The following is a 72,089-nucleotide window of genomic DNA, read 5'->3' as shown; positions in this document are numbered from 1 at the left end:
ATTATTGGTTTTAGTTTGTTTAGCTTAGTTCCTCATTTCCTTTTATCTTTACTCTCCTGAAAACCTGGAAAATATAAATGTTTCGTTTTAAATACCATAGGAGAGCAAGAGATGTATTCCGCAGCGGCGAACTCTAGGAAATTCCTCATCGTTATCCGATGCACTTGAAATCTCTAAAACCTTTATTCGCTACGCATATCGTTCGGCACAACTGTGTGCTATGTTGTTTGATGGGTCTGGATTATAGGTGCAACAACTTAGTTTATTAAAATTTATTTATTTTATTAAAGTTTATTTACTCGGAGATAATCTCTCGACGAATTCTGACCGTGGAAAATGCAGGTTCGCACTATCGTTCCAAACTTCAGCTCCGAACGATCTACGTCTCGTAATGTCTGTACCGTGATAGTTAACTAATTTCGGTATGGAGGTATACGCACCTTGAATACTTGAAGTTAGTTACTGGATTTTATTTTGTATAAAAAACAATTTGAATTTTTACTAAACTACTGGCCATTAAAATTGCTACACCAAGAAGAAATGCAGATGATAAACGGGTATTCATTGGTCAAATATATTATACTAGAACTGACATGTGATTACATTTTCACGCAATTTGGGTGCATAGATCCTGAGAAATCAGTACCCAGAATAACCACCTCTGGCCGTAATAACGGCCTTGATACGCCTGGGCATTGAGTCAAACAGAGCTTGGATGGCGTATTTAGGTACAGCTGCCCATGCGGCTTCAACACGATACCATAGTTCATCAGGAGTAGTGACTGGCGTATTTTGACGAGCCAGTTGCTCGGCCACCATTGACCAGACATTTTCAATTGGTGAGAGATCTGGAGAACGTGCTGACCAGGGCAGCAGTGGAACATTTTCTGTATCCAGAAAGGCCCGTACAGGACCTGCAACATGCGGTCGTGCATTATCCTGCTGAAATGTAGGGTTTCGCAGGGATCGAATGAAGGGTAGAGCCGTTAAAGCCACGCCGATAAGATGCCTGTCATCTCGACTGCTAGTGATACGAGGCCGTTGGGATCCAGCACGGCGTTCCGTATTACCCTCCTGAACCCACCGGTTCCATATTCTGCTAACAGTCATTGGATCTCGACCAACGCGAGCAGCAATGTCGCGATACGATAAACCGCAATCGCGATAGGCTACAATCCGACCTTTATCACAGTCGGAAACGTGATGGTACGCATTTCTCCTCCTTACGCGAGGCATCACACCAACGTTTCACCAGGCAACGCCGGTCAACTGCTGTTTGTGTATGAGAAATCGGTTGGAAACTTTCCTCATGTCAGCACGTTGTAGGTGCCGCCACCGGCGCCAACCTTGTGTATATGCTATGAAAAGCTGATCAATTGCATATCACATCATCTTCTTCCTGTCGGTTAAATTTCGCGTCTATAGCATGTCAATTTCGTGGTGTAGCAATTTTAATGGCCAGTAGTGTATATACCGTGATGATGTCTCACAGCAATACAATCTCTCTCCTCCTCTCACACGTCCGACCTCCCTATTTCCTTCACAAAGAGACTATATAACAAATCTTTGGTTTGGTAAGCCACAGAGATGCGTTCGTAGCACGGAACGTCCGATCCTCGCAATCGGTATATGCCGTTCACCACAATATCAATTCATCGCACCCAAATTACAGTTTTGCTTACATTGTTACACCTTACCAAGTCGACTGTTGGTGATGTGGCTGGCAATCACGCTAGTTCGAAAGTGCTACCAGCCGTCCAGTTAGCACTATGAACGTGTGTACGAGTGTAGGGAGTTAAGAAAACGGGTGTACAATGCCGAGCAGCGACCCACACTTTTGTGTAGTCACTGCTAAGCGACACTTGGGATGATGTAAAGAGCAACGCCACTGGACGGTGGATAACTGTAAACGAGTGATTTGGGGTGATGTGTCATACTATACATGTGGTAATCCGACGGAAAGGTTTGGGCTCGGCTAAGGCCTGGAGAACCTTACCTGCCATCATGTGTAGTGCTAATAGTGAACTAGGGAGGACGTGGTGTTACACTATGGGGCTCGCTTTTTTAGTGTAGTCTCCCTATTGCGCTTAAGAAAACGTTAAATACGAAGGAAATGAAGATATTTTAAAGCGTTATGCAGTGCCTACAGTAGAGGAACAGTTCGGAGACGATGACTGAATCAGCATGACAGTACACCCTCTCAAAGCAGCATTCGCGAGACAGTGGTTTGTGGACAATAACATTCCTGAAATGGACTACTCTGCCCAGAGTCCCGACCTGAACCCAATGGAACATCTTTGGAATGATTTAGAACGTCGAATTCGTACCAGACCTCAGGGTCCAACATCACTATCTTCTCTGGTTTCAGCTCTCGAGGAAGAATGGGCTGTCATTCCTCCACAGACATGCAGACACCTCACTGAAAGTGGCCCCACAGGTGTTCGGATATTTGTGGTCAGATAGTGTATATCTCAGCGCACACGTCGTTTATACAGTATGAATCACCTGAAGCTTGCATCCCGAACATTTTTGAAATCGGAGGCGCCATTTGCACAGAAATTTAGCACCGGAGGAGGTACGAAGGCAGCACTGGAGGAAGTGGCTGACTCGGTCAGTGCCCTACCAAGTTTTACAAGAAATACTTCCAGCTTTACAGCAGGTCCAAAACCAAGGCATGGAGAGGTTTTTTGCTGCATACCTGGACACGACGGGACAAGGAGGGATGACACAGCTCACAAAACAGCCAAATAACCTTGTGCAAATGGAGTATTTAGGCGTGCCGTCGCGCATCATCCCATTATCTCATTGTATTACAGAAGAGCCACGAGTCAGTGAAACAACGTATGGTTGGAAGTGACAAACAACAAACTGTCGTCAATGAAATCGACAACCTAGACATGGCACGCATCATACCAACCATACTGATGGAATAAAGTGATGCTCACCAGGAGCTATACTATCCCTTAACGTACAGTTTGCTTTCCTGGCAAGATACACCAATATGTGAAGCTTGTAGTATACCACTTTCAATTCAGCATATTTAAACTACATGAGTTTTATGTGGTGACATTAGAGCAAGCATCAGTTTGGCTGGAGGCTGTTCTCTATTCTCAGCTGACAATAAGAACAGTGTAACACATCTTCTGTGAAATGACAGACCTAGTCCCTAAAGTGTTTAGGAGAGGAGTCCAGTGAGTTCTGGATGAATAGTTCGAACAGGCAGTTTAGCATTTTTATATACAAATTTTAAAAGTCATAGTTTAGTGTATCATAAGGGCGCTTTTTTTACACTTGATGGGTGGATTTCAATACGTTATAAAAAGCTTAGCTTGTGGAGGTGGACTATGTAACCCCTCCATGACATTTGCGTGCAATGACCCAGAAAAGACGTTAGTCACTGTGCTTTTGAGCGCCCCAAATCCAACATCATCGTCACCAGAAATGAAGTGTATGCATTGGTCTGCAGTTACAGCACACATAGACAATGTAATAATCACTACTACGTATATTTCTTTTAGAAAGTCACATTTTCGCAATGGAACAATGGCTACTGAAATCAACAAAATGAAACTGGCATAAATTAGAATTTCAATAGTGCTTTTTTATTTTTTTAGTACAAATAGCCCACAAGCAATCGCAGTTTGAAAACTGTAAATAGCGGCAGTTGTCTGCGCCATGTGTCAGCACTAAATTAAGGGAAAAAGTGAAGTAACAAATGTTCTTGAATACAAAACAGAGAATTGTTTTCAAAGGTGGTTTTAAAATTGCTGACTGCCAGTGCTCAACACAAACATGCAGTTTGCCATTCAGGTATTGATGCACACTTCCTAGCACTGCATCAGAAATATCCCACTTACAACTAGTTTCAGATCGTGAGTTCCCCATAATGATCCTTCTTCTTTTGTATAAAGGTATCAATTACCAAAAAAGATAGCTCTTCATCATACCATAGTTCACTGAAAGTAGAATTATACTTTCGACGCATCAACTCTTTGTGTCATCATTGTCATCATAATCTTCTGCGCGGGTTATGCTTTGTCTGTTACGTCTACCTATAGTCGATGTCCTTCCACCTGGTTTTGGATCACCCTGTGTTACTCATACGGGTGTTCATCGATGCGCAAGTCGCCGAAGTGGCGTCAAGTCGAAAGACTTGCACCAGGCGAACGGTCTACCCGACGGGAGGCCCTCGTCACACGATTACAAAAAAATTAAAAAAAATGGGGGTGTTATGGCGATGGGAATATAGAGCCTCTCGCACTCAAATGTCAAGGACAACTGCCAGTTGTGTACGCAGCCTAGCTGACCACGCTCTGACGGAGTACTGGTTATAAAACAATAACATCTGGTGCAGATTAAACGCTGGACCACCCATCAATGCAATCGCGGGTCCAAAGTTTGGTTCTAGGAAATCTCACAGTTTGCCACAGATTCTCCTTCCCCCAAATACAATTTCCATTAACCCTCACTTGCTACAGATACCCATGTTTTAATAATAATAGCAATAAAAAATATAAAATATTTTAATATAGTTACTAGAGCGAGAAGCGTTAAGTATCTGCGGCCCGACGACTTGACTTTTTTTGCGGGTCACGAATAAAATGTAGAGAACAATTTTAAGTAGGTGAATTATCATTACTTTCGTAAACTTACGCGATACAAGCAGCGCACGGCAGGAATGTTGTGTAGAGACTTCGTGTTACGTGTTCCATATAGAATTGGCGTTTGGAGTGGCATTTCTTGGTAATGATGGGAGCGCATCGTGACGTAAGTAGTACGTTTAATGAGAATGAGTGCTAGTCATAGGTGTATGTGTGAGTGTGAGTGAGTGATTCAATATATATCGGAGACTGACTGAAGTGACGCAGATAAAAGTAAACACACATCATGTACTTACGTAGGTCGTGCTACAAAAAAACGGTTCAAATGGCTCTGAGCACTATGGGACTCAACTACTGAGGTCATTAGTCCCCTAGAACTTAGAACTAGTTAAACCTAACTAACCTAAGGACATCACAAACAACCATGCCCGAGGCAGGATTCGAACCTGCGACCGTAGCGGTCTTGCGGTTCCAGACTGCAGCGCCTTTAACCGCACGGCCACTTCGGCCGGCGTCGTGCTACAGTAAATATCTTGAGATAATTAGTACACACTTCATGCATTGTTCAAACTCATTGCGGCAATCCTTCGTCGTGGACTCTTTATGGGAGACTTCTTCGTGACGCCACGTAAAGACTCGTATCCATACCTACGAGATTTTTTTGCTGTGCATTTGCTCTCAGAAGATTACAGAGAAACTATTGGTTAAAAATATTTGATTATTTCAAATTGTCTCACATAAATAAAAATGATGAGATACTGCCGATTGGTCGAAGACTTTGCGATGAACTAAGAGTGTGAATTGTGATTGCAAATGTGAGGGAAGCAGAAATTGGCATTCGAAATGCGTCTCTCAACGATCTGTAGAAGTATTTCGAAAGCTTCTTTACTCACCCGCAAGAAATTTCTGAATCTCATTCAAAAAGACCGTGCGCCTGATCTTTAAAAGCCCTAAATCTCTTTCTAGGCAGTGGAGAGATTCGTATTTGAAAGTGTGCGAACAACTAATAATATATTTTACCGCACCACACAGAGAACCGTGTTCGCATCCATGGTTGACGTAAGGAAAGCAGACAACAGAGAGTTGAGTCATATGCTGCACTGCTGTAAAACATTCTTTATATAAACGAAGCAAAGCTGCAGCGCAGGCTGCATTTTACTTTATGTAAAAATATTGGAAACCACAGGTTTTTGATTCCATGTTTTTTTTTTTTCTCTATGCAGTTCTGAAACGGTTGCGATCAGTTCGATGTCACTTAGGTGACTTGCATGTCCCTAAGCAGTTGAAAAGGAGAACTACAGTGCAACGCGGAATCCGAGCTACATTTCGTTTGTAGCGAATCATCATATCATTGAGAGGTGCATGCTAGGTTAAAAAGGCAGAGTGGAAAGAAATGACCCAGTCATGATTGGATCCTACAACCTTTCGTTTCCTAGCCAGACACTTCAAATTTATTTTTCTTATGGAGAAGGGCGTGCTGTTCGAGGGCTTGTATCTCTTTCTCAGCTTTTGTGTTTTAAAAAAAACGGCTCTCAGCACTATGGGACTTAACTTCTAAGGTCATCAGTCCCTTAGAACTTAGAACTACTTAAACCTAACTAACCTAAGGACATCACACACATCCATGCCGGAGGGCAGGGTTCGAACCTGCGACCGTAGCGGTCGCGCGGTTCCAGATTGTAGCGCCTAGAACCGCTCGGCCACCCCGGCCGGCTGTTGTGTTTTACATTTTATTTTTAATTACATTTATTTTGCATGCAATTCAGTACACATTTCATTTTGATAATACAACTGAGTCTTTAATTTTGATATTACAGCCGGCCGAAGTGGCCATGCGGTTAAAGGCGCTGCAGTCTGGAACCGCAAGACCGCTACGGTCGCAGGTTCGAATCCTGCCTCGGGCATGGATGTTTGTGATGTCCTTAGGTTAGTTAGGTTTAACTAGTTCTAAGTTCTAGGGGACTAATGATCTCAGCAGTTGAGTCCCATAGTGCTCAGAGCCATTTTTTTTAATATTACAATTTGTATTAATCATTCTGATATTGTTACATTGAGATTGTTCTTTTTAACAAGCTATGCGTTTTCTATAATCATAGTAAAATAATAGTACTTAATGATCGTGTTGATTCTAATGTGATATACATTTTCTGTAATTCAAATGTAATAACGTTACGAAATACATAAAATGTTAGTGTGGACACGAGGGAGAGCGATAGAAGCGGAGTAGGTTGGGGTAACCTTATGCCTAGTTGATGGTGAGTGATACCGATTGAAGTGATTGAAGTGTAGAGTCTTAATTGCAGTTTACAATTTCTATTTCCAATGTGCGGTTTCTTAGAGCTAGTTGTAGCTCCTTGAGAGGTTCACGGTCGTGTGTTGATTATGGTGGTGGTGGTCGTGTGTGTGTGTGTGTGTGTGTGTGTGTGTGTGTGTTTCAATTATCTGCTCTCTCGTCTGGATGAGGTGGAGTTGTGGAGTTAGCTGTGGGTGGTTCCTAGGTCTGGGTAAATTTTGGCAGTGTTGTGGGCTGTTGTACTGGAAGGGGCGATGTATTTGAATTTTGGTTTTCGTTGGTTTCTATGGTTGGTGTAGCTTTAATTCTAGACGACCACACCAAATGCTAATACTTTCTGCATTCTCATGATACTGCATGCACTGTTCGGTAGAGTGCAGTGGTGTCATTTTCACACCTTAACTTTAATTCATCATAATTAAGACAGTTTGTTTCAAATATATGTAAATTATAAGCAAAAACTTTCCTCGAGAATCTGTGTCTATTAGTCAAAACCAGAACAAAATTCCTACAGCAGTTCTTGAAATTAGCCTGCACATACAGACGGAAGGGAGGAGTCAACTTAATTTTATATGTGTAGAGAGATGATCATTTGTGTAGACCATTGCTTAGTACATCGCTTCAACGAAAGAAATATATAGGTCGAAAAGCCTTCATCCGAGAAACTGTAATTTACATATGCCATGTAGCTAAGTGGAGCTAACAGGTGACAGCTTGGAGCCCCACCACCAGACTTACCTACAATGGGATGGTCCCCCATTCAGGTATATGTCAAGTTTGATAGTACAATTATACTATGTAATTATGACTATGTAGTCAAAACCATCCCTGTAGCTCAATGGCCGGTACGGTGGCTCAGCGTGTTCGGTCAGAGGGTCTTTTGTCCTCTCTAATGAGAAAGCTCAGACAGTGATGGAATCAACGATGAACTTGAAGGGGTGTCATGTGACGTCCGCCCAGACCAAAGACCGAGAACATTGACAATCAAAATGAAATAAAAATAAAATAAAAGATTAGTGTCGCTGCCTTCATGTGGAGGTCTGGAACTGGATCCGCTAAGCCCGTGAAGTCAAATGAGAAACCGTTTGAATGAAGACGCAGTATTATCAGTAGAATTCATCCAGTGGCAACAACGGCTGGAGAGATTTTCTGTTGCAGTCGGCTCGTCAGATCCGGCCTAAAGCCTCATCCGTGTGACATTTACTTTTCACTTTGACGTAATCGCGTCAATGGAATAGGACAAGAGTATTTCACACTTCTGGGGAAGTAGCAACTGAAATCGCTCTCATCTACGCTCATACCTGCAGACAGAGGGGCCGAGAGATATTCGCCCTGCGGCATGGCGCAAGCAATGCGCGCAGAGGTCATCCGACGTAGCTGCTCTTCCTCGCGGCGAGTTCTGATCCGGCCTGCTGGTTTACCTCTGGCGGGTAACGGCGACATATGTAGACATCCGTAAATACACAGGGTTTGTTGGCGCCCTAAAGCCGTTCGCGCGTCCTAAATCTGTCCGCAACGGCATAAATACACCTAACTGGAAATCAAATTAAACATGCGAACCCGGCCGATAACTCTCCGGCGCGCGATCTGTCTGTTTCCCCGGCGCGCCGCGGGGCTCTGTAAACTACTCGCAGACAACGCCCTCGCGCCGGCCGCAGCTGCGGAGCCCAGGGGCACTCCACACACACACACACACACACACACACACACACACAAACCACAGGCGCGGCTTGTCGTCTGCACGCGATGATTCGCTTGGCTGGCGTAAGACAAACTGCACACGAATCTACTCGATTACGAATCCGAAAGCAGCCAGTGAAAGTGGAGTGCAGCATCCGTTGAATGGAATGAACAGTCTGACGAGCACGCACTATGGATTTAGAGAAAATGTCAACTGATGCAAAATCTCGGAAATCCTGAGAAAAGGAGGCGTGAGCTTTATCAAAAGACAGGTAATAAACAGGAAGTGACGGGTGTAAGTGCAGATGTTTCTATTGGTGAGAGATGACCCCAGTGTAATTAACAACAGTACCTCAGTATTTATGTCATTTGCAGAGTAATAGTTATAGCTACTACAAGTCGTATGTTTTTAGGTTGGTCAGTACTTCCAAGTACATGTGGCAGGAGTAAGGCATTACTGTTTAGTTTGCACTGGGTAGCAGGTCAGGTACTGAAATGTAGACGCAAGGACGCAAAACGGCTAATCTATTCTGACAGGTGCAGTCCGTTCAGTGATGAATTTCCGACAGTGCAGAAAACATCAGGTGGTAAATTATGTGACGTTTTTGCGGGAAGACTGTTAGAAGCAGAGAAGAAACAACCAACATACTGATGTGTGTACGTATTAAGGTACCGCATATAGAAATATTTACACTTATACCCTTTACACCGTGTACTATTATGTATGAAAATGAAGAGGAATAACAATAGCAACGGAAGATCAACTCCGAAGTGCTCGGATTGAAAACGCTGTAAGATACGGGTGTAATGTTGAGTAGTATGTACATCGGAGAAGTAATGGCGCAAATAAAATAAAGGTTGAAGGATGTGATTAAAATTCAGGGTGGAAGAATATAAGTAATATGATACCCTGATGACATTGTTATCTGCGGTGAAATGAAACGAGTGTACAGTGCGCATTGAGAGTAAATCGAGGAAAGGGGAAAGTAATAAGGAGTACCAGAAATGAGACTAGCAATAAATTACACATCAAAATTTATGACCGACCACGAAGCAGACGTAGTTAAGCAATTCTGCTAGCTTGGAAGCTGTGGTATCGATAGCTACGATGCCACGGCGTAGGTGCAAGTTCTTAGGTTGGCACTACGACTACGACACCGACGACAGCGCCCTCTAGCCGGCGCTGTGCAGCTCTACGAGCGTCGCTCCAGATTCAGCCTATTTGATTCCGAGCCGACGACCAAGCAACTTAGCTTCTACTTCATAAGGGCTAGCCATTACAGACTTGGTTACTTCAGTGATAGTTTGTCAAACTACAAGTAGCTGTTAGCGTTGATACCTGTACGGCTTTGCATCTACGTGTTAATCTCAGCCAAATGTGCCGGTTTTAGCGAAAATTGTGCGTGGAATCCAGCTCTCTCCGTTGTCAAAAAGAGAGAGACAGAATTAATATGCCTCACCCTTCTTGACTTGCGACTGACAGGGCGGTCACCTGTCGAAAAATCGGCGGTTGTCGACGACGTTACCCGTCTACATTCTCGCAAGTTATTTGAAAATTTAACTGGGTTGAAATCATTTATGTGACTCGTTGTGCCTCTCGCCAGTAAATAAGGCTGTTGCATATCTTTGTGTATCCAGTACTGTGTAACGAGCATTCCACGAGACTCAAGGTAACGTTTCGTTACTGCCGGAGACATCTCGTTACTCACGTTTTGTTCCCCGCCCGTCTCGGACCAAGTCGGTAACTTTGATATTCCTCCAATTCGTTACCCTCTGCTGACTCGGAGTAACGGAAACGTTTCATTACTCTCGCGTGCCTTTTTTCCCCGCAAGTCTACACTAGGTATTTTCGTATTCCTTCAATTTCTTATTCGTGCCGAGCAAGTCATAACTGAAAAGGAGTACCGAATGAATTTTGTCACGTGCCACGTTTTCTTTCCCGCATTTGTACATAATCCTCCAATTAATTCGTTCCACGCGCTACGTCTTCCGCCGTCCGGAAAATCACTTGCTCTTTCGACAACCCCCGGCGTTACACGGGGTTGTTAACAGGGCTACGACAAGTGGTTCCAAAACAGCTGCTGCTGCCACGCAACAGGAGGTCGCCTTACTGCAGAATATTGCCTGGTCTGGCTACGTACGTCTTCATCTACATCCACACTCAGCAAGCCACCTGATGGTGTGTGGCGGAGGGAGGGAGCAATATACTGCTTGACTCCTCGGTGAAGGTATGTTCTCGAAACTTCAGCAAAAGCCCGTACCGAGCTACTGAATGTCTCTCCTGCAGAGTCTTCCACTGGAGGAAGATTACTTTCAAATGGCTCTGAGCACTATGCTACTTAACTTCTGAGGTCATCAGTCGCCTAGAACTTAGAACTAATTAAACCTAACTAACCTAAGGACATCACACAAATCCATGCCCGAGGCAGGATTCGAACCTGCAACCGTAGCGGTCGCTTGGCTCCAGACTGCAGCGCCTAGAACCGCACGGCCACTCCGGCCGGCTTCGCGATTACTAATGATCATGTAACGAAGCGCGCCGCTCTGTGTTGGATCTTCTCTATCTCTTCCATCAACTCTATCTGGTACGGATCCCACACTGGTGAGCAATATTCCAGCAGTGGGCGAACAAGTGTACTGTAACCTACTTCCTTTGTTTTCGGATTCCATTTCCTTAGGATTCTTCCACTGAATCTGTCTGGCATCTGCTTTATCAACTTTGTATGATCATTCCATTTTAAATCACTCCTAATGCCCACTACCAGATAATTTATGGAATTAACTGCTTCCAGTTGCTGACCTGCTGTATTGTAGCTAAATGATAAAGGATCTTTCTTACTATGTATTCGCAGCACATTACACTTGTCTACATTGAGATTCAATTGCCATTCCCTGCATCATGCGTCAATTCGTTGCAGATCCTCCTGCATTTCAGCACAATTTTCCATTGTTACAACCTCTCGATATACCACAGCATCATCCTCAAAAAGCCTCTGTGAACTTCCGATGTTATCCACAAGGTCTTTTATGTATATTGTGAATAGCAACGGTCCTACGACACTCCCCCCCCCCCCCCCCCCCCCCCTGCGGCACACCTGACATCACTCTTACTTCGGAAGACTTCTCCCCATTGAGAATGACATGCTGCGTTCTGTTATCTAGGAACTCGTCAATCGTGATGACTGGGTGTTGTGTGATGTCCTTAGGTTAGTTAGGTTTAAGTAGTTCTAAGTTCTATGGGACTGATGACCATAGATGTTAAGTCCCATAGTGCTCAGAGCCATTTTGAACTCTTCAATCCAATCACACAATTGGTCTGATAGTCTATATGCTCTTACTTTGTTTATTAAACGACTGTGGGGAACTGTATCGAACGCCTTGCGGAAGTCAAGAAACACGGCATCTACATGGGAACCCGTGCCTATGGCCCTCTGAGTCTCGTGGACGAATAGCGCGAGCAGGGTTTCACACGATCGTCTTTTTCGAAACCCATGCTGATTCCTACAGAGTAGATTTCTAGACTCCAGAAAAGTCATTATACTCGAACATAATACGTGTTCCAAAATTCTACAACTGATCGACGTTAGAGATATAGGTCTGTAGTTGTGCACATCTGTTCGACGTCCCTTCTTGAAAACGGGGATGACCTGTGCCCTTTTCCAATCCTTTGGAACGCTACGCTCTTCTAGAGACCTACGGTACACCGCTGCAAGAAGGGGGGCAAGTTCCTTCTCGTACTCTGTGTAAAATCGAAGTGGTATCCCATCACATCCAGCGGCCTTTCCTCTTTTGAGCGGTTTTAATTGTTTTTCTATCCCTCTGTCACCTATTTCGATATCTACCATTTTGTCATCTGTGCGACAATCTAGAGAAGGAACTCCAGTGCAGTCTTCCTCTGTGAAACAGTTTTGGAAAAAGACATTTAGTATTTCGGCCTTTAGTCTGTCATCCTCCGTTTCAGTACCATTTTGATCTCCGTTTCAGTACCATTTTGGTCACAGAGTGTCTGAACATTTTGTTTTGATCCACCTACCGCTTTGACATAAGACCAAAATTTCTTATGATTTTCTGCCAAGTCAGTACATAGAACTTTACTTTGGTATTCAACGTAAGGCAACGGAATGGCGATTCAGTTGGGAATTGTTTTTATATGACGAGCTCAACTTTTGCATCTTCATCTGTTACCAATAACGTATTTTCATTTTTATATCAAAGAGAAAAATACGTTCAGAAAAAGAGATCCAATTCAAATGACACTTTGAGGGGCAAAGTTGTACCCACAACTACAAAAAAGTATTTACGTGTAATAGCTACATTAAGAATGACATTATGAAACGAAGGCAACAGTAATGATAACGTTAATGTAAATGATAATGTCATGACGGGTGATGTGATCACATGACAGCAAGGTCTTAGGTATTCGTACTATGGTTTTCATACGAGTGTGTATATAATTCACATTGTATTAAAACTTGAACTACAAATAAAAAGGTAAATAAGCCAATAAAATATTCACACACACACACACACACACACACACACACACACACACACACACATCATTTTCATAGAAAAAGTTACAGTAAAAAGGGAAAAAGCAGGGGAAAGAACTGTAATAATATGGCAGATAGCTGCAGCTGGCCGATCGCTGCAATAAAAGGGATGATCCAGCCACTCTGCAATATGTACACTAAAATATCCACCTGAAAGCTTTGGTCGGATTCCAGACACTTCACTGAAGTGTGAAAGCACTACCGCACTCGTCTTCTCATCACCTAGAGTAAAAGGACAGACCTCTACCCATATTTGCTTGTGCAAGTTTGACCATAAATTCTAGCCAAGGCTGCATGCCGCGCTGTTGTAATTGATCAGGAACGGCAACTGTGCAGTGTCGTCAGTACGTTGCAAGTGTCAATTGTAGTGAGGACAATGTTATATGAACTGAGTTCATTATCTCTGGACTATGTGGATTCGAACTGGGTAAACTGTTGGTGCTCGTATGGTGGATGCTTCAGCAACTAAGGTAGCCGAAGTGTTTGGTGTTTCAATAGGCACCGTATCGAAGGCTTATAACGTCTACAGGAAAAGGGAAGAACGTTATCCAAGTAACAACGCGGACGATAGTTTGTGTTGAGTGCTCGTGACAGACGGTAGTTGAAGAGGATTGATGAGAGAAATAAGTGGGCGACAGCTGAAAAGTCACTCCTAACGCGGCTGGTCCCGGCGGAGGTCTGAGTCCTCCCTCGGGCATGGGTGTGTGTGTTTGTCCTTAGGATAATTTAGGTTAAATAGTGTGTAAGCTTAGGGACTGATGACCTTAGCAGTTAAGTCCCATAAGATTTCACACACATTTGAATATTTTTGAACACTCCTAACGGTTTCAGCACCAAAACAGCACGAAGGAAGCTCAACAAGTAGGGAAACGCAGAGAGACCTGGAATTCCAAAACCACTCATCACTCACCAAATACTCGTAACTGTGAAAAGTGCTGCCAAAAGAAAGTTATTTTGTCAGATGAGCCTTTTTTCACACTACCTGCAACTACTGGCTGAGTTTACGTCCCAAGAGTGAAACATGGCTGGGATTCGGTAACGATTTGGGTAGCCATATCGTGGTATCCCATGGTTACTGTGCAAGGTCGCATTACTGCTGAAGGATTATGTGACCATTTTAGCTGATCAGGTCCATCCCATAATACACTCCTGGAAATGGAAAAAAGAGCACATTGACACCGGTGTGTCAGACCCACCATACTTGCTCCGGACACTGCGAGAGGGCTGTACAAGCAATGATCACACGCACGGCACAGCGGACACACCAGGAACCGCGGTGTTGGCCGTCGAATGGCGCTAGCTGCGCAGCATTTGTGCACCGCCGCCGTCAGTGTCAGCCAGTTTGCCGTGGCATACGGAGTTCCATCGCAGTCTTTAACACTGGTAGCATGCCGCGACAGCGTGGACGTGAACCGTATGTGCAGTTGACGGACTTTGAGCGAGGGCGTATAGTGGGCATGCGGGAGGCCGGGTGGACGTACCGCCGAATTGCTCAACACGTGGGGCGTGAGGTCTCCACAGTACATCGATGTTGTCGCCAGTGGTCGGCGGAAGGTGCACGTGCCCGTCGACCTGGGACCGGACCGCAGCGACGCACGAATGCACGCCAAGACCGTAGGATCCTACGCAGTGCCGTAGGGGACCGCACCGCCACTTCCCAGCAAATTAGGGACACTGTTGCTCCTGGGGTATCGGCGAGGACCATTCGCAACCGTCTCCATGAAGCTGGGCTACGGTCCCGCACACCGTTAGGCCGTCTCCCGCTCACGCCCCAACATCGTGCAGCCCGCCTCCAGTGGTGTCGCGACAGGCGTGAATGGAGGGACAAATGGAGACGTGTCGTCTTCAGCGATGAGAGTCGCTTCTGCCTTGGTGCCAATGATGGTCGTATACGTGTTTGGCGCCGTGCAGGTGAGCGCCACAATCAGGACTGCATACGACCGAGGCACACAGGGCCAACACCCGGCATCATGGTGTGGGGAGCGATCTCCTACACTGGCCGTACACCACTGGTGATCGTCGAGGGGACACTGAATAGTGCACGGTACATCCAAACCGTCATCGATCCCTTCGTTCTACCATTCCTAGACCGGCAAGGGAACTTGCTGTTCCAACAGGACAATGCACGTCCGCATGTATCCCGTGCCACCCAACGTGCTCTAGAAGGTGTAAGTCAACTACCCTGGCCAGCAAGATCTCCGGATCTGTCCGCCATTGAGCATGTTTGGGACTGGATGAAGCGTCGTCTCGCGCGGTCTGCACGTCCAGCACGAACGCTGGTCCAACTGAGGCGCCAGGTGGAAATGGCATGGCAAGCCGTTCCACAGGACTACATCCAGCATCACTAAGATCGTCTCCATGGGAGAATAGCAGCCTGCATTGCTGCGAAAGGTGGATATACACTGTACTAGTGCCAACATTGTGCATGCTCTGTTGCCTGTGTCTATGTGCCTGTGGTTCTGTCAGTGTAATCATGTGATGTATCTGACCCCAGGAATGTGTCAATAAAGTTTCCCCTTCCTGGGACAATGAATTCACGGTGTTCTTATTTCAATTTCCAGGAGTGTATATAGTTTGTTCCCAACGGTGATACTGTGTTTCAAGACGAAATGGCCCTGTTCACAGAGCTCGTATCCTCCAGGACTCGTTTTGTGAACACCATGATGAATTGCCACATCTCTCCTGATCGCCACAGTCATGAGATCTAAATATTACTGTGCCTTTGTGATCTGCTTTGGAGAGAAGAGTGACTGACCGCTATCCACCTCCATCATTGTTACCTGAACTTGCTACTATTTTGCAAGAAGAATGGTTTAAGATTCTCTTGAAAACCATACAGGATCCGTATTTATCTAGTCCAAGACAACTGTAAGTTGTTTTGAATCCCAAACGTTAAAAAAAAAAATAGTTCAAATGGCTCTGAGCACTATGGGACTTCACTTCTGAGGTCATCAGTCCCCTAGAACTTAGAACTACTTAAACCTACCTAACCTAAGGACATCACCAACATATATGCCTGAGGCAGGATACGAACCTGCGACCGTAGCGGTCGCGCTGTTCCAGACTGTAGCGCCTAGAACCGCTCGGCCACTTCGGCCGGCCCCAACCGTTTTCCTAGACCCGTAATAGGCATGATAATGTCCTGTGTTTTAGATGTTTCCATATTTTTCTCCACCTCCTGTATGTTATGTTTGCTAATTTTGCACTGTCTTAAAATATATGCACAAGAACGAAAACCTACGACGCTCTGTATACTGTGAGGTCGTTTATCACATTTGTTCGTAATCTTTTATTCGGATCGTACATACTGAAATGTATTACCAGGCGGTTATAATTAAACTTTGGTACTTGAGCCAGTGCAGACGGAAAACTATTTATCGTATGGGTACCCAACTTTATAGGAATGATGTTCAGACTGTGCGGTGCGAGATTTGCGTTGTTAGTAGTGTGTCATGACTTGCCGTTGGGCGCCGGTTCTGGTGCGGCGGCATAGGGTTGAAACACAACCATCAACGCACATTATAGTTGCACACACAGTCAATAGAAGTACGAACAAGGTGAGCAGGGCTTCACTCGTAAAGCTGCGATGAGCAGTGCTGCTGCTCTTCGCGAGTATCGAGGCTTTAAAGTAATACAGAGGTTCTCCTTTCGCACAACGGTTGAAGAACATGATTCGTAATTTCTAATTAACTCGCGATCTTGGAATTGCTTCTGGGGGAGGCCGACGGCCAGTTGCGTCAAAAATTGTTGAAGAAGTTACTCTTGCCATGGTCGAGAATGCCGGACACAATGTGCGATCTTCCAGCCGTGCCCGAGTTACCTCACGTCTGCCGAACATTCCGTGATCCACCTGAGACGTTTTGGGCAGTAGTGGAGCGCTCTTTAGTGTAGTCCCAGGCTGTCGTGGATACAGATGATCGTCACATTGAGTAACGTCTGTAACTTGGAACGTAAATCTGTATTACGGCGCAGATCGGGCTCCACGTTGTTTCTCTCTCTTTCCAAAGGCTAAGGAAGCCATCTGTAGGCCCTGTCCGAAGCCACCGGAAGCAGCTGCCATTGTCTACGAAGCGTTCCTGAACAGCCTCGGTTAGGAAGCAAATCGTCACATCTTTAGTAAGGATGCACTGTTACATACAAAGCGAAGGAGGGTAACTCCGAAAAGATGCGACGGTGTGTTTTAGAAATAATTACTTTCACATAAGTGTCCTGCAGGCGGCTGTTCAAAGAATTAGGCATACTGACTTCTACTTCTCAATATATTTATTCTTTAATGGATTTGTTTTTATATAATACACCTCTTATTCGAAACACTAAAAAACTGGCCAAGTGCGAGTACGATTCGCGTACTGGGGGTTCCGCACAAAGTACGAGGGTTGACTGAAAAGTAATGCCTCTGCCTTCGCAACTCTTTCAACAGTTGGTAGCATCGGTATGCCGCAGGTACTGGCTTAAACCGTAGCCTCTTCTTTACTAGTGTTACTTAAACATCAATAAACCATCGATTAATCGATAGCATCTGCACTATCGTCACTATCGGTTGTCTGGTTTAACTATCGGTAGTTATATCGTATATGACGTAATTCTTCTTTAATAGACGTGAAAAATTGTCCGTGGCGTGTGGAGTGCAGAGGGAAAATAGGTTGCATGGTGGTATTTAGTCAATGTAGAATATTGTGGCGCCTCAGCCAGTCTATACTGTTTGTAAACGTATGTAGTTAACAGACTGGCCTCTGTGTGGGAGGGGATGTGTGAGAGTGAATTTTCTTATTTGTCTTCCAGTGATGACAAACCATGATGACAAACCATTGTCGTGCGCATTTCGTACCGGTCAGATGCTTATGGTAAAAATTACACAAGTAAATAACGGGATTCATGAATGTGCATTATGCAGATGGTCACCTTTAAATGTGTGAACATGCTTTCTTGTAGCAAGGAATAAAAATGTAAATAAGACTGTTGTAATACAACGGAGTTAGTAGAGGAAAAAATGACATTTTGAGGATTTGTTAAGGGTTTGTGATTGTACTGCATAATGCATTTTAAAATAATATGATTATTATCGTTATTAAGTAAACGCACCCGCTATTGTCCTCTTCTGTCGACTTCTTCCGAGACGGCTACATAAAACTTGTTCATCGTTGGCAGAAATTTATCCAACCGGCTGGTGATTATGTGCAAAAGTGAATACTGGTAATTAAAGATCACATTCTAAGGATTATTTCTGTGTTTGATTTATTAAAATATTCCCATCCAAACTCAATTAACGAAGATGGAGGCATTACTTTTCATTTAGCCCTCCTATATACACAATTCATCCTTTCCGGGAAACGGGAATCTCGACCATCGTTGCCTGTTATCGAAAGAAACGTGGAGGTGTACAAAGAATTAAGATCCAATGCCAAAAGAATATGCAAGAAAAAGCAATGGCTGATATCAAAGCTTAAAGAGATAAAAGAAATTATATGATGCCATGGGAAAGATGAGAAAAAGTTTCCAACTCAAACAAAATGCATGCAAAAACGGAAACGGCGAGATAATAAGAGATAAACAAGAAACATTGCAGAGGTAATCAGTATACTTTGAAGATATGCTCAACAGAAACTCAGATCAGGCTCCGAGAGGTACACAGGAACAGGAAGAGAACACAGAGGCAAGAGAAACTGAAAGGGATGATGCACAAAATCCAACAATGCTGAAAGTGGAAACAGTTTCAATAAACTAAAAAATAACCGTGCACCTCGCGAAGATGGGATCGCTGAGCTTATAATATCAGGAGGGGTAACCTGCAAGAATGAAATACGAGGGCAGTTCAATAAGTAATGCAACACATTTTTTTTTCTGAAACAGGGGTTGTTTTATTCAGCATTGAAATACACCAGGTTATTCCCCAATCTTTTAGCTACACAACACTATTTTTCAACGTAATCTCCATTCAGTGCTACGGCCTTACGCCACCTTCAAATGAGGGCCTGTATGCCTGCACGGTACCATTCCACTGGTCGATGTCGGAGCCAACGTCGTACTGCATCAATAACTTCTTCATCATCCGCGTAGTGCCTCCAACGGATTGCGTCCTTCATTGGGCCAAACATATGGAAATCCGACGGTGCGTGATCGGGGCTGTAGGGTGCATGAGGAGCAACAGTCCACTGATGTTTTGTGAGCTCCTCTCGGGTGCGAAGACTTGTGTGAGGTCTTGCGTTGTCATGAAGAAGGAGAAGTTCGTTCAGATTTTTGTGCCTACGAACACGCTGAAGTCGTTTCTTCGATTTCTGAAGAGTAGCACAATACACTTCAAAGGTGATCGTTTGACCATGGGGAAGGACATCGAACAGAATAACCCCTTCAGCGTCCCAGAAGACTGTAACCATGACTTTACCGGCTGAGGGTATGGCTTTAAACTTTTTCTTGGTAGGGGAGTGGGTGTGGCGCCACTCCATTGATTGCCGTTTTGTTTCAGGTTCGAAGTGATGAACCCATGTTTCATCGCCTGTAACAATCTTTGACAAGAAATTGTCACCCTCAGCCACATGACGAGCAAGCAATTCCGCACAGATGGTTCTCCTTTGCTCTTTATGGTGTTCGGTTAGACAACGAGGGACCCAGCGGGAACAAACCTTTGAATATCCCAACTGGTGAACAATTGTGACAGCACTACCAACAGAGATGTCAAGTTGAGCACTGAGTTGTTTGATGGTGATCCGTCGATCATCTCGAACGAGTGTGTTCGCACGCTCCGCCATTGCAGGAGTCACAGCTGTGCACGGCCGGCCCGCACGCGGGAGATCAGACAGTCTTGCTTGACCTTGCGGCGATGATGACACACGCTTTGCCCAACGACTCACCGTGCTTTTGTCCACTGCCAGAGCACCGTAGACATTCTGCAAGCGCCTATGAATATCTGAGATGCCCTGGTTTTCCGCCGAAAGAAACTCGATCACTGCCCGTTGTTTGCAACGCACATCCGTTACAGACGCCATTTTAACAGCTCCGTACAGCGCTGCCACCTGTCGGAAGTCAATGAAACTGTACGAGACGAAGCGGGAATGTTTGAAAATATTCCACAAGAAATTTCCGGTTTTTTCAACCAAAATTGGCCGAGAAAAAAAATGTGTTGCATTACTTATTGAACTGCCCTCGTATTTAAACCAATGAAGAACATATGGGTAAATGAAAGCAAGCCGGAAGAGTAGATTACTGGAATAATATGCCTAAGATCTAAGATAGGAGAAAAACTCAACTGTGAAAACTATAGAGGCATAACCCTACTAAATACAGTATATAAGACGTTCTCTGGAGTGCTGAACGAAAGAATAAAGAAGTGCGCGTGGAAGATACTCCGAGAATACCAATGTGGATTCCGGCCAAACAGAGGTACATATGACCAGTTGGTTGTTAGACAAATAATGGAACAATTTTATGAATATGATATAGATCTCCATTTCCTGTTCGTTGACTTTAAACAAGCTTTCGATAGTATTTATAGACCAGCATTGCGTTGGGCATCTGTGATAAACTGAGAACGTTAATCGAGCTAACAATGAAGGGTACAAAAGTAAAAGTGAATAACAGAATGATCCGGCAGTTTGACTTTGAGGATGGAGTGAAACAGGGTGATGGCCTATCTGCAGTCCTGTTTAAAAGGTAAGTAGTTAAGAGCAACAATTATGAAGTCCAGCCAGATATGCGCATTCGTAGATGATATTGCCATCGTGACAAGGCTTAAAGAAATATATGGACAAATGGATACAGAAGCAACAAGAATTGGATTTTCTGTAAATGAAAGCAGGACAGAATATACGGTTATGCCCCATTCTGAAGCTAGAAGAACACCGCAGGACCTGAAGATCTTTGATAAATGCTTCAAAGCTGTTTGATGCTTACATTATTATGTGTCCTCCTAACCAATGATAATGGTATGAGACAGTGTATCTGAGGAAGGATACAAGCAGGAAACAAAGCCTGTTATGTAAACCTAAAGATACTCAAGAATTCTCTAATTACAAGAGCAACTAAATCGAGAGTATACTGTTCCCTTGTGCGACCTGTTGCTACGTATGAATCAGAAACGTGGACAGTGACAGAAGCAGACAATAATAGCCTAAGGGAACTTGAAAGGAAAATCTAACGAAAAATCTAAGCGCTCGTGAGAGAGGCAGAAGGTTGGAGAGTGAGATACAACCATGAAATACAAGAACTTATACAAGAGAAAGATATAGTGAAATTTATCAAATCTCAAAGAATACGTTGGTTAGGACATATAGAGAGTATGACGGAAGACAGGATGCCCAAACGAATAATGAATGCCAGACTGTATTCCACCAGCAGGAAGGGCAGACCAAGAGCTAGATGGATGGACAATGTGCTGGCTGACCTTGCCAAGATGGGGATCCGTGGATGGAAGAAAAAAGCTGAGAACAGGGAGATATGGAGGAAGATGTTGAGGAGGCCAGGGCCCACCAAGGGCTGTAATGTCGAATAAGAAGTTCTACTTCTCAATATATTTATTCTTTAATAAAATTGTTTTTAAATAATATGCCCCTTATTCGAAAAACTAAAAAAAACTGTCCACCTGCGAGTAAGACTCGCGTACTGAGAGTTCCGTACAAAGTATATACACAATTCATCGATTCCGGGAATCGGGAATCTCGACCATCGTTGCCTGTTATCGAAACTGATACTGGTAAGGTATCAGTCCGCAGGATTTCAAGATTTTCGACGATGTTTTGATTTCAATAACATAAATATGACGAAGTCATGCAGGAGGTAGGCGACCATTCTTGCAATAACCAGTAGTTCAGGCTGACTAGGTCACAATGGTAAAAGTCAAAAGCAGGCAAGAAATTACACTATTGCTCATATGACGTGTTGCGGAATTTGTCCATCGTGATATGTACGGGAGCGATTACTGCACGTAAATATGGCATTTCAAGTTGTATGTGAAACAAACTTTCGCAGACTATCGTTCCTGGATATATGATGATGGATAAATTCCGAAATGCGTCATATGAGCAATAAAGTCATTCCTTGCCTGAATTTTGACTTTTACCATTACGACCCAGTGAACCTGAGAACTGGACTTTTGATTGTTTTAATTACAAGTTTGACATCGGATAACAAATGATGTAATATGAATACAATTTTAGGATTTTCTTCCTTTACTTGTACTCTGAAATCTTCCTTCTCGGTAAATTTCATAATTCTAGGTCAGTGGGAAATACACTATATGGTTTGATGAGTGAGTTTGCGAGTATAAAAATATGTGACATTTATTGCCCTACCTTTTGATTGCATTGAGTTAGAAGCTAACGTTTATTATATCGCCAAGGGGTCTTAGACCTTAGTATGTGACTTAAATTTCCACTTAAGTCTACCCTTTCCTGAGAAAAAGGGATCTCACAGACGGACAGACGGACGGACGGACAGACAAACAGTCTGATAACAATTGTCAATTTTTTTTCGTTTGATATAATTACAAATTTACAGTTTTCGGATTTTCTCTTTGCACTGTGAAACTTTGCTTCTTGAAGAATTTCATGATTTTAGGCCAATGGGAAGTACCCCACAGGTTTTAATGAGTGAGTTTGCGAGTATCAAAATACGTTACCTAAACGGCCGTATCTTTTGTCTGCATTGAGATAGAAGCTTACAGTTATTACACCGCCAAGGGCCTAGAGACCTTAGTGGATGAGGTAAATTTTAACCTGATACGTGTACCCATTTAGTGGTCAGTGCGAAAAAACTGTTTTAGCGTCGTACCTGAGGACAAGAAACCTCTGGTGACTCCAAAGGGGTTGATGGCACAGGTACAGCCGTGAAAAGTATACGGCTTTCGATATTGGAAAAAGTTTGTCAGAACATTTTCAGATCTAATGCTACTGAATTATTCTGATGTCAGTCTTCATCTGAGAAACAATACTGCCAAGCTGCAGTTACTAATACATAATCAGTTCTCTTCGCCAAGGCTTACCATTATACTGAAATATGCCTAATGCCCAATCAAGATATTTAGAGAATCGCCCGTGACAATTTGAAATCCTGCTGAATTTTGTTTCATATTGTCTTGTCCTTCGTGTATATTACGTGAAGGAATTTCGTTTATTTATGTGCATAATGTAAAAAAAAAAGTTTTGTTCCAAACATTTCTTTACAGATTGTTACTGAAATTATTTTATATTATAATAATGAGTTCTATAAACAAAACGCACGTATGTGAAAATGTAAGCTAAAAAACAAAAGATTATGAATATAAGCGTAAAATAACTAAAACATAAAACAAATATAAGTAAAATAAATAATTAGAATAGTAATGAATGATTAGATAGGTATGTTGGAAATACTCAGACGGCACATTGTGTACCGCTGATTTTTTACCAATGGTATTTGAGGATCCGGCTTTATTACACAGGGATATATGTGGCTTGAAATCTTCTTTAATTTATATTTCAACATATGTTTTCATTTTTCACATTTAATTAATGTGGCAAATTATTGGGAAAAATTTCAAATTATTGATTACACAGTTTTTCAAGATCATTAATTACATATCAACTTTTATAGAAAACAAACATTTCTTACAGATCATTGTTTCGAAGATATTTCCTCTAAACCTCAAATACCGAATTACCTTTCGGGGTGTCTTTTACCCATTAAAAGTGTTTCAGGGCACAAACGAAAAGATACGTAGTACACTGACACCCTAGGCTTTCCCGGCGTAATAGGCCTTGAAAGTCTCTTCGGGTTTGCTGCCGAATACTAAAATCAACTCGATTCAATACTTCGGCGATCCAATTGTTCGCCATCTTTAGGACAACGCTGCTTCTGCTGCTGAGTCCCGCTGAGAACAGATTAGTGTTCATCACGAACGTGGTTTTGCAGCCAGTGCAAGGTTTACAAATGCGGAGTTGGCAGATGCCCATTTGATGTATGGATTAGCACGGGTCAATAGCCGTGGCGCGGTACGTTTGTATCGAGACAGATTTCCAGAACGAAGGTGTCCCGACAGGAAGACGTTCGAAGCAATTGATCTGCGTCTTAGGGAGCACGGAACATTCCAGCCTATGACTCGCGACTGGGGAAGACCTAGAACGACGAGGACACCTGCAATGGACGAGACAATTCTTCGTGCAGTTGACGATAACCCTAATGTCAGCGTCAGAGAAGTTGCTGCTGTACAAGGCAACGTTGACCACGTCACTGTATGGAGAGTGCTACGGGAGAATCAGTTGTTTCCGTACCATGTACAGCGTGTGCAGGCACTATCAGCAGCTAATTGGCCTCCACGGGTACACTTCTGCGAATGGTTCATCCAAAAATGTGTCAGTCCTCGTTTCAGTGCAAATGTTCTCTTTACGGATGAGGCTTCATTCCAACGTGATCAAATTGTAAATTTTCACAATCAACACTTTGTGGGCTGACGAGAATCCGCACGCAATTGTGCAATCACGTCATCAACACAGATTTTCTGTGAACGTTTGGCCAGGCATTGTTGGTGATGTCTTGATTGGGCCCCATGTTCTTCCACCTACGCTCTAAGGAGCACGTTATCATATTTTCATACGGGATACTCTACCCGTGCTGCTAGAACATGCGTCTTTACAAGTACAACACAACATGTGGTTCATGCACGATGGAGCTCCTGCACATTTCAGTCGAAGTGTTCGTACGCTTCTCAATAACAGATTCGGTGACCGATGGATTGGTAGAGGCGGACCAATTCCATGGCCTCCACGCTCTCCTGACCTCAACCCTCTTGACTTTCATTTATGGAGGCATTTGAAAGCTCTTGTCTACGCAACCCCGGTACCAAATGTAGAGACTCTTCGTGCTCGTATTGTGGACGGCTGTGATACAATACGCCATTCTCCAGGGCTGCATCAGCGCATCAGGGATTCCATGCGACGGAGGGTGGATGCATGTATCCTCGCTAACGGAGGGCATTTTGAACATTTTCTGTAACAAAGTGTTTGAAGTCACGCTGGTACGTTCTGTTGCTGTGTGTTTCCATTCCATGATTAATATGATTTGAAGAGAAGTAATAAAATGAGCTCTAACATGGAAAGCAAGCGTTTCTGGACACATGTTCACATAAGATATTTTCTTTCTTTGGTGTGAGGAATGTTTCCTGAATGTTTGGCGGTACCTTTTTGTAACACCCTGTATATTAGACGAGTATGCAGGACACAACAAATGTTTTGTTTCATAGTGACCCAAAACGACACCACTACTCGGCTCTGTGAAAGACGATTTGGGTCTTAGGAAGCCTGGTATATACAAAATTCCGTGTCAATGTGGGAAGGCTTACATTGGCCTTTTGATTCGCACAGTTCGTGACAGGTGCGTGGAATATCGCCGTCATACGAGGCTACAACAGCCGGAAAAGTCGGCGGTAGCAGAACATTGCTTAAACGAGGGACACGGTATGAAATTTGACGAAATTGTGATAGCTGCCAACGCTTCCGGTTTTTGGAACAGTGTTTATAAAGAGATAATTGAGATTGGGTTGGCGGATAACGCCATTAATAGAGACAATGCATTGTAAACGGCGCATGCGCCGCCCATCACAGTTGCTGCCCTCCAAGACTGGCCAGGTGGCGCCACCCTTAGTAGAAAACCGGCGGCAACGATGTATCGCACTCACAGGCGATTTTCGAACACTCGGACTGGCCGCAACGAAGAACGTTCTGTTTTGATGCGGGATAGTACAGGGTTGCACGTCCTGCTGAGAGGAAACCCATTGTCTCTATTAATGGCGTTATCCGCCAACCCAGTTTCAATTGTCTCTTTATAAACACTGTTCCAAAAACCGGAAGTGTTGGCAACTATCACAATTTCGTCAAATTTCATACCGTGTCCCTCGTTTAAGCAATGTTCTGCTACCGCCGACTCTTCCGGCTGTTGTAGCCTCGTATGACGGCGATGTTCCGCGCACCTGTCACGAACTTTGCGAATCAAAAGGCCGATGTAAGCCTTCCCACACTGACACGGAATTTTGTATATACCAGGCTACCTAAGCCCCAAATCGTCTTTCACAGAGCCGAGTAGTGTAGTCGCTCTATCTGTTGTGTCCTGCATACTCGTCTAATATAGGATGCCTAGGAAACCTGCTTTCTCGAATCGCTAGACAACAATTCAGGCAAATCGTATTAATGACGTTTATTACAGAAAGATAAGAGACAATAATTAACTTCGGAAATTTACAATGGTGTGTCGCAAGCAATTTGCGATAGTCAAATAAGAAGTCTCTTCAGTGAATACAACTAATACAAGTGAAACAGTGTAGTTCATAGGTCGCTACTGTAGAGCTCGTAGATCGTCTAGACTTCAATTGGGCTGCGGCCAGACGGAGCGGCGCTTATGTTCTCTACGCCTAGAGGCCGCTGCTGACTCGGTGTCGTCCTAGAGGAGTGGGTCAGCGTACTATTGACTGACGTCGTCTCACAGCCCTCACTGCTCTAACGTCCTTGAACGACGTTCCGGCACTTAACATTACGCCAGAAATCTATCAACATATTCAAAGTTTTTTGGAAAGCCACGACCTGATAAGTATGAATCCATGAAACAAAGTAGAAACCCAAAGAAATCCCTCACGAGAAAGTTTCCTGTAAATGCATCTATCACTAGCACAAGTTGCAAAACACATGATGACGGAACGACTAAAACTGTTTACCGATGGTAACTTCAAAGAATATACTGGGAGGTTATAATAGAATTTTTTCTATTTAACACAGAAACTAATTACCGTTTGAGTACCAAACTTGTTAGCATTAATGTCCGGAGTATGGGGTGCATTATTTCCATGCGTCACAGCGGCACCATCGATTTCCAACTACGGCCAGCAGGTGTGATCAGTCATCGTGATTCATAGTCCCACACACCTGACCAGTCGCAGTGCACTTGCTGACGTGTCAACATGAGCTTGGACAAAAGGAGCAGGGCATTATTGGTGAAACTCTATTACCAAAACAGTAATGCTGCAGCTCCACTTCGAGAATATCACCGGCTGAAAGGATTACGGTAGGGTCCTCTTTCTCCACCTGTTGTGTGGAGCTTGATGAAGTTCGAATCAACTGGTGAACTGGGCGTCGCTTCGGGAAGAGGCCAGCGACTGGTTACACCACAGATGGATGATGAAATCGCTGTTGCTAAGGCAGACAAAGCTGTGCGCAATTCCCTGTCGTCAGGCAGTGCGCGTGCTGTGTCACGACAATTGAACATTCCGTGGTCTACTATCCAGAATATGCTTCGAACCAGTCTCAAATCGTATCCGTAGAAGACCCATTACGTACAGCAGCGTGCACCACAGGACGTGTTGACTTCGCTCCCCACTTTCTCGCAAGGATGACCCTAGACCTTCCACTTGACAGACCAAGCTCATTTTTCTCTGACGGATGAGGTGAACACACAGAATTGGCGAGTGTGGAGGTCTTCACCTCGAGTCAGTGTGCATGCAGTTCCTCTGTAAGTTGTGGCTTCACGGCAACATTCATCATTTGCCCATTCTTTTTTGAGCGGGCTGGCGCTCAGGGACCAAAGACGTGCAGTGTGACTGGCCACCGTTACATGGTTCAAATGGCTCTGAGCACTATGCGACTTAACTTCTGAGGTCATCAGTCGCCTAGAACTTAGAACTAATTAAACCTAACTAACCTAAGGACATCACACACATCCATGCCCGAGGCGGGATTCGAACCTGCGACCGTAGCGGTCACGCGGTTCCAGACTGAAGCGCCTAGAACCGCACGGCCACACCGGCCGGCGCCACCGTTACTGCGATATGCTTCGTCAGCATGTCACACCCGCCCTACAGTAGAGAAACGCATTGAATTCAATGGTTTTCATGGAAGATGGAGCCCCACTGCACCTATCTCGTGTTCACCCGCTTCCCCGAAACACTTTTGGAAACGATCGAATTAGCCGCTGATCGTTTTCAAATGTTTGGTCGGCACGATTACTTGACCCCTCTCTGTGTGATTTCTGCTCGCAGGGCTACCTGAAGGACGGTGTTTACCAGGGGAACATTCACACATGTGCTGATGAGAAGCGCAGCATATCAAGAGAGGTAGCCAGCATACCTACGGGCATGCTTCGTTCTGCTGTGCAGAATGCGATCCTGCGCTTTCAGACTCTTTTGGACTTTGCAGGGCACCATATTGAGTCCTTTTTGTAGCAGTAATAGTACCGGTATGTAATGGTATGATGTACATAGCAGAACATTAAAAGTGTTTAACTGAATTCAAAATGGCTCTGAGCAGTATGGGACTTAACATCTGAGGTCATCAGTCCCCTAGAAATGAGAACTACTTAAACCTAACTAACCTAAGGACACACATCCATGCCCGAGGCAGGATTCGAACCTGCGACCATAGCGATCGCGCAGTTCCTGACTGAAGTGCCTAGAACCTTAACTGAATTGATTCTGTGTTATTTCTCTTCCCCATGTTCTTGACATTAATGCTACTAAGTTTAGTACTTGTACGGTAATTAGTTTCCATGTTATAACGTGTTAAATAGGGAAAATTTAATTACGACCACCCGGTAAGATAGAAGCTGAAAATTACTTGTGTCCTAAGAAAGCCGATTTGCTTGAAAGGTATCAGACTTTCGTAAAGTTTAGCTGTGTGGAAAGTAGAATACGGTGGTGTGATCGTAGTGTTACAGATACGCGAGAAAGCTAGAAAGTTTTTCGGTGTTCTCTGGCGCTGAATGAGTCTATTGGTCTCTGGAGTACGTCACAAATTCTCGTGTTGATTCGTGATGTCAGCTTAGACTTTCAGATAGCGGAAGAATTGGTAATCGTGTGCATGAAACAGAAACTGGAAGTGACACTTTCATGGAAGTGCAAAAAATTTTACGATACTATAACCTCCAATGGAATCAGCTCCGAGATGTCACAGTTTGTGGAGGAAGAAACGGCTGGAGTGAGGAACTGTCTGGTGAGTCAGGTCAGGTTTGAGTCGCAAGATTTGCATGTTTCGGATGCTCCCTTGAAACATTGCATCATACGTCAGCAAGCACCTTGCGGGAAAGACTCAGATATTACTTGTGTATTCGGGGGTTCGCACTCAGTCACCGTCAGCTCTAAGCTTTTCTTGAAGAAATTGATTCTGAGTTCTGTGACTTGCCTTATCACTTAGCAGTAAGATTGCTTAGCCGCGATAAAGACGAGTTTGGCTCTTACAAGCTCTAAAATGAAATAGATATTTTTCTCACGAAAAAAGATAGAACTGATCCACAGCTGTCATGACTTTCCTCGATATCAAAGATGTCATTTTTGGTCGACATCACATCCCACATGAATGAACTGACCTTGAAACTTCAGGAAGAGGATAACCTCGTCTGTGATCTCTACAGAATGATCAAAGGATTTCGAAGAAAGCTGTCATTGTTTGAAGCACAATTGGAAGGAGAAAACTTCTCATTTTCGATATTTCAAAGAGTTTTTGTGCTACAATACCTGAAGATGTTAATCTTGATTTTCCGAAAAAAAAATTCATGACTTAAAGAAGCATTTTTTGGAGAGAATTTGAAATGTTGACGGAACTGAGAGTGATGTTCTTCTTTTCCAGAATCTATTTAATTGTAACGTTGATGATGTGCCAATTCGGCTCTTAGACCTCACTTAGAGAGGGAAGTGTAGAGAAGGAGAACTTCTCGAATTTTACCGCTGCTTTTGTGACAATGAGTTTCCGAAACCGAAGAAATTTGCCACTGGTATGGCATGAATGTTACGCCTGTGAGAAAAAATTCTCAAAAATTAAGTACGTGAAGCCAGCAACTTGAGCGAGATTGACTGACGAACATTTGAAAGTAATTCTCTTGATCTGATGCAGCAATGAAAAGTCAAACATTGATGATGTCTTGAAAGGCAACGCCAGTTTCACAAATCTCATTAATGCCTCTTGCAGCTTAGTTTGTCAGATTCGGACACGTGGCTATTTTAAGCTAACGTCGCATTCTTTAAAGGCTTCTTTAGTAAATAAATGTGTTTGTTGCCATTTTTTTGCATTGCATACCACTCACCCATGAGTAACACGGATTTTTGAGCCTAGTTTTTCACATTTTTCCCAGAACTTTGGTTGTGCCTTGCAAGTATTGAACGGAATGATGATATGGCCCGTGCTCATTAGTTTGTCAGTTATTCGGCCCGCTGTGAAAAAAGTTTGCTGACCTTTATGCTAAGACATGGAATAACTTTCATGGCACTTGGCGGAGTTGGAGAAGGTGAAAAATGGATATATCCAACGAGTATTTCGGATGTTGAGTACAAGGGCTACTCTGAGATGAGGTTTGCACAGGAGAGGAATTTGCTGCGTGCCGCATCAAACCAATCATTAGACTGATGACAGAAAAATTACAGTCATCCAACTCTTACAAGTTAATTCGTGTTAAATATTGAGGATATTAAAGGGCATCAGATACTGATGACGGCGCCGTGTGTTGCATCACCTGCTAAAGATCTCTCAGACTCGGCCGCACACCTGTCGATTCTATATAAATAAATGAAAATGTGACATGAACACATGGGTGTACCTGAACAGCCAAAGAATGACAATTTTTTCTGCTTGAAACAACATTTATTCAAATAATGGGATTGCAAGATATACTGCAACACAAACATTCTTAGTTTTTCAGAATCATGCACCTTGCCACAGGGGCACGCCCGGGTTCCCGGGTTCGATTCCCGGCGGGGTCAGGGATTTTCTCTGCCTCGTGATGACTGGGTGTTGTGTGATGTCCTTAGGTTAGTTAGGTTTAAGTAGTTCTAAGTTCTAGGGGACTGATGACCATAGATGTTAAGCCCCATAGTGCTCAGAGCCATTTGAACCATTTGCCGCAGGGGGTGGCTTGCGTGCCTCATCGATAGTTGCAACCGCAACAGAGGTTTGTCTGTGGGGATAGCTGACTAAAATATGGGTCCTCAAGAGCGCAGCTGCCTATGGAGTAGTTACAGGCGCCACGGTCTTGACGACTGACTGTTCTGCTAGCTAAACACGTGACCTCGCTAGGTTGGTACTTCGAACGTCTGAAAACAAGTGGGAACCACGACCATTGTATTTGCCGAGTACATGCAGCTCTGCTGTATGACTGAATGGTGATGGCATCCTGTTGGGCAAAATATTTGGAAGCTAAAATAGTGCTCCTTTCGGATCTTTGAGCGGGAATTGATCAGAAGGATGTCATTATCAGGAGAAACAAATTTGACGGCGTAAGCTTCGGAACGTGGAATGTTAGATCCCTTAGTCAGATAGTTCTGTAACAGACTGCTTAGCTACAGTGTCTATACAAGCAGCATACGCCACATGTAGGCGCAACATTCGGGCATCACACGCTGCACGTCTTCGAGCGGGACAATCCTTCCCCTCACTTTTGACCAATGAGTTTACAACCCGTACTGAACGATGATAGGCGTATCGTAAACATGGCAGTAAATAGTAAGTTAACCAACTCTGAACATCGGATGATAGTCGGCGCAAGACACATGAGTCACAGTATATCGAAGATTGCACAAGAATAATGGTTTCCGAGGTCAGCAGTGTCTAGTGTGGGTACTGAATATTGCAGAGACAATGTTTTCACAAGCAAACGTTAACTCCACTTGTTACGCCTGCTTTCGTATATAAAACCAGACGACGCGATAAACTCTTTGCTGTCTTCTAACAAAAACAGGATAGTCTGGCAGCGAGAGGAAAGAAACCAGTGTAAATCTTAGTCCTTCGATTTGAATCGATTCAGCTGAGTTATCTTAAAATTGTCTCATGGTAAAACGCTCATTTCGATAGTGGAAGGTACCAAGCGCACATGCTGAGAAATAAACATGTACAATTTTTCATAATTTTATTTTATCAAATAACTCCAAGGAAAACGGCCCCCGGGTTCCCGGGTTCGACTCCCGGCGGGGTCAGGGATTTTCTCTGCCTCGTGATGACTGGGTGTCGTGTGCTGTCCTTAGGTTAGTTAGGTTTAAGTAGTTCTAAGTTCTAGGGGACTGATGACCATAGATGTTAAGTCCCATAGTGTTCAGAGCCATTTTTTTGAAAACGGCCAAGTCGAAAATATTATTAACAATAAAGGCTATAGAAAATGAATAACATTATTTCTTTAAAACGTGTACCGTTTAAAATTAAATGAAATACCAATTCCTTTGTGGGTGCAACATTTTTCGACAGCTTTTACAGAGTAACCGCCGCTAGCGACGTTCCAGAAGCGTTATCTTCTCAAACAGATATCAGTTATTATATTCAGGGGATCACACTTCTCAATGTTCTGAAACACATACATAAAAGCAATTACAATAAATGTCCTAAAATAGAATAAGCGGTTAAAAGATCTTACACTCTAAAATAAAGGAACACTTTGCAAAAAGACATTGAAACATTTTCGGGGAGCTGTAACAGATCTTATTTCAGAGGGCTCTCATTCAACAAAAATTTCAAATTAAATAAACAAAATTTGCCCAAATGCGAGAGGTAAAAAGAAAAAAAACCTCAAAAGCAACTAGAGTGAAATGAATCACAGGTTTGCCAAAATCTCTCTAAAAAGATACTGCTAATCTAACCAGGAGCAAAACTAACAAATATTTTACCTTTTTAAAACAAAATATTTTTAAGAAATTAGCAAGAATAAAGGGTCCTGATACATAAAATTTTTAAAACCCTTCACCAATAACAATCAAAACGTGTAATCAAAATGCTTAACGGTACTCAGCCAAAATCAAGTACTGAAGAGATCGGTGAACTGTGACAACATACGGATCTCTAACGTTCCGTAACACCATCAAAGTATTAAACAAAGTTAATCAGTCGAGTTTTGCATAGTAAACTGTAAAGTTCGCCGTTTATTGGTTTGCTTTCTTCCTTCTTTTCACACTACGAAAATCCGCAAGCAATACGGCCGGATTCGGCCTATTTAGCAAATGACGCATGCGTTACTTGGTGCGCCTGTTGACCTTCAGATAATCCAGACAGCACACTCAACAGTGCGTAAACAGCTCGTTATCTCGACGGAAAACTAACTGGCCCACCAAGCGTAACACTTTTACAGCAATGCCCAATTTAGACGCAAGACGTAACTTAAAACTCCACTATACTTCCGAGTGACACCGCCAACATACAGTGTAAATGATGTCATCGAGCTTCCTTCCAAGTTAACACTGTGCGTACAATGTGGCATCAACTCCACATGCGAACAGCTCGCCCGCTGTCCCACAAGACACTAACACTTTCATTCGCTGGGGGTGACAAGAGCTAGTCAGTGCACGGCGCTTAGTAGCTTCATAGCACGCATGACTCCGCTGCCGCCTAGCGAGATGCCGAAGTAAGCGTTGGCTAGGATATCGTTTAAATATCTGTGCGTAACGTTGCAAAGCGATATGAAATGGACTGATCATGTGAGGATTGTGGTAGGGAAGAGAAATGGTCGACTCCCTTTTATTGGGAGAATTTTGAGAAAGTGTGGTTCATCTATAAAGGGGACCGCATAAGACGCTAGTGCGATCTATTCTTGTGAGAAAATATAGAGATCCGGCATCTGAAGCTGACTGCAGAACGATTCTACTGCCACCAACTTACATTTTGCGTAAGAACTATAGGTATAAGATACAAGAAATTAGCGCTCATAGCCGGCCGCGGTGGTCTAGCGGCTCTAGGCGCTCAGTCCGGAACCGCACGACTGCTACGGTCGCAGGTTCGAATCCTGCCTCGGGCATGGATGTGTGTGATGGCCTTAGGTTAGTTAGGTTTAAGTAGTTCTAAGTTCTAGGGGACTGATGACCACAGATGTTAAGTCCCATAGAGCTCAGAGCCATTTGAACCATTTTTTAGCGCTCATACGGAGGCCTGTGGATAGTTGTTTTTCCGTGACCTTTCTGATGCTGAGAAATGAGAAGGAGCGATCTGTCGTACTTGGTAAAAACTTTCTAATGCCAAGATCGCACAAATATTTCTTTATTTACAAACAACTTGTTTCGACAGAGTTTGCTGTCATCTTCAGGTCTGGAACATAGTGCATATACAGTACATGGAATATATCTCATATCATGAACACGACGTAATATTTGAAATAAAAGTTTTAGTTAGGCATTACAAGGAACGGAAATGTAACTGTACATTTACACACCTTCTAAAGTTTATGTTATAAAATTTATTCATTTTGAGTTGGACCTAACGCGAAGTTGTCATGTAGATAAAATATAGTACAACATAAAGATTGGTGATAAATAAAAAAATTAAAATCAAGAAGCACCTTGTGCACATGGCCATGTCCGGGTGCCTGCACGTCTGTCGCGTTTGTGGCATGCACCCTTCAGAAAAACACCGAGGTAAACTGTACCAGATTAAATACCTAAACTTACCTATCACGCAAGCAGTAATGACAAAGTGTGAAGGGGATTGTGAGAATTAAGAAAATGTTTCAGTTACATGCATAGTACAGTTTTCTAATTATTACTATGATTAAAATCCACTCGCAAAAGAAAGTAATTTTAAATCAAAAGAGGGATAATTTACGCTCTGATCTACTGGTGAGGATTTAAGAGCCATTTAGTGGCTGTAACACATTGCATACGTGTTATCTGTGGAATACTACCTTCCAGTCGTACCACATACGCCGTCTAAGATGGATCTCCAGTGATTAGAACAAGTTCAGCTAACGTTAATAGATGTAGTATGTGTATTTCATTCTATACTGTGTTTTTGTGACTTAAGAAATAGCTGTGAGAGCCAAGTATATGGGCATGAGCATGTACACAAGGTGCTGCTTGATTTTAAATGTTGTATTTATAACAAACCTTTACATTACCGTGCTACATTTTATCTACATGAGAACTTGGCGTAAAAAAAATGGCTCTGAGCACTATGGGACTCAACTGGTGAGGTCATTAGTCCCCTAGAACTTAGAACTAGTTAAACCTAACTAACCTAAGAACATCACAAACATCCATGCCCGAGGCAGCGGTCGTGCGGTTCCAGACTGCAGCGCCTTTAACCGCACGGCCACTTCGGCCGGCACTTGGCGTAAAGTCCAACTCAAAATGAAGACATTTTATAACATCAATTTTTAAAGGTATATACATGTACAGTTCCATTTCCGTTTCTCGTAATGCCTAACAAAAATTTTTGTTTCAAATTTAACGCCAAAATCATGATATGAGATATATCCCAAATATATGTGCTATGTTAGAGACCTGAATATGACGGCAAAGTCTGTCGAAACCGGATGTTTGTAAATAAAGAAATATTGATGCGATCTTTGCCTTAGAAAGTTTTTACCAGGTCACTTTTCCCTCGATCTATTTGCATATGGAACAGGAAAGGATATGACAAATAGTGCTACAGGGCGCTCTCCGCCACGCACCGTACAGTGGCGTGCAGAGTAGATAGCAGATCAGCTCACAGTTACCCCCATCAGCCACAGTGCAGATTATCTTCCTGTATCGCGAAAGTGTTACATCATGAAGTACCAGTCCAATATTTACGAAACTTGAAGATATTCATCACACAATGGATATTAAATTTCATTCCATTTGGAAGTGATCACCACCACCACCACCACCACCAGTACGACGCGTGACCCCACAGGTATCAATACACTCTTGTATTCGTTGTGAGATGGAAGCAAACAACCTCTGATTATCATCTTCATGAATTTCTTGGCATGCCTGAAACACATGTTGTGTCAGTTCATGAAGACTGTTGCCTGGAGGCTAATATGAAAGTATACGTCTTCCCATCTCTTCCCAGATTTCTTATAACTGCCGTCTCGTTACTACACTAGTTGTAAATAGCCTTTCGCGCCCTGAATTTAACCTTGCTACCTTAAGAATTCCAGTCACAGGTAGATGCCGTATTTCTTGACTTCCGCAAGACGTTCGATACAGTTCCCCACAGTCGTTTAATGAACAAAGTAAGAGCATAAGGACCATCAGACCAATTGTGTGATTGGATTGAAGAGTTCCTAGATAACAGAACGCAGCATGTCATTCTCAATGGAGAGAAGTCTTCCGAAATAAGAGTGATTTCAGGTGTGCCGCAGGGGAGTGTCGTAGGACCGTTGCTATTCACAATATACATAAATGACCTTGTGGATAACATCGGAAGTTCACTGAGGCTTTTTGCGGATGATGGTGGTATATCGAGAGGTTGTAACAATGGAAAATTGTACTGAAATGCAGGAGGATCTGCAACGAATTGACGCATGATGCAGGGAATGGCAATTGAATCTCAATGTAGACAAGTGTAATGTTCTGCGAATACATAGTAAGAAAGATCCTTTATCATTTAGCTACAATACAGCAGGTCAGCAACTGGAAGCAGTTAATTCCATAAATTATCTGGTAGTGGGCATTAGGAGTGATTTAAAATGGAATGACCATATAAAGTTAATCGTTGATAAAGCAGATGCCAGACTGAGATTCGTTGGAAGAATCCTAAGGAAATGCAATCCGAAAACAAAGGAAGTAGGTTACAGTACGCTTGTTCGCCCACTGCTTGAATACTGCTCAGCAGTGTGGGATCCGTAACAGATAGGGTGGATAGAAGAGATAGAGAAGGTCCAACGGAGAGCAGCGCGCTTCGTTACAGGATCAGTTATTAATCGCGAAAGCGTTACGGAGATGATAGATAAACTCCAGTGGAAGACTCTGCAGGAGAGACGCTCAGTAGCTCGGTACGGGCTTTTGTTGAAGTTTCGAGAACATACCTTCATCGAAGAGTCAAGGAGTATATTGCTCCCTCCTACGTATACCTCGCGATGAGACCATGAGGAATAAATCAGAGAGATGAGAGCCCACACAGAAGCATACCGACAATCCTTCTTTCCACAAACAATACGAGACTGGAATAGAAGAGAGAACCGATAGAGGTACTCAAGGTACCTTCCGCCACACACCGTCAGGTATGGATGTAGATGTAGATATCATAGTATTCCAGTCCACATTCTCAAAATCAGGGGACCGGGCAGACCACTGAAGGTTCCGCTCATTTCTCGAGAAGTCTTTTAGTGTGAACCGCAGTCTAGGGTCTTCTATTATTCTGCTGGAATATGCCACTTAGTACTCTGATCATGAAGCAACAGGGTATTGCATTCCTCCCAAATACAGGTTGGTTAAAATTAAAGATACAGTTTCACAATAATCATAACCACTGTTCGGAATAACGTCAGTTTGGACACAATATTATCGAAGAAGAGGGAAACGTTATGGAAACAAAAAAATTAACGAAAATTTTACCACTAGATGGCGTTGCAAGCGGGAGGATATGCAAAATGCAAGACACGGCCTCTCCTCACTTTGCGTCCCAGTTTCCGTTGGCGTGAGTGACTCAATCCAGAATCGCGCGCTGCTGATAAAGCTACACTGAAGCGTCAAAGAAACTGGTATAGGCATGCTTATTCTAATACAGAGATATGTGAACAAGCAGAATACGGCGCTGCGGTCGGCAACGCCTATGTAAGACAATAAGTGTCTGGAGTAGCTGTTAGATCCGTTATTGCTGCTACAATGGCAGGTTACCAAGATTTAGATGAGTTTGGACTGGTGTTATAGTCGGTGCGCGAGCGATGCGACACAGCATATCCGATTTTCCCGTACGACCATTTCACGAGTGTTCAGTGAAAATCAGGACTCCGGTAAAACACCAAATCTCCAACATCACTGAGGCCGGAAAAAGATCCTGCAAGAACGGGATCAACGACGGCTGAAGAGAATCATTCAGCGTGGCAGAAGTGCAGCCCTCCCACAGATTACTACAGATTTCTATGCTGGGCCACAACAAGTGTTAACATGCGAACTATTCAACGTAACATCATCGATATGGGCTTTTGGAGCCGAAGGGCCACTGGCATACCCTTCATGCTTTACGCTTCGCCTCGGCCCGTCAACACAGACATTGGACTGTTGATGACTGGAAACATGTTGCCTGGTCGGACGAGTCTCGTTTCAAATTATATCGATTGGATTGGCGTGTATGGGTATGGAGACAACCTCATGAATCCACGGACCATGGATGTCAGCAGGGAACTGTTCAAGCTGGTGGAGGCTCTGTAATGGTGTAGGGCGTATGCAGTTGGATTTATACTGAATCGCTGATACGTCTAGAGACTACTCTGACGGGTGACACGCACGTAAGCATCCGGTCTGATCACCTGCATACATTCGTGTCCATTGTGCATTTAGAAGGTCTTGGGCAATTCCAACAAGACAACGTGACACCCCACATGTCCAAAATCGCTGCACAGTGGCTCCAGGAAGACTCTTCTGAGTTTAAACACTTCCGCTGGCTACCAGGCTCCCCAGACATGAACATTATTGACCATATCTGTGATGATGCCTTTTAACGTGTTGTTCAGAATAGATCTCCACCTCCTTGTACTCGTTACGGATTTGTAGCAGCCTGCAGGATTTATGTTGTCAGTTCCCTCCAGAGCTATTTCAGATATTAGTCGAATTCAATCCACGTCGAGTTGCGGCACGATATTAGTCAGGTGTACCAGTTTCTTTGGCTCTTCAGTGTAATTTCAATAACGAAGACTGTGCTCTAGTAGCCCTGCTGAAGTTCCGAACATTCAAGGGTATGAAATAAAGCGTTGGTCCGATGTCTCGTAGCGTCAGAGAAAACGGTTATGAAATTCGAGAAGACGGTTTCTATTGAAGCACAATGTGGCAGAGGGAGGAAAACAGCTAATCCGACGTCAGGGGAATGTGTAGCCACAGGACTGCAGGAAGGGTCGAGCAAACACACAGTACACGGGGAATTCCTCGAATCTTGAAGTGCCTGTCGCATGGTGCATAAAATTCTTCGAAACACCATACATCGCCATCCATACAAAATCAACCACTTTCAGCAGCTGCTTCTTGCTGACCTGCCATCAAGGCAGACGCTCTCTCTGGAATTTCTTGTTCTCATGGAAGTTGACGGACGAAGCTCAGTTACATTTCTAAGGATTTATCAATAATCAGAATTGCATAATATGGGCAACGGAAAATCCGCAGCACATCAACCTGTAACACTTCATTCTGCAAAGATAACTGGTGTGAGTTGATGGCATCGTTTTATCGTAGGTCCGTATTTTTTCGAGGAGGTGAGTTCTGCGAAATTTTTATCCGAACCGTCACAGGTAAACACTATGTCTTTGGACACCAACGTCATTCCAACCCTTCAACAGCGTGGGTGTGTGGGTAGGATCATTATTATGCAAGATCATGGTCCTCCACAGGTCGTACAGTCAGTGCAGCGCCTACTGCAGTCATTTCGGAAATGGCTAGAATTACAAGCCGGCATTTCTCTGCAGTCTCGCCATCCAGATTACCTGATCTTAATCCGTGTGACGAGCGTAGCTGAATTAAAGGCACGCATTGAGGAACGCATCCTGAAAGTGACCCCTGAGACACTACAATCTCTTGTGGATCATGCTGTTTCTCGTTTTTAACTGGATCATGCTGTTTCTCGTTTTTAACTCGTGGTAGAAAAAGGTGCAGAGCACATTGAACATGTCTTGCTCCAGTCACACAACAGAAACCGATGTTATTGTGCTTTTTATGCGGGTTTTCGTCCCAAGACTAAGACCGATGGCTTTTTGCCTTTTACACGGAAGATTAAAAATCAATGTCGTTTTGCTTTTTATGCGGTTTTTGGTCTCAGGATAATAAAAAACCGCTTTTTGCTCTGAGATGTGGTACGGCCTTGCTCTGGTACGACCTAACTAAAAGGGCCACAGCTGTTGAATGCCAAACTTGTGCGGATATGCACATTGCACAGTACTGTTGGTTTAATCAACAACTACACCATAGCCGTCAGTTGCGATTTATCTGTCATTTGTAGCAGAAAACATTTACGTTATGACGCTTACAGCGCCTTTTAGTGGCATAATTTCTGTAACTCTTTTGGTTTACATAAGATTTCCCCCTTCTTCGACAATATTCTGTTCAAATTTGACGTAATTCTGAGCAGCAGTTTTGTTTTTACAGCGTTTTGGAACTTGACCTTTAAACGCTCGCGAGTTCAGTGTGAGTCTAATTAGACTCCCATCAGTAAGACCTGTTGTCACATCCAACAGCTTCTATCGCCATGATTCCAGTACTTGGAAGGTATGGATCTCAAGAATCGCTGTTCACCAGGTCATCGAAGGACAATTAGACGTCGATCTAACAGCCACAAAGAGAATTGAGGCTCTATGCTAAACACCACAGAATTTCAATCAGTGTTGCGGATGATTCTAGCCCGATTCAATACAGGTCTCTGTCTTCTGTGATATGGTGTGAGTAGTATTCCATAGATGAGGACTCGAGATCCCAGCGCAGGTTCCAATAGTCTGTTCCCGACAGTTCGTGGAGACATTCCGCCGTTAACTGTCCATATGTCAGGTATTATCACCCGTCTGTTCGTCAGAGCCTGTCGATCAGTCCTACGATCTTCCGCTGCTTGTCCACCTGGAAGCACCCGTGCCTACTCTTCATGCCACACACTGTTTTGTCAGTCCATCTCGCTGCCAGTTCTGCAGTCATGGCACTGCATACAACTGTGCGATCTGTCGGTATGATCTTCCATGCCGTTACTTCGACCTTAAGCAGGACATGCAGATCGTGTGAGCATGCTGTGCTGATACCTTCACCTGAAAAGTGCCACTGAGACACACCTATGACTTAACACTTTCCGTTTCCATCACTGTACAAGGGTCGATCAAAAAGTTACCGTTCGGAGACAGTGCACTCCAAAATTGTCATACCAATCAGGCAAAATGCCGTGTGCAATGAATCAATCAACCCACTGAGGCACCAGGTTGAAGATACCCGTTTGGCAAAACACCGTGTCTTTCTGCGTGAAGAAGTCCGTACTACTTGCTGCATATCCTAGTCTGACAGGATTCGTCGATCCTTCAAGGTCTTTAAGGGACCGAATGCATGAGAATTACATACACTATGTGAACAAAAGTATCCGAAAACATGCGTTTTTCATATTAGGTGCATTGTGCTGCCACCTACTGCCATGCACCCCATATCAGAGACCTCAGAAGTCAGACATCATTAGAGAGCAAATGGGGCGCTCCGCGGAACTCACGGACTTCGGACGTGGTCAGGTAATTGGGTGTTACTTGTGTCATACGGCTGTACGCGAGATTTCCACTCTCGTAAACATCTCTAGGGCCACTGTTTCCGATGTGATAGTCAAGTGGAAACGTGATGGGACACGTACAGCACAAAATCGTACAGGCCGACCTCGTCTGTTGACTGACAGACGGCAGACAGTTGAAAAGGGTCGTAAAGTGTAAAAACGATGCCTCGTTTGGTGTAAGCAGCGTAAACATTGGACGAATGAACAGTGGAAAAAAGTTGTGTGAAGTGACAAATCACGGTACACAAAGTGGCGACCCGATGGCAGGATGTGGATATGGCGAATGCCCGGTGAATGTCGTCTGCCAGCGTGTGTGTTGTCAACAGTAAAATTCGGAGGCGGTGCTGTTGCGGTGTAGTCGTGTTTTTGATGGAGGGGGCTTGCACCCTTTGTTGTTTTACTTGGCATTATCACAGCACAGGCCTACATTGATGTTTTAAGCACCGCTGCGTAAGAGCAATTCGGGGATGGCGATTGCATCTTTCAACACGATCGAGCACCTGTTCATAATGCACGGCCTGTGGCGGTTACACGGCAATAACATCCCTGTAATAGACTGGCCTGCTCAGAGCTGACCTGAATCCTACAGAACATGTCTCCTCAGTGCAGCACTCCGTGAAGAATGGACTGCCGTTGACCTGATTGAACGTATGCCTGAAAGAGTGGAAGCTCTCGTCAAGGCTAAGGGTAGGCCAACACCATATTGAATTCCAGCATTACCGATGAAGAGCGTCACGAACTTCTAAGTCATTTTCAGCTAGGTGTCCAGATAATTTTGATCACATAGTGTAGGAGGGCGGGGGTGGGGGAAATCAGGACTATAGGGCGGGTGCTCGAGTGTCTCGCACTCGATAATTTTTTTTGTTTATGTTATTTACAGTCTTGGACAATATTTTGAATGATGCTGCCGCCATTTGGTTCTAATAACTTTTATTGTTATACAATCCAGATTTCGCCCTTACGCCATTTTCAAGTACAAAAACTTATTCATTTGTCAAAAGATGTCAGGCTGCTATAAAATGTAAGTCCTTGTCAGAAAAAACATATCTGGTCTTATAGTACAGATCCACATTAGTAAAAGTGAAAACATATCTAAAATTTCTAAATAAGTTACAGGCTTTAATTTCTGCACCCTACAGCACAGCTGTTATATGAAACGGCTAACCAATATATAGGTATGGGCCACACTATTGTTCCGAGCCGGGTAGTTGAATGGTTAGCGCATTGGACTCACATTCGGGAGTACAACGGTTCAAACTGGCGTCCGGTCATCATGACTATGGTATTCCGTGATTTTCCAAAATCGTTAAAGGCAAATACCGGAATACACTAATCCCCCCCACCCTGACACACACTACCATGTCTGGATAACAGCGCAGCTGTTATGTGAAACTGCTAACCAATAAACAATTATGCAACACGTTATTGTGTCTGAACAACAGATACGATAGTGTGGCGCATATCTGTTTATTGGTTAGCAGTGATTGATAACAGCTGTGCTGTAGGGTGCAGAAATGAAGGTCTACAACTTATTTTAGATCTGGTTTATGAGCAAATATGCTTTTCTGACAAGGACTTATGTTTTATATCAGTTTGATGTCTTTTGACATATTTAAGTATTTGTACTTTAAAATGGCCTAAAGCCAAAATCTGGGTTGTATAACAATAAAATAAATATTATTAGAGTCAGATGATGGCAGCATCATTCAAAAAAATCTCCCACTTGAGTTCTGTAACGGAACGGACAAGCTTTCCTATACACACTTCATTCTCCGATGGAGTGCTACCAGTGTTTGTCCTTCGGCAGCCAAGGAAATAAAAGCAACACGTTGGTCCCGTTTGAAATAACGTTGACATAGTTCACGTTTCCGCATTTACCGTACATTCGTCGGAAAGACACGAATGCCACACTAATCCCTTACCACATGTCGGTGCTTATATACCGACATGAGCGTCGCACTACTTTGCATATACGTTGCAGCAACGCACTCAAACGGAAACTTTTGCCTCGCCCCTTATATTTTCTTTTGTGCCCTTGTATTCTCTACAGCTTATTGTTCCTTAATTACTAACAGAAGAAACTTAAATCTACAGAAAATCGCCCTTTAAGTATATTTATTTATTTATTTATTTCATTAACAGTACATAGTAACCCACCGCCTTGAAATGTAAGGTGGGTCGGATGCTTCTGAATCTAACAGCAAAGACTTCTCATTGTTACAATCTTATTGATATACCGTTGTTAATGCTTTTTTAAAATAATATAAAGAACATAATATATATAAGTATAACCAGAGAATACTGAAAGTGAAAGATTTTTTGCTGATTGTCAGTAATGGCACATCTCACTAATAAATATTAGAATTTTACGTGCGACATACGGTGATCAAAACTGCTACTGTTTTAAAATTTTGTGATGCAATGGAAATTATTTAGGCGTGTTGGTAGAGAAATAAAAAGATTACAAAACCAGGAGTGCCATCAAAAATTGAGGGAGAAATTAGCTGTAAGTAATATGTAAAACGAGTGCAGTAATTCCGAAAAAGCAACAACGTAGCGTTAGATAGTTACAGGATTTACTAGCTCTAAGACAACGGTAGTGGCGTTACTACTGTAGCTGAGCGGCCGGTGTAGATGGCTAACATGTAGAATACCCAGGATCGATTCCCGCTACTGCCAGTGATTTTTTCCCTAGTGCACGCAGCATCGTGATGCCAACTGAGGAGCTACTTGACCCAGTAGTAGCGGCCTCACGGCCTGGAAAACATGCAAAACGGCCGGGAGAGTGGTGTGCTGACCACTTGCACCTCCATACTGCCTCTGCATGACGCTACAAGACTGAGGATGACACGGCGGCCGGCAGACGTACCTTAGACGTTCACGGCGTGGTGAGGAGCTCTTTTTTTTTAGTGGCACTTCCAGTTAAAATTGCTGTAAACTTCCAGCTACATACGTTGCATAACAGGCAGTGCACAAAGGGTGTTCGTTCTCATAGTTCTTTTCATTTGCCGGCCGGTGTGGCCGAGCGGTTCTAGGCGCTTCAGTCTGGAACCGCGCGACCGCTACGGTCGCAGGTTCGAATCCTGCCTCGGGCATGGGTGTGTGTGATGCCCTTAGGTTAGTTAGGTTTAAGTAGTTCTAAGTCTAGGGGACTTATGACCTCAGATGTTAAGTCCCATAGTGCTCAGAGCCATTTGAACCATTTTTGCGTAGTATGGGATCTCTCAACATCTACATCTGTACCTTACAAACCACTGTTAAGAGCAAGCCAAAGGGTACTTTCCACTGTACCAAGTAATAGGTTCAAAGAAAACTTAACTCTTATATCAAACACGTACCAGACTCAAACAATTGTAGCTGGTGGTGACTTCAATTTACCTTCGATATATTGACGTAAATGCATGTTTAACTACGGAGGTACACATTAAACATCATCCAAAATTGTGTTACACGCATTCTCTGACAATTATTTGGAGCAATTAGTTCATGAGCCCACTCGAATAGCAAACGGTTGTGAAAACACACTTAACCTCTTAGCAACATATAATACTGAGCTAATAACGGGCATCCAAATGGATAAATGGATTAGTGAACACAGGTTTGTCGTAGCGAGACTGAATATCGTAACTTCAAAATCCTCCAAAAATAAACGAAAAATATATTTAGCAGATAAAAATTCGCTTGACGTCATCCTAAAGGACAATCTCCACTCCGTCCAAATCGACAATGTAAATGTATACGGACGTGGATTGAATTCAAACAAATTGATAGATTTATACTACGACGGAGCTGATCCTCCATGGTACACGAAATAGCTCAGAACACTGTTGCAGAAGCAACGAAAAAAGCATACCAAATTTAAACGACCGCAATATCCCCAAGACTGGACATCTTTTACAGAAGCTCGAAATTTGACGCGAACTTCAATGCGAAATGCCAATAATAATTTCCATAACGTAACTTTGTCTCGAAACTTGGCAGAAAATCCAAAGAGATTATGTCGTATGTAAAGTATGCTAGCGGCAAGACACAACGCCGTCTCTGCGCTATAGCAACGGAAGTACTATCGATGACAGTGCTGCTAAAGCCTTCCGAAATTCCTTCACCAAAGAAGACTAAATGAATATTTCAGAATTCTAATCAAGAAGAGCTACCAGCATGAGTTAACATTGAAATAGATATCCTCGTAGTAGTGAAGCAACTTAATTCACTTAATAAAAGCGAGTCTTCCGGTCCAGACTGTAACGAGTTAGGTTCCTTCCAGAGTATGCTGATGCAGTACCTCTACACTTATCAAATACGACTGCTCGCTCGCCGAATGACCCGTACCCAAAGACTCCAAAGTCACGTAGCTCACACTAGTATCCAGGAAATGCGATAGGAGTAATCCACTAAATTACAGGGCCATAGCATTAACGTCGATATGCAACAGAGTTTTGAAACATATAGTGTGTTCGAACATTATGCATTACCTCGAAGAGAACGGTCTATTGACACGTAGTCAACACGAATTTAGAAAACATCGTTCTTGTGAAACACAACTACCTCTTTGACCACTATCGACAATGGATTTCAGATTGATTCTGAATTTCCAGAAGGCTTTCGACACCGTTCGTCACAAACGACTTGTTATGTAATCAAATTACGTGCTTATGGGATATGACCTCAGATATGCGACTAGATTCGTGATTTCCTGTCAGAGACGTCACAGTTCGTAGTAATTGACGGAAAGTCATCGATTAAAACAGAAGCGATTTCTGGCGTACCCCAAGGCAGTGTTGTTCCTTATCTGCATAAACGATTTAGGAGACAATCTGAGCAGCCGTCTTAGGTTGTCTGCAGGTGATGATATCGTTGACCGTCTAGTTCAGCATTTAGAAGATCAAAGCCAATTGCAAAACGATTTACATAAGATATCTGTATCGTGCGAAAATTGGCAATTGGCCGTAAATAATGAAAAACATGAGGTCATACACATGACTGCTAAGAAGAATCCTTTAAATTTCGGTTGCACAATAAAGCAATCAAATCTCAAGGCCGTAACTTCAACTAAATACCTAGGAATTACGATAATGATTAACTTAAATTGGAAAGAACACATAGAAAATGTTGTGGGGGGGACGGCGAACCAAAGACTGCGTTTTATTGGCAGAACGCTTAGAAGATGCAACAGATATAGTAGACTGCATTCACTACGCTTGTCCGTGTTCTTTTGGAGTACTGCTGCGCAGTGTGGTAACCTTGCCGTATTGGATTCACTGAGTACATCGAGAAAGTTCAAAGAAGGGCAGCACGTTTTGTGTTATCGAGAAGTAGGGGAGAGAGTATCACGGACATGATACAGGATTTTGGGTGGACAAAAACGGCGTTTCTCGTTGCGGCGGGATCTTCCCACGAAATTTCTATCAGCAACTTGCTCCTTCAAATGCGGAAATATTTCGTTGACACCGACCTACGGAGGGAGAAACGATCATCATAATAAAAACAAGAGAAATCAGAGTCCGCTCGGAAAGATTTAAGTGTTCGTTTTTTCTAACCGAATTATTATGAAGAGGGTTTTGTGAATCCCTCTTCCAGGCATTTAATTTGTGAATTGCAGAGTAGCCATGTAGACGTAGGGTATCTTCTCGTCCCATTTACATTGGGTACCTCTATGAACGCTGGGATTAGTTTAATCCTGTCTTCGATGTCTCTACAGGAGCCAAACGCAGGAGACTAGTATATCCGTAGATTCCTCACTTTATACTATTTTTTTAAGTTTGCAGAATAGTTCGCTTCTAGCTTCGAACAGCTGCCAGTTCAGTTTTTCCTGAATTTATTTTACGCATTCCCGCGGATCAAACCATCATGTGACATTTCGTGCTGCTCTTCTTTTGTATACCTTCTGTATCCTAGTGAGTCCTATTTGATACGGGTCAAACGTACTTGAGTAATATTCTGGCACGAGTCGCACGTGTATTCTGCAAGTAATCTTTGAAGACTAACTTCATTTTCCCATTATCCTGCCAATGAAATTAAGTCTGCCGTTTGATTTATCTACGTTTGAGCTTTTTTAATCGTTACATTTAATACCAGTACAAATTGTTACATCGACGTAGTTTTTTGCGTTGACGGAATACAGTTGTAACTCATTGACTTTGTAGTTACGGGTCTCATTGCAATTGCGTTGTGTGATGCACACAATTTTACATTTCTGAAGAATTAAAGCAAGTCACAAATCTTTCTATCACTTTGAAATCTTATCACGATCTGACTTGGTATTTGCGCAGCTTTTCTTTTTCAAAAAGTGCTGCATTATAGGTAACTGAATCATGTGCCAGATATCTTTGGTTACTATTAATATTGTTTGTCAGGTCATTAATATACAACATGAACAACAAAGGTCCCAACACAGCTCTGTGGGAAAGTACTTCTAGCTCGGTTGATGACTCCATCCAAGATAACATCCGTTCACAAATTTTGGTGCGGTACTCAACCAAATGTTTTTCTGGTGTCATAAAAATGGAGCATCCACACCGTTGTCGTGGTCCATACCTTTCAGAAGGTCACTCGAGGTAAGAGCGAGTTGAGTTTCGGATGACCGACATTTTCGTAATTCATATCGCTGGCCTTTTAGTTCGAGATACTCCATTAAATTTGGGCTCATAATGAGAACAGACGGATGACACTGATATTAGACGGCAATTTTGCGGATCAGTTCTCTCACCATTCTTGCAGACGGGTGTAAGCTGTGCTTTCTTCCAACTAATGCGCACATTTTCGTTCTAGGGAACTGTGGTATTTATGCTAAAACTGAGACGCAAATTCTGTATAGCAACTGACATATTACAGCGTGCCCTGGGCCAGTGTTCAGTTTTACCGATTTCAGTTATTTCTCGATGCCGCTGAACCAATATTTGTATCACTCGTCTTTGCAGTGATGCGAAAATTGAAGAGGGGAAGTAATCCCGAGGGCAAACAAGGGTGAGACGATATATCTACGTATATTTTCGGGGTCGCGGTCGTAAAGATAACACAGTAGGTGGTGACACTGATGGAGTCAGTACGCAGTTTTGTCAGTTTCGCTTGTCAGTACGGAGAGCGCTTCGCAATTATCGCAACATGGAAATGAATAGCGTATGCCTGTGAATCTGCCAAATGGCGATAGATCTCATTACATCGTTAGTAAGAATTGCAGTACAAACTTCTAATTCCAAAGCACGGACTTTCAGTTAGAATCTATTTCGATTGTGGCACATCATGTGGACGTGTTACATGCTTTACTGTTAAGATGTTTAGGCGTCAGTAGAAACTAGCAAACTCAGCGGTAAGAAATTTTCGGGCTGACCACGTTGTGTTGATAGCAGTTCGTAATTATTATTTTCCATTCACTGCACATGAACACTGGAACACTTGTCTAGAACAGGCCACAGTCTAAGATCGCCCTAGATTGGACACGAGGTTTAAAAACAATGAAGTTAGCGTTGGATGACATCATTTGTTGTTGTTGTGGTCTTCAGTCCTGAGACTGGTTTGATGCAGCTCTCCATGCTACTCTATCCTGTGCAAGCTTTTTCATCTCCCAGTACCTACTGCAACCTACATCCTTCTGAATCTGCTTAGTGTATTCATCTCTTGGTCTCCCTCTACGATTTTTACCCTCCACGCTGCCCTCCAATACTAAATTGGTGATCCCTTGATGCCTCAGAACATGTCCTACCAACCGATCCCTTCTTCTGGTCAAGTTGTGCCACAAACTTCTCTTCTCCCCAATCCTATTCAATACTTCCTCATTAGTTATGTGATCTACCCATCTAATCTTCAGCATTCTTCTGTAGCACCACATTTCGAAAGCTTCTATTCTCTTCTTGTCCAAACTATTTATCGTCCATGTTTCACTTCCATACATGGCTACACTCCATACGAATACTTTCAGAAATGACTTCCTGACACTTAAATCAATACTGGATGTTAACAAATTCCTCTTCTTCAGAAACGCTTTCCTTGCCATTGCCAGCCTACATTTTATATCCTCTCTACTTCGACCATCATCAGTTATTTTGCTCCCCAAATAGCAAAACTCCTTTACTACTTTAAGTGTCTCATTTCCTAATCTAATACCCTCAACATCACCCGATTTAATTCTACTACATTCCATTATCCTTGTTTTGCTTTTGTTGATGTTCATCGTATATCCTCCTTTCAAGACACTGTCCATTCCATTCAACTGCTCTTCCAAGTCCTTTGCTGTCTCTGACAGAATTACAATGTCATCGGCGAACCTCAAAGTTTTTATTTCTTCTCCATGAATTTTAATACCTACTCTGAATTTTTCTTTTGTTTCCTTTACTGCTTGCTCAATATACAGATTGAACAACATCGGGGAGAGGCTACAACCCTGTCTTACTCCCTTCCCAACCACTGCTTCCCTTTCATGTCCCTCAACTCTTATAACTGCCATCTGGTTTCTGTACAAATTGTAAATAGCCTTTCGCTCCCTGTATTTTATCCCCGCCACCTTTAGAATTTGAAAGAGAGTATTCCAGTCAACATTGTCAAAAGCTTTCTCTAAGTCTACAAATGCTAGAAACGTAGGTTTGCCTTTCCTTAATCTTTCTTCTAAGATAAGTCGTAAGGTCAGTATTGCCTCACGTGTTCCAGTGTTTCTACGGAATCCAAACTGATCTTCCCCGAGGTTGGCTTCTACTAGTTTTTCCATTCGTCTGTAAAGAATTCGTGTTAGTATTTTGCAGCTGTGACATATTAAGCTGATAGTTCGGTAATTTTCCCATCTGTCAACACCTGCTTTCTTTGGGATTGGAATTAGCATGATATTTCCTAGGGTGTGCATAATTCTTTTTAAAACAAATAAGTGGATCCAACCTCCCCTGGTGCTAATTAGTATATATTCTTTGGGATTGCAATTATTATATTCTTCTTGAAGTCTGAGGGTATTTCGCCTGTTTCATACATCTTGCTCACCAGATGGTAGAGTTTTGTCAGGACTGGCTCTCCCACTGCCGTCAGTAGTTCCAATGGAATATTGTCTACTCCGGGGGCCTTGTTTCGACTCAGGTCTTTCAGTGCTCTGTCAAACTCTTCACGCAGTATCATATCTCCCATTTCATCTTCATCTACATCCTCTTCCATTTCCATAATATTGTCCTCAAGTACATCGCCCTTGTATAGACCCTCTATATACTCCTTCCACCTTTCTGCTTTCCCTTCTTTGCTTAGAACTGGGTTTCCATCTGAGCTCTTGATATTCATACAAGTCGTTCTCTTATCTCCAAAGGTCTCTTTAATTTTCCTGTAGGCGGTATCTATCTTACCCCTAGTGAGATAGGCCTCTACATCCTTACATTTGTCCTCTAGCCATCCCTGCTTAGCCATTTTGCACTTCCTGTCGATCTCATTTTTGAGACGTTTGTATTCCTTTTTGCCTGTTTCACTTACTGCATTTTTATATTTTCTCCTTTCATCAATTAAATTCAATATTTCTTCTGTTACCCAAGGATTTCTACTAGTCCTCGTCTTTTTACCTACTTGATCCTGTGCTGCCTTCACTACTTCATCCCTCAAAGCTACCCATTCTTCTTCTACTGTATTTATTTCCCCCATTCCTGTCAATTGCTCCCTTATGCTCTCCCTGAATCTCTGTACAACCTCTGGTTCTTTTAGTTTATCCAGGTCCCATCTCCTTAAATTCCCACCTTTTTGCAGTTTCTTCAGTTTTAATCTACAGGTCATAACCAATAGATTGTGGTCAGAGTCCACATCTGCCCCTGGAAATGTCTTACAATTTAAAACCTGGTTCCTAAATCTCTGTCTTACCATTATATAATCTATCTGATACCTTTTAGTATCTCCAGGGTTCTTCCATGTATATAACCTTCTTTCATGATTCTTAAACCAAGTGTTAGTTATGATTATGTTGTGCTCTGTGCAAAATTCGACCAGGCGGCTTCCTCTTTCATTTCTGTCCCCCAATCCATATTCACCTACTATGTTTCCTTCTCTCCCTTTTCCTACACTCGAATTCCAGTCACCCATGACTATTAAATTTTCGTCTCCCTTCACAATCTGAATAATTTCTTTTATTTCATCATACATTTCTTCAATTTCTTCGTCATCTGCAGAGCTAGTTGGCATATAAACTTGTACTACTGTAGTAGGTGTGGGCTTCGTATCTATCTTGGCCACAATAATGCGTTCACTATGCTGTTTGTAGTAGCTTACCCGCATTCCTATTTTCCTATTCATTATTAAACCTACTCCTGCATTACCCCTATTTGATTTTGTGTTTATAACCCTGTAGTCACCTGACCAGAAGTCTTGTTCCTCCTGCCACCGAACTTCACTAATTCCCACTATATCTAACTTCAACCTATCCATTTCCCTTTTTAAATTTTCTAACCTACCTGTCCGATTAAGGGATCTGACATTCCACGCTCCGATCCGTAGAACGCCAGTTTTCTTTGTCCTGATAACGAACTACTGAAAAGGCTGCTGCCCCTCTTCAGGAACCACACGTTTGTCTGGCCCCTCAACAGATACCCCTCCGTTGTGGTTGCACCTACGGTACGGCTATCTGTATCGCTGAGGCACGCAAGCCTCCCCACCAACGGCAAGGTCCATGGTTCGTGGGGGGGGGATGACATCATTAGGTGGGAGAATCTGAGGGATGCATTTAGATGTCCTCGATAAAATATACTACTTTACTTGTGAACATTGTCACATCTCACGCAGTACGGCTGTTGTAGGTTCGGATCAGATATTACATTAAGATGACTGTGGTGTGATCAGTTCCTGTAGATAGCTATGCTTTGTTTATGTTGTTGATAATGAAGAGAGAATGGACCATGGGAGCCTGGTGCCACCTCTTAGCTGACACCTCTTGAATAAGAGGACTAATGTATAGATCCCTTAGGTTGAATCTTTGGAAACCTTGCGATAACCAACCAGCGTAAACAGTATTTTAGAGCAATTTTCAGATTAAATATCTACTCGTATAATGCAGCGTTTAGTGTTTATTATTTATTTGTATACCATTTTACTATACAATGTGTTGCTTACTGAAATGACGTGATTTAAAACAACGAAAGAAATTAAAATCATTAAGGTACTCTATCAAACACGATTTATGACTTTTTTTTTTTTAAAAAAAAAAAAAAAGGAAGTTGAGACTGATGTTAATCCAAATGAGTTTTTCTATTTTGAAATATCGTATAGTTACCTATAAACAAACATTTTTTACGCAAATGAAATGTAAGAAAAGGAACGTATTAAGCAAACAAATTTTTAATCTTTATATAATTCAAATATACCGAAGCGCCAAAGAAATTGGTATGGGCATGCGTATTCAAATACAGAGAGATGTAAACAAGCAGAATACGAAGCTGCGGTCGGCAGCGCCTATATAAAGGAGTGCCTGACGCAATTGTTAGATCAGTTGCTACTGCTAAAATGGCAGGTTATCAAGATTTAAGTGAGTTTGAACGTGGTGTTACAGTCGGCACACGAGTGATGTGACACAGCTTAGCGATGAAGTGGGGATTTTCCCGTACGACCATTTCACGAGTGTATCGTGAATATCAGGAATTCGGTAAAACAAGAAATCTCCGACATCGCTGCGGCCGGAAAAAGATCCCGCAAGAACGGGACCAAAGACGACTGAAGAGAATCGTTCAACGTGACATAAGTGCAACCCTTCCTCAAATTGCTGCAGATTTCAGTGCTGGGCCACCAAGTGTCAGCATGCGAACCATTCTACGAAACATCATAAATGTGGGCTTTAGGAGCCGAAGGCCCACTTGTTTACCCTTGATGACTACACGACAACGCTTTACGCCTCGTGTGGGCTCGTCAACACTGACATTGAACTGTTGATGACTGGAAACATGTTGCCTGGTCGGACGAGTCTCGTTTTAAATTCTATCGAGGGGATGAACGTGTACGGGTATGGAGACAATATCATGAATTCATAGACCCTGCATGTCAGCAGGGGACTGTTCATGTTGGTGGAGGGTCTGTAATGGTGTGGGGCATGCGGAGGTGGAGTGATGTGGGACCCCTGATACATCTAGATACGACTCTGACAGGTGACACGTACGTAAGCATTCTGTCTGATCACCTGCCTTCATTCATGTCCATTGTGCATCCGGACTGACTTAGGCAATTCCAGCAGAACCATGCGACACTCCACACGTCCAGGATTGCTACAGAGCGGCTCCAGGAACACTACGCTGAGTAAACACTTCCACTGGCCACCAAACTCCCTCGACATGAGCGTTATTGAGCGTATGTGATATGCTTTGCATCATGCTGTTCAGAATAGATCTCCACTCCCTCATACCCTTACGGATTTATGGACAGCCCTGTAGGATTCATGGTATCAAGTCCCTCCAGCACTACAGACAGTTGAATCCATTTCACGACGTGCTGCGCCGCCTCTGCGTGCTCGCGGGGGCCTACACGATATTAGGCAGGTGTACTATTTTCTTTGGCCCTTCAGTGTACAGTGCTTTTCCAAAACACCAAAGTGAAAAAAATAAATATTCGTATTGGGTAACAGGTCTGCTGCTATATGTCATACTAATAAAGTTATTCACATCAGTTTCGTAACTTGTCTGAGTATCAAATTAAATACTGAGCGAAGCCAAAACATTGATCCTCTAACGTGTGGGTTCGAAGCCTATTTTTGATCAAGTTCGGTTTTTAAGATGTCCTTTTTCAACAGCTGTCTGTTATAAAATGACAGGTATATTCTTGGAGCGATCTCGATATTAGGCAAGCACGGTTGACAATTTATGGGTCCTGTTTTGCATAAAACATAAAGAAGCCAATTTTTCAAAAAATAAAACTCTCGTCAAATTGCTAACATTCCGTTAAACATTCTTTTAAAAGTCTATGTGGATTTTGCAACTAAAGTGCCGTGCATTGGACCTGGTACGACTGGGTTGAAGCGAACGAGCACACGGTACGTGTACGTCTGGCACCTCTAAGACTGCGCTTAGAAGCGGCCCTGTCAGATAGCAATAAGGCAACAGCTGAGCTTAATAACCCATCCGAGGTACGCCAGTGAAATAAAGAAGTTCTCCGTTTCGAATGACTATGCTACTATTACTGCCAATTCAAGAAACTATTCAATTCTGTCTCGGCACAACTCTGTATACCTCGGCTTCGCTCGGCCCTTCTCGGAAATACCTGGTAGAGCACGACATTTCATTTAGCACTGGAGTGCGGCATTTTTCCGCCGTCACGACTTCCTTCAGTTCGACAGATTCATATTGTCGGCGCTGTTTATCCTTCGTTATTTGTCCATGTTATAAAGGAAGTTCACAGGTCCAGTGGCTGTTTGCACAGAAAGCAGTCTAGCGATCTTACTTGACAAGCCTTTGAAACTGAATGGCAGTCACAGAAAAGAAGGATGAGAATTCTTAATATCTGTTATGCAGTCGCATAATAGACAGGTAACACAAATTTGCTCAGGAGAGATATTGCATAATCATGCAGAACGTATTTTAAGATATAGTTTACGTTGAAAGAGCAAAAGATTAGAAAGGCTGACAAACAAATGAAATGTCATTGGACGACCCGGGATAAGGAAAGAACTAAACGGGCATGGGAAAGGTGCAGGCCATTTATCCAACTTATTTGTTACTTCATAAAAGTCCAACAATCTTTTTTTGCACAAATACCAAAAACACTAATAAAATACAAATGATTCAGGCAGTTACTCCAAAATTTCTTCAATTGAACCAATAGATGATTAGATAATGGAAACGAATAAAATACACCAAATTAGGAAGGACTAGGAAGCAAGTAGCACAATCAAATAGAACTCAAACATGCAGTTAGTGCTGGGAAAACAATGACAGCAATGATGCTAAAGACACAGTTCTAACATTTGTCTGGCCATAGGGGGTGCTTCAATTTAATGAATATAACTTACAAGAAGTGTGGTAACACAAAATTACACCAGTTTGATATCAACACAAATATCCAATATTTAACAAATCAGAGAAGCCACTTTGGCATAATCAAGATACTGACGTGAGAAAGTAATAAAATACCATTTAACAAATCGAGCATTTCACCAATATTAAAACTACTAAGTTAAAACCAAACTTCAAACAGGGGAAACATGGAAGGGGCAGGTACGGCAGGCCAGGTCTGGATAAGATGGTCTAGAATAACTGGCACTGTTGAATAAATTAACGCCCGACTACTACGAGACAAAATCAACTTTCGAGGGATGTCGTAGCAAACCAAGAAGAGGCTACGGTGAGACGTGAAGCAGCACGCCGCCCGCGCGCACATACCCAACCGACATGGGCAGACTACGTCCGACGAAAAGGAGGGCAACATAACACCCGTGGATAGCTCAGAAAGCCGAGAGCAGACAAGTAAACATATAATTCGTGAATAATAATCGTAGAAAATGGTCAGACCAAGACAAGAAACTCACTGTGAGCGTGGCCCCGAGCCCCAACCAGAACTTACGTATTACAACAAGAAAATTACGATAAGAATTACTAAAAGTATTACCCAGTTAATCTCGTAATAGAATATAACAAGTTAATGTAACAACCAAGAATTAAGAGAGTGTTCAAACACATTGATTTAAGTGACTTAAAAGGTAACAAGCAAATTTTGAAGGCTAACAAACAACTGCAATAGTAATTACATGCAAAAACAATGAATATTAATTTTCTTGAAAGAGGCAAAATCTCACCACATTTGTGAAACTTAATTATCCAAATGAACCAAGATTCAGTGGGCTGCTAGGGTTTGCTTACCACGACCGTCGGCAGTTTTATAGTCGCTACATCAGTCAGTAGAAGTAAGATTCAGTCTTGACCTCAGTATTCACTAACGCACGTGGCAGCCTAGAACATATGATAATTAATTTGAGGCCCGAATGGCACGATAAGCAGAAACTGGACAAATTGCAATGAAAAGAAAAACACACAAATATGCCACTCATTATTTCAGACAGAGGAACCAAAAGGGAAATTTAACACTTGAGAAAGAGTGATGGAGAACCACAAGCAATCCAGTGTAGCGGGAGCAACTTTAACACTGGATCACATGTGCCAATCAAGTAAAAGAGTACCTTACGCCCAAAGGGCAGCACAGACAGCACGAGAAAATGAACAGCACTCCAACACCCACATCGAGTACTATGCCTTCTTAATCCAGAGTAAACCGGCTGCATCGAAATTAGGCCCAACACAACTCTACCGACCACCGGACGCTTAGACAATCGTGCGCCTCTAAGCTCCGTGAACAGCTCACCATATAGTTTTTTTTTCCCTTTATTGAGTTTCGATTTCTCCCGAAGGGGGGGCGGGCTGACAACAGCTTAGTACGCCGCTCTTCACCCTACAAAATTTTAAAACATAAGAAGAAGATAACAAATAATAAAAGCAGGCGATAAAAATGGTGACTTAAAAGATAAGTGGTCGAGCAGTTCTAGGCGCTTCAGTCTGGAACCGCGCGACCGCTACGTGTCGCAGGTTCGAATCCTGCCTCGGGCATGGATGTGTGTGATGTCCTTAGGTTAGTTAGGTTTAAGTAGTTCTAAGTTCTAGGGGACTGATGCCCTCAGATGTTAAGTCCCATAGTGCTCAGAGCCATTTGAACCATTTTTTAAAATGGTAAAATGGAGGAAAATTGTGAAAGTTAAAACAGAAAACAAAGGATTGGCGATGCTAATAAAATACACAGGAAGCAGACAGGTGAAATAGTAGACAGACAATTAAAAAAACACAGCGACAGTCCGGTTTCTGTTCGCAAGAGATATTAAAATCACACCCAGCAACAGTATGATTTCCGTTTGCAACACTTCGGAAAAGACGCACAACACTTAACACTCACTTGAAACACTGCACTAAAAAGTTGGCACGAAGATGACACACCACAGCCAAGGGCAGATGGGGGGTACCTGGACAGATGAGGGGAAAAGGGGGGGGAGGAGAGGAAAAGCGAAGTGGTGGGGGTAACCGATGGAGGGAGGGGACTCATGGGTGGGGGTGGGGGGGCACACGTGAAAGGGAGTGGGGAAAGGCAGAGGAGGGGAATGCAAAATGGGCAGAGAGAGGGTTGGCGGGGAAAAAACAGGATGGAAGGAGGAAGGAGACGGAGCCCGGGAAAAGGACAGAGGAAGGGAGAGGGAGGTGAGTATCAGAGTTGATAGGACGGATGAATGGAGGGAGAGAGGGCATTATCCGGGAGGGGGAGTGGACGGAAGCCACCTTGGGAATGAAGATGAAGGGTGTAGAGGTGGAGGGTAGGGAGGAAACAACAGTGATGGCGCGGTAGAGGGTGGGGGTTGGAGAGGAGAGAAGCAACCAGGAGACGAGGGGATCAAGGCGGCGGGTAGTGTAGAGGACGCGGATATGTTCGAAGAATAGGAGCAGATGGATGGAAGGAATCAGGTGGTAGAGGATCCGTGAGGGGGACAGGAGGCGTATAAGGAAAGTGAGGCAGAGTGCATGGCACTCTAGGATCTGGAGGGAATTACAGAATTTCGAGGGGGCAGATATCCAGGCGGGACTGGCATAACAGAGGATGGGATGGATTAAGCTCACCATACGTCACATGTGCTTCTTATCATGACTGCGGCCGACTGCCTGTCCATGTGGTCAACAAGCCATTCCAAGGAACTACAACCAAAGAAAGACTCAACATGTGACAGAAGCACCAGCTAGCGACTAGACAGAAACAGATCGCGCCAGTAGGCAAAGATGTAAAATATGAAATGAGCCGACATGGCTCAACAATTCGTGCAGGATTCATTATTCTGTATGTCATGAGACATTTTGTGCTAAATTTCCAGGCATGTAGTACCTGATGAAATTGATGGTACGTATAGTAAATTTTCTGATCTGGTACACATTATTAAATTGTCAGGTTTAACATTTTCTGCTGTACTACAAAGTACATTGCTTAAGTCAAAAGGGGTGTGTGCAACTATTTTTCGATTTAAAACCCCTGTTGTTGATTTTATGAAGGAAAAAGAATAACAAAAACGAAAATTAGAACATCCTGAGCGGACTGCAAACCATGTACTGCCTACAGTAAGTCGTTGCAAGGTGACAACAACTTGTTTTCCAGTTGATAGGGATGCATTTCAAAAGACAATCGCGTTGTTGAAGGAACAAATACCGACAAAGAACAATGACCATTTCCCTAAGCTCACTGGCATTAAAGAAAGGACGAATTCTGAAAAGAATTCATTGTGGCATTAAAAGAATTATCTGAATAATTTTCTAAACGTTTTGCGAACACCGCCAGTACTACATCTGTTTCGAAACTATTGGCCGTTTCAGTTGAAAACACCCCTGTGCGTATGCAGATGGGAAAGGTCGATCCACCGTGTAATTCTCGTTTTAAAGGCATATCCTTCTGTGTTAAAACTGTCCAGAAGTTCCACGTTGATTTCCTCGGGAAAAGTTTCCACTTCTGCATAAGGAGATCGCAGTATCTCGATGTGCATAAGTGCATGAAAGGCTTTTTTCGATTACGAAACTAAATGAATCACAGTTACGTGGAGAGACAAAAATCTACGAAATTGCCTGCATCTGTCGGTATACCAACATTTTGTACCAGACAAAAATTTTATTATGTCTTCAGCACGCTAAAATTAGTTACATAATAACCAGACAAATATTTTGTGATCTATGTTGATGAGAAATATGAAATCAATCTGCATGCAAACCATTCTATTTTCCTTGCGTAAGTGCCTTGCCGCATATACACAAAGTAGTCAGAAATAGTCTAAATGGTTCAAATGGCTCTGAGCACTATGGGACTTAACATCTGTGGTCATCAGTCCCCTAGAACTTAGAACTACTTAAACCTAACTAACCTAAGGACATCACACACATCTATGCCCGACGCAGGATTCGAACCTGCGACCGTAGCGGGGACGCGGTTCCAGACAAGCGCCTACAACCGCACGGCCACACCGGCCAGCTAGAAATAGTCTGAAAAGCTTGTAAGGGTGTTGGAGGGTAGTTTTTGCTGAGAAGTAACTGTACAGAAAAAATTCGATACGTTGCACTGCTTCCGAGGTAATTAGCACTAAAGCTAGCCAAACAGAGACCGTGTCGCCAAACACCTTCTTCGTTTGGTTCACTGAAACTGAATAAGAGAGCAGCACAAACATTGGACGTGGGACGCTACTAAGGATCGAACCCGAGCCAAAGTCTGAGCAGCCTTGTGCGCTATCATTTACTTTATGAGATCCACTGACACTAATAGTATCTGGCAGACCGCTTGAATTTGCACGTGAAAAAGCCTGTTTCGCCAACTTCAATGCTAATGAACTCGGAAACGGCACAACCTACCTTGAACCACCCTTACAAGCTTTTCAGATTGTTTCTCAAGACCCTGTATAAATGCGGACCGTTGGGTTTCTCTCTCTACCCGAAGTAGACAACGTAGTGTGGTAACACGGGAAATGTGCAGCTAGGTAATACGGGAAATGTGCAGCTAGGCGATAGATCTCAGCACACGTCAAGAGAGCTGTACGCATGTTGGACTCTTGGCCGTCCTTGATTTAAAATGTCCCGAACGGTAAGTTACTCAATATCACATTTTTTTTTTTCAATGCAAGATTTCTATGTCAAGTGAACGTGCCTGACAAATGGCTAAGGAGATAAAATATCTTATGCAATAAAATGAGATTTTTTTAACCGAATACTAACTTCTAAATCGATTGAGAAATCTTACGGAACTAAAGGGGGATCATACGAAATTAAAAAGTTGACGCTTTAGTTTTTCGGTAGGGAATTCAAAATGGGAAAAGTGGGTGCCCCCCCTCCCCCCCCCCCCACCTCTCTACTATAGTGCCGCGCATCTGCACAGCGCACAGTGTGAATACTGTGGACGGTGGATGGAGCTGATGACCCAGCATATTCCATCCCGGAGCGACCCAAACGCACAATGTGAACTCAGTAAACAGTGCGTGGAATCTGAGCGTGGACACAAGTGGGGCTTCGCGCAAAGCCACAGCAACTTCGAGGACGAGACATAGGGACGTTTCAACGCTCACAAGTGTTGCACTGCGCCAACGCCTACTTAATACTGTGTATGCAGTTGTATAATCTTTCACGGCCATGCAAACAATATGACATTCATCACGTGCTTTGGTCACAGTGTGTTGTCCACCAGCAAGTCGCCGCTATGTTCAACGATCATCTGTCCATTAGTTTCGAACACTTCTTGCTACCAAGCACCGAAATGCCTTGGACTGATTATTCTGCTCCGTTATAGTGGTGCGTACAACCGAATGAAAACAATAGACCCATTCAGTTCTTGGAGAATAATCGACTCATTTGGTTATAGATTTAAGTATGGGCTGAATTATTATTCGTTCTTTTGAGTGAAACCCGTCTGTGGGAGCAACCGATTGAAAACAGTCGACGCGGTCCGCCTCAATCAGTACTGAGCGGAAAAATTCGATCGTTTTGCCATTGTTGAATTATTATTGTTGTCGGTTCTCTATTATCGCCTGCCACCAGTGTTATTGTCGTTCCTGTATCTACTCTGCTGAGTGGCAATAAGTAGCTTTTAATTCAGTTTTTCGCCCACGTTTATGCATAGGCGATTACTTAATACTAGTGAACTTTCTATCTGCTTCAAAATGCCGAAACACTGAGTGACGTAGGAATGGAAGACTACTTCGGGAGCCTGCCTTGGTGGCCGAGCGGTTCTAGGCGCCACAGTCTGGAACCGCGCGACCGCTACGGTCGCAGGTTCGAATCCTGCCTCGGGCATGGTTGTGTGTGATGCCCTTAGGTTAGTTAGGTTTAAGTAGTTCTAAGTTCTAGGGGACTGATGACCACAGAAGTTAAGTCCCATAGTGCTGAGAGCCATTTGAACCATTATTTCCGGAAGGTGACAGTATGTTCTTAAAAAGTAAGTGATTATATCGCCACACAGTTACAAAAATATCTTATATGCTTTTTCACGTCATTTATCGAAATAAAATTATTGGTGATAGGTTGGTTGGTTGGTTGGGGGAAGGAGACCAAACAGCGAGGTCATCAGTCTCATTGGATTAGGGAAGGACGGGGAAGGATGTCGGCCGTGCCCTTTCAGAGGAACCATCCCGGAATTTGCCTGGAGCGATTTAGGGAAATCACGGAAAACCTGAATCAGGAGGACCGGACGCGGGATTGAACCGTAGTGATAGGTATAAACCAGCGGGCAGAGTAATTGATCATTCATTTCAATGTAAATTTATGATGTAGCTCTAGCTATCAACCTTTTAAAACCAATCAAAATCCATATTTACTGCCAGAAGTGCAGAAAATTCGTATTTAAGTTAATAAATATATGAATTTTAAAAATACGTACTCCGTTATTAGAAATATAGTTTTTATTCGCATCTCTTTATTTGCCTCTAAAAAACTTGGCAACTGTAGTCATGGTTCATGAATAAACGAAAAGGCTGAGAAACTGGCAAATGATGTCATTTAAACACGGAGACCGACTGAAAACATAACTGCCGTAACGGTCAGACCTGTGTCGTCGGTTGCCTGACATTAAGTGAAACCACTCAGACCAAGAGAGTGAGTCAAAATGCCACACTATAGCTGACGTGGCCTCAGACTGCTTTCATTCGGTTGTTTCGTTACAACGAAAAAACACGATGGAACGAGAAAACAATCGACTGATCAATCGGTTAGCCGCTCACAAGCTGACATTTCAGTTTTTCGCGACAACGAGGTAAACCGCCGCTTGATTTCACGTTTTCATTCCATTTAGTGGCTTTTTCTGACTGAATTGGAGTTTACACTGATCTTTCAGTTCACATGATGGAAGACGTTTTAGGGCCCCCGTGTACAACATCTTTCTCATGTCGTAATCACTTACTGTTGATACTCATAATGCAAATCGCTACTCATTTTGGCTATTCTTTGTTGGTGATTCGACTTTCACAAACATTTGCATCTTGGAACCAATTACTGTGTATAGCCTTTCGTTCAGAATTTGGTTTTAGAGGTTGTAATAGTAGAACTAATCGCATTATTTTGTCTAAAGAGTAGACACGAACTACATCAGTGGTTCCCAATCTTTCTGAGACCATTACCCTTAAATGTAACCAAATTTTACGTAGCGCCTTACTAAATTTTAGAGTTAAAAAGAAATTTCTATTAATACTTTTTTTAAATTACAAAAGATAATTGATATTTTGTTTTTTGTAAGTGTTTTATTATCCAGCTAACTACTGAGTCAATTGGTACTGGTTGTTTCTAAAAACGTCTCTGTGTAGAATAATGAATCACTTTCTCAGTGCATCGTGAGTGATACCTGCAACTCCTTATTAGAAAAGAGAGCTAACTATCGACGTTGAGAATAGAAACTCTTTACAAAACATGCCTCCTCTGTAACACTCCTCTCCTAGGGACTCTTACTTCATCCATATCCTGTGGATCCTCATTTAATATCAACTAAGTGAAAATGTGTGCACTATACTTATGGTTTGTAAATGACTTGAGTGTTGGACTCTCTGCTTCTTAGCTGGCAGAAATTGTAAGACTTCAGGATGCCAATGCTTTATGTCTGACCACTGCAAAAAATAATTGTTGTAATAGTAATGTGTAGCTCCTAAAGCTGTATAGTAGCCATTACAGTATTACTGTTGTGCTGTAAATTAGTTCGTTTATCTGTTGAGAAGTGAATAATGAAATATTTTATGGCTCAATATGGGAACTACCTACAAATCGGGAAAGTCAGTTTCATGAGATATTTAAACAAAAAGTATCTCCCACTTCCGTGTGGACTGCTTATGTCAAATTCCAAACTGTAATCCTATCTCCTGACGAGTTGTGGCTTTACGATCCTTAAACTTTCAACAACAACCATGTAACAGGTGTTACGGCAACTAATTAAGTGTCAGTCTTGATTCGACCACTCGGTACTTGCGACCACCATACGATCACCAATATCAGTACCTATGTAGTTGTGTTACCTATTGCCCGCTACCTTGAACTACCACCGTCGGAGGGTGGTATGGGACTTCAAGTCCCTTCGCCACCGGTGACGCTGTACTTCAACCTACAAAAAAAAGTGTAGCAGCAGACGTCCTGACCACCATTGTAACAGTACGTGTCTGGTACTCGTCGGAGAACAGCGTTGGAGCAGCGAGGCGACATCAGATTTTATGAGTTCTCTGTCGTTCGTCGTCGTCAAATTCAACCCCAATACCGAGGGCTAGGTTCGTGGTTTCTCCTCCATGACGACGCCTCAGCTCACAAAACGAAGATCGTGCGCGAGCTTTTGGCCCCAGCGAACAGCTCGCGGTCCTGGATCACCCGCCGTATTCGCCGGATTTGGCTCCAGTCGACTTCTGGTTGTTCGTCAAATTGAAGTTGGCAATGAAAGCTCACCATCACAATACAGTTAAGGACATCCAAGAAAATTGTACTGCAGTATTAAATGCAATTTCAAAAAAGGGACTGCAGTGACCGTTTCAAAACACCTTTAAAACCGTTTCAACTGTGTTTTGATTCGAGGGAGAACGTTTTGAATAAGTACAGTGATTTTGTGAACGTAATCCATGCCTTTTATTTTCTATAACCACAGTCCTAACGGAACTGTGGCTCACTGTGTGTGTGACGTATATGTCTCAATTTTACTCTGATAGATACACTGTACAAATTACCAAGCACGTGTGTAGTGGGTTGCACATGTGAGGAAGACGATGTCCTTACGTTTGTTTCACAAGCTTTAATCTCCTCCAAATTGTGTCAAGCTTTAATGCTAGTATTTGAAAAAAATGTAGTTAATGGTAACTTATGTAGTCAGTATAGCTGTTTCATGAAATAGTGAAAGTAGTAATGATCTTTTAAAAATAATTTAGTTTTGTGACGGAAAAGCAATCGATCCCTGTTCTTTTTACTCCTCAGAAAAGTTTCGTCCCCCTTAGGTTGGGAACAACTGAACTAGATGGTATTAATGATGGAAGCTGAAGAAATGAATTAAAATTTGTGCCAGATCTATAGAGGGTGTTACTTCATACACTGTACTCCCATTCTGTGTCAGGCAGTTTTCCTTTTGGTGCAATGTTTGGTTCTCTGAACATTCGAGTGTGTCTATGAGGGAATGTTGATAAGTCCCTGGTTTTCCTATTTAAAACTGAAGTAGATTAATTCTGGTGTTTTGGCTTTAAACCTTGTTCGTTACGTTATATGTGACAGCAATTGCGTAGCAGTAACATTGGTTTTTATTTATCCGTGCAAGTGTGAACATGTCACAAGAAAATAGAGAATTCACAGTGAAAGAGGCACGCTGTGATTAAGTATATTTTTTAAAAAGGAAACATGACCAAACATTTTTGTGATGATATATCCGGTACATTTGGTCGTAACTACCTTTCCTGCTGCACCATCAAGAATTGGGTTGCTGCGTGGATGCAGACCATTCCATGATCCTGGATTTTCGGAGGATAAATGCTAAAAAGATGTGGAGACCGATGACATATATCCAGATTATTTGTGGGGCATGATATTCATGATAGTTTGGACATGAGCCAAATAGGTTCCCAAATATCTCAACTCAGGCCAAAAGCGTTAGACCCCTTTCGTCGTTCTTGCAACAGGAAGGTGATGTATTGCTCCAACATGATAATGCTCGCCCACACACTGCCCTTGAAACTCAACGTGCATTGAAAAACGTGCGGCAGCTTCCCTGACCAGAACGATCTCCGGGCTTGGCTCCAGTCGAGCACGTGTGGTATATAATGAGCATGTGTGGGATATGATGGGACGAGAAGGGACTCGTGCGACTCATCAATTATCAACTTTTACAGAACTTCGTGAACAGGTCGAGCAGGCTTGCATAACGTATCTCAGAACAGTATTCGACATCTTTATAATACACTGGATGGCAGAATCAGCGCCTGCATCGCCGCACGTGGAGGCTACACCACGAAATAATCTGGGCGTTTCAGCATGGGTCGACACATGAAACCTCAGAACCGCTTATGATATTTATCTGAAAATAGCATCATTTCATGTAAATAGGTTTTTAATCTTGAGGTTACTAGTTCGAAGGTCATTCATTGCAATTTTTTGTGCTCTTAAGTTCTGTAATGATTACAAATGGAAATATTAAATTAACAAAAAATCATTTAATCTTATTTGCAACATTAAGTATATTAAATCCCTAGTCAATTGCCGTTCTGATATTGTATACAGTGGACAACAAGTACCCTCATTGATCTTAGATTGCATCCGTTGCTACTGACGATCAGTATGACACTTGTGTTAGAGTAGCTTCATCCTTCTTTACCAAAATGGTTTACAGAGGCTACACCTGCGGATAGGGCGAACAGGTAAGCGAACATGGATAGAGAGAGAGGCAACAGGGGGAGCCAGGTAGAGAAAGATGGGAGGTGTGTTGTGCACATAGTATCGGTATGCTTTTCAGGGCTACAGCAGATGGTCAAGGCTAAGTAGTGAAGGGGAAGGAGATGGTTGGTGAGAGAAGGTGGAGGATGAGGTGGACAGAGAATGAAGGGAGGAAGAGATGAACAGAGAGAAGAGGGAAGAGTGTGAACAGAGATTTGGGGTGGGGGGGCGAATAAAATGGACACAGAGAGGACTTGGACGGAAATAGATGGGAGGAGAAGTTGGACAGAGAGTGTTGAGGAAGAGGACACAGATGTAGAGAGGGGGCAGAGGAGATTATCAGAGAGAGGGAGGGGAGAGGATGAGATACCCACAAAGGAGGAGGAGGAGGAGGAGGAGGAGGAGGAGCAGACGCAGGAGGCACGTGGAAAGTCGTTGGCAGGTGGAAAAGAAAGAGAGGTGATGAAAAGGGGGCCATGGTGAAGGGAGAGGAGATGTATGCAGTTTTTTATCAACGTGTACGAAAGGGAAACCACAGGGAAAAGGCTAGTAATACAATTCCCGCAAGAAAAGCACATGAATAGGCTACGTAAATCGCTACACGCTGAGATACAGTACTACGTATATGGAAAACTAATTCTAGTGTGCCTGTGTGGCAATTCGAGAGTTCCTCCAGGAAAGACCTTTGACATGTTCATGAGTCTGTTTAAGTTTACACAAGTTCACCCTACCCCATTCCTTACACAAATCAGGAGAATTCAAACACTGACTGTATACCTGTCAGTTGTTTGTGGGGTACTGTCTCGTATTCAAAGGACTATTTCTGAAACATAGCTGTTCATGAGCGTAATTTTTAGCCATTCATCGATACATATCGTAATTTCTGTTTTTCCACTTTCTCTATTTATTTTAATTTTTCCTCGTTTTCCTTTCTTTTGGGTATCCCAGACTACTTACGTCCCTGCTAAAGATAACAGCAGAGTTTAAGGGGCGAAATGCGATTTCCCAGAAAGGTGAAAGGAATCCCACTGAAAGACCACCTGATGAATGAAAGAGTCATTGCCCCGAAAGCGTATAACAGAAGGCATTTCAAGAAAATTCGTCGTATTTATGTTCGTGGCGGTTCCTCTCCTAATGCTAACAGTTCGGCTTGCTTAATTTGTTTAAGTTTGAAAATACTAAGGGCGTCTTTATATACTCTGATTATGTCTCTAGCATCAGATGACTAAACGTTACACACAGGCGTATGCCTTAGACCACAGCTTAGTATTCATGTAACAAAAATCACTCAGGATTTAAATGCCGGCAATGAAAGATTGCAAGAAAACGCAGTAGCGGCACATATAGTCTCTGGCACGGAACACTTTTCGATACAAACGTTTATTGTCACAAGATGAACAGATAACCAGTAATTTAATATTTTTTAGACCGAAGATAGATGTAAACCTCTCTTAGACTATCGCAATTATGATCTTGTGCACAAAATAAATACTGGTATCTTCAATATAAGGATAACCTCCACAGCTTCTAACACTGAAACTAAAGAACGTTATCTGCCATCACGTGCAGTGCCAGCAGAGAAAGTGGTGTTACGATATGGGGGTGCTTCTCGTGGTTAGTGTGTCGTCTCCTTTATTGTGCTTAAACAACGCTAAATGCGGAAGGATTTAAACACATTTTACAGCTGCTTGATAGGTTCCCGGAAACTACGCCGGATAATATTGTAAAAACCGCACAATATTTCACGTAATTCCCTGAAACCTATCAAGCAGATGCAGCGCCTGGAAAGCCTCAAACAGCACACATTTTACAGCATTATGTAGTGCGTTCAGTAGAGTAACATTTCGGAGACTATCATTATATCAACGTAACAGAACAGGGACCACTGTCACAAAACAGCATCTGAAAGGTAATAGTTTGTGGACAATAATATCCTTGGAATGGACTAGACTGCCCAGAGTGCCGAACTGAACGCAATGGAACACCTTTGAGATGAGTTGTAGCCTTGGCTTCGGTCCAGACCCCAGCGTTCTCCGGTTTCGGATCTTCTGGAATAATGGGCATCAATTCGTCCACATGTATCCGGACACCTCGTTGAAAATGTCTCCAACAGAAGTCAAGTCGCCATAGAGGCAGAAGTTGGACACATCTCCTATTAATGTCCAGTAAAGGATGTCCAAACACTTTTGAACAGATGCAGGATGGTCAGAAACAGTCTGGAAAGCTTGTAGGGGTGATGCAGGACAGATTGTGCTTAGAAATAGTTGTTTAGAGAAAAATTCGATACGTTGCGCTATTTCCGAGTTAATTAGCATTGAATTTAGCCAATTAGGCAGTTGCGCTCACAGATTCAAGTGACCCGTCAGAGACGGTGACGCCAATTATTGTTCATCTGGTTTGCTAAAACAGAACAAGAGAGCGATACAAAAATTGGACGTGAGACGGTAATAAAGCTGAGCAGTCTCGTGCAGCAATCATGTACGGTTCGAGAACAACCGACACTAATTGTATGTGGCGGGCCGCTTGAAACTGCGCGCGCAGCTGCCTGATTGGCTAACTTCAGTGGTAATTTACTCGAAAACTAGACAACATATCGAATTTTTTTCCTAACGATTTTCTTCAGCACAGCCTTCCTTGTAACATCCTTGAAAGCTATTTAGACTGTTTCTAACCACCTCGTATATACGAAGGGAGCGCGGTACTGTCAGTCTTTCCGCCTCATTCCGAAGACGGCTGAACGTTTGACAGCCGAAATATTAGCAGTAAACAAATTTTAGTTTTGGCTGTATTCCCATAACTTTGTGGATCAAATAATACGCCGTGTGGCTCAAAGATTCACGTCAAAACTGGATTTAACTAGCTACTGCAAAATAAAGCTTCGATGCGTTCCTGGTGTGAGCCTTCGCTTGCGGTATCAGAAACCGTTACAACAGCAGTCGACAGACTGAAGAGGATAACGTCCGAGAGACTGAGGAGCAGCGACGTCCGCTTAACGACTCCCGTGGCCTTGTCACTTTAGAACTCTGCTTTTCGGCGACTCAAAGCTATCTGCCGAGGCGCCACGTTCCCCAGAACTGCCCACTCTCTGTCTGATATCACGACACACACAGGGCGAGAAACTGCGAAAAGCAGCGGCTCAACGTTATGTCTACACGTCTGCTTTTCGGCGCTGCATACGGACAGGCAAAGGTACGCTTCGGAGCACGCACTACACGACACGATACTCAGAGAAGATAACAGAATGTTTCTTCACCATTTTTACCTTATCTATAGAGGCGATTCTTGACAGGTAGACAACTCACCACATAAAAACTTTATAGCTGCAGCTTTGATCCTGCGTCTACTATGGCACTGTAATGTTAGTAGGAAAACCAAATAACGACTTAATACAGCGACAGTGGTATCCTTAAGGAGTCTGTTGCCATAGACTTGGTAGGGTGGCGCGTGTGCAAAACAGGGGATAGGAACCCACAATGAATGCGAGTGAAGTGGGAGTGTAAGGTAGTGAAAGTGACCAGTGGTGTTAGAATGCGTATAGCGCAGGAAGATTATGGATTGACATCCCGTCGACAACGTGGTCATTACAGATGGAGCGCAAGCTCGGATTAGAGAAGACTCGAGAAGGAACTCAGCACTGTCATTTTCAACGGAACCATTATGGTTCTTGCCTTAACCGATTTAGGCAACACGGAAAACCAAAATTTGGATAACCGGAAGGACATTTGAAACGTCGTTCTCCGAAACACAAGTAGCGTATGGAGATCAGAAATGAATTCTGCATGCTCTCCATAAACTATCCAGTGGGTCCTATAACGTAATCTCCGAACTCGCCGTCTCCATACGTTCGGAGACCCGTTGAACGATTCTCTTCGGTCCTCGTTGGTCCCGTTCTTGCAGTATCTTTTACTGATAGCAGCGACGTCGGAGATGTGATGTTTTACCGGATTCCTGGTGTTCACGGTACACTCGTGAAACGGTCGTACGGGAAAATCTCCACTTCATCGCTCGTGCGCCGACTATTACACAACGTTCAAACTCACTTAAATCTTGATAACCTGCCATTGTAGCCGATCTAACAAGTGCGCCAGACACTTGCTGTCGAATATAGGCGTTGCCGATCGCGGCGCTGTGTTCTACCTGTTTACATATCTCTATATTTGAATACGCATGCCTATACCAGTTTCCTTGGCGCTTCAGTGTGTAACCTTCGAAATTGTGTCTGTATTGGGGTCCGTTCCAAGCAGAGAGCTGTCATTGAGTTTCTTTTGGCGGAAAAACATTGTGCATATTCATAGGCGCTTGCAGAATGCCTACGGAGACCTGGCAGTAAGCCGGCCGGGATGGCCGAGCGGTTCTAGGCGCCACAATCTGGAACCGCGCGCCCGCTACGGTCACAGGTTCGAATCCTGCCTCGGGCATGGATGTGTGTGATGTCCTTAGGTTAGTTAGGTTTAAGTAGTTCTAAGTTCCAGGGGACTGATGACCTCAGAAGTTAAGCCCCATAGTGCTCAGAGCCATTTGAACCACTTTTTAGACCTGGCGGTAAACAAAAGCATAGTGAGTCGGGCGAGGCATCTGTCATCATCGGAACAATGTCGCACAAACCTGTCCGATCTCCCACATACCGGCCAGCTGCACACAGCTGTGGCTCCTGCAGTGTGGGCATGTGCAGACACACTCATTCGAGGTGATCAACGGATAACGGTTGAACACCTCGCTGTACAACTGTGTATGATGAGATAATTGATGCAATAAGACGTTGCCTCAGAAGTCAACCATTAGAGTGGAACCATGTTGACATACAAGCCTTCCCAATAAGCTGGAGTAAGGCCGACCCATTGAGCGGAGATTATGTTGAAAAATAGGGTTTTGTAACCGAAAGAATGGGGAATAATATGGTGCAACGCAATCCGGTTTAAAACTTACCTGTTTTCACAAAAAGCAGTGGTAACGTCGGTTCCCGTCGGACCACCGGATGGGTGACGATCCGGGTCCGCCGAGCGCTGTTGGCTAGCGTGGTGCACGCAGCCCTTGTGAGATCAATAAAGGGGCTACTTGATTGAAAGGTGACCACGAAAACTGACAACGGCCGGGAGGGCGGTGTGCTGACCAAGTGTCCCTCCATATCCGTATCCAGTGATGCATATCACCTGAGGATATCATGGCTGTCGGTCGATACTGCTGTGCCTTCAGAGGCCTGCGCGTACGGAGTTTTCCACAAATGTGTTGCATTACTTATTGAACGCCCTTCGCCCGTTAATGATCTAGAGGATAACGTCGGAAACACTATGACCCTCTTCGCCAACAGTGTTGTTGCCAGTAGAGTGCACCGAAATGCGGAAAGATTGGCGGAGGATCGATGAACGGTGCAGGAATTAGTCGTTGACCCTGAACATAAAAAATGTAAATCTCTCTCTCTCTCTCTCTCTCTCTCTCTCGTCTCGGTCTTCTGACTGCTTTGAGGCGGCCCACCAAGAAATCCTCTTTCGTGTAAACATCACTATTTCTGAGTAGAATTTGCACCTTACGTCCTCAATTATTTGTTGGGCATATTGCCCTACAGCTTTTATTCTCTTCAGCTTCTTCCGATACCAGAGAAGTTATTCCCTGATGTCTTGACACTTCTCGTAGCATGGTGTGTCTGCTACTTGTCAGTAATTTTCGTCTATTTCATTCTGCGGAGAACCTCCTCATTTCTTGTCTACCAGGCAATATGATTTTCAAAATTCTTCGGTAGCACCACATGCCATTTCTTTTTCCATCTCTCCACAGTTTTCCTGCAGCCATTTCGCCTTGACTTCCATGCACTTCGATTCTCTTCTGTTCCATTTATATATATATATATAATCAATGGTTCGCTACCGTAGTGTGCTAATCTCCAAACGTACATTCTCAGAAAATTCTTCCTCAAATTAAGAGCACCGTTTGATGTTAGTAGACTTCTTGTTACTAGGAATGCCCTCTTTGTCTGTGTATTAGTCTGTTTTTATGTCTTCTTTGCTTCATTCGCCACCTGATATTTTCCTTCAAAGTCAGTTGAATTCCTCAACTTGGTATACTTCGTGATTACGAATTCTTATAAGTTTATCGCTAATCCCGTTCCTGTTACTCTTCATTACTTTCGTCTTGCTTCGGTTTACTCTGAACCCATGACACTGTTCATTCCGTTCAGCAGGTCGTGTAATTCACAGTGAGGACAGCAGTGTTATCAGTGAATTTTCTCATCGATATCCTTTCATCCTGAATTTTAATTACACTCAATCCTTCTTTTATTTCCATCATTGCTTCTTCGTTGTATAGATTCAAAATTAGGGCCGAGGGATTGCGTTCTTTTTAATCGGAGCACTTCTCTTTGTGCTCCATTCTTATTGTTCGTCCTTTGTTCTTGTACATATTGTGTATCATCCGTCTTTCTGTATAGCTTAGTCTTATTTTTCTCAGAAGTTTGAGCATCTTTCTCCATTTTACGTTGTCGGGCGCTTTTTTCTAAGTCGACAAGTAATATG

This window comes from Schistocerca piceifrons, chromosome 3 (assembly GCF_021461385.2).
Source record: "Schistocerca piceifrons isolate TAMUIC-IGC-003096 chromosome 3, iqSchPice1.1, whole genome shotgun sequence".
NCBI lineage: Eukaryota > Metazoa > Arthropoda > Insecta > Orthoptera > Acrididae > Schistocerca > Schistocerca piceifrons.
Note: the sequence above shows the minus strand (reverse complement) of the source record.